The sequence below is a fragment of the Pipistrellus kuhlii genome, unplaced genomic scaffold, assembly GCF_014108245.1.
Source record: "Pipistrellus kuhlii isolate mPipKuh1 unplaced genomic scaffold, mPipKuh1.p scaffold_m20_p_5, whole genome shotgun sequence".
Lineage (NCBI taxonomy): Eukaryota > Metazoa > Chordata > Mammalia > Chiroptera > Vespertilionidae > Pipistrellus > Pipistrellus kuhlii.
Genome location: NW_023425551.1, coordinates 58,845,750 through 58,917,838, shown reverse-complemented (window position 1 = coordinate 58,917,838; position 72,089 = coordinate 58,845,750). Strand labels below are relative to the sequence as shown.

At 35.8% G+C, this 72,089-nt stretch overlaps 1 pseudogene; it reads right to left on the bottom strand.

Moving 5' to 3' along the window:
• Nucleotides 1-42,169: 42,169 nt before the first annotated feature.
• Nucleotides 42,170-43,309, bottom strand: LOC123651398 (annotated as a pseudogene).
• Between the last annotated feature and the right edge of the window lie 28,780 nt (nt 43,310-72,089).

The window sequence follows — 72,089 nt, the reverse complement described above, 5'->3', positions numbered from 1 at the left end:
CAGACCAAAAGAAAGACAATTGATTTTTTTATAGAATTTTAATTTACAACTTTGTTTGGGTGTGTCTAACACCTGAAGGTAATAATCAAGAGTGGGGGGAAATGCATGTTATTTTAAATTAGCCAAGTTGAGCACAAACTATTATCTAGCCCCTTCATAAAGTTTTAGTTTGTTGGCCACAAGAGGTTTCATTGATAGAATCCTTCAATAAATATTTTCATATTCTGAAAAGATTTATAAAGATGTGCTTATGCATCTATTTTATTTTATTTTTTAAAATATATTTTATTGAGTTTTTCACAGAGAGGAAGAGAGAGGGATAGAAAGTTAGAAACATCCATGATGAGGGAAACATCAATCAGTTGCCTCCAGCATGCCCCCCACTGGGAATTGCCTGCAACCAAGGTACATGCCCTTTGATCCTTGACCAGAATCGAACTTGGGACCCTTCAGTCCGCAAGCCGACGCTCTATCCACTGAGCCAAACCAGTTTGGTATATGCATCTTTTTAAAAATAAATCTAGATTTGGCCTAATGTTGGAAGAAAATTTGTAGCAAAGTATTAGGTTTTAATATTTACTTTTGAATGATATAATTTGGAACAAAAATACATATATCTATAGTGCCAATAACAAGGTGATTATTGTTATTATTTCATTAAAATATTCCATTCTATTGCTCAATTATCCCCTTTCAAAAACAGATGGATAATGGATAAGAACATAGATTCAACTGGCTATTGCTGGCACTTATTAGCACTTATTAGATACTCCCATTGTCTCAGTTCTTACATTTCTAAAATTGAGGAAATGGTGGCACCCACCACAAGTGTTGGATAAATGAATTAGCCTATATAATAAAAACATAATATGCAAATCGACTGAATAGCCAAATAGCAGAACCACCATCTGGATGACAATCTGGGACCATGCTTTGACACCCACTGGCACCAGGTTAGGCAAGGTGGGGGCCCAGCCATTACCCTGCTGAGGAAGGCCTTGGCCACCACCAATGGGCTGGCTGTGGTGGGTAGGAGGGGGCTCCCTCTGAGAGGAAAGCCCAGGTCTCCTGATGCCTGAGGGAAGCCAGCACCCCGGGGAGGGAAGGAAGGCCTACTCTTGCAAGAATTTCATGCATTGGGAAAGTGGTTGGGAAAGTGCCTGGTCCATAGTACAATAGATGCAATACCAGTGTTAGCAATTACTATTGTTACTCGTTTATATTCAATGTTATACTTTACAATACTTTCTGAGTATAAAAACTAAGAGTACCTTTGCAAACAATGCAGTGTAGATGATAAAAAAGAATAGTGTGTTTATACGATCATAAGAGAGTAAATGTCACAAGTGGCTTTATTTTATCCTCTTTCCATTTTTAGTAATTGTTCAAATCTTTTCATGTAATGTCTAATGAATGAGAGAAATGTGAAAACATTTCCTCCATATGGTATTGCTACGGAATAACTTCTAGGAAGAGATTTGCTCAATAATAGAACAGATGTTCCAATCTTTGTTTCCATGAGGTGCCAAGATATGTCTGCTGGGAACAGAACCAGGGGGTAATTTGTGTAAATCATAGTATGTTAAGTGCATTATATATTAAGTGTTTGTCTATTAGTGCTAAAAAAAAAAAAAAAAAAAAAAAAAAAAAAAAAAAAAAAAAAAAAAAAAGATGTCTTTTAAACTTCTGCATCCTGTTGTCTACCCCATAGCAAGATAACTGAATTACCCTAATAAAAGACAAATGAGCAACTAAAATTCGGTGCCACACATCAACAAGAGGTTTTGCAAGATAAATGTTATCTGGCTTTTAGTCTTCCCCAAGAAGCAGAGAATTTGACTGTTCCTTCCTCTGTTGGAGATTGCATGATACATCCTGCTGTTGCAGCTTTAAGCAGCCACGTTTTCTGCTCTCCTCGCCACATGGGCTACATTCACATTGTGGTATTTGGCTATTAATTTAAATGAAATATTAAAATGTAATGGTGCAATCAAACCTCAACGCTCCATGAATAACCATATCTGTGCATTCTTAGCAACATAGATTGTGTCAGAGCCCATGAATGCTAGACGTATTTGTTCTTAATACTCCCCTGCCTGGCCAAGTGCCGAACTTACAGAACTACAATAATTACAACAAATTTGCTCTTTGGTGTTTTTGAAATGATTACGTACATGTATCCAAGTCTGCTCTTCAGCTTGTCATTCCACTAACTCTATGCAAATGTATTTCTTATATAGATTGTCCCGTAGCTAATAATCCATAGCTATCCTTTGCTGCTATAAAATTATGCATTTGTTGCTTCCTTTGTTTTTGTTTTTATGGCCTGGCTTCCGTATCTACTTCCTAGACTTAGTAATAGACTTTGCCATTCATTGTAAGAGTCACTTACTTGAGGAAATTTCAACCCTTTTCCCTGGTGTTTTTAAAATAGCGCACATGTTAGATGCCTTTTTGGAAACACCTTTTCTTTCTTCTATGTCTTTCTTGCTCAGTAGACAACAGTCATTACTTAATGCATCAGATATGCTATTTTTTTCCTGATCTTTTAAAAAATTTATCTTTATTGTTGAAAGTTATACAGATGTACCACCCCCTCAACCCCTTCTAACCTGCCCCTCTGACTAACCCAGGCCTTCACTCTTCACCACACTATTGTCTGTGTCCATGGAATATGGTCTATTTCATTTAAATTAATAGCCAAATATATATATATATTTGCATATTAGGTATTTGGCTATTAATTTAAATGAAATAGACCAAATAGTGAAACAACTGAAGGACAGAACAACCAGTTGCTATGACGTGCACTTACCATCAGGGGGCATGTGTGGAAGATGGCAGGCACCGGCAGCAGGTGGCAGAGCATGGAGCATGGTGGGCATTGGCCATGATGGGATGGTGGAACACGTGAGTGGGGGCACCAGACCAAGGCAAGTTGTCATCACTGCCATTGGGTCAAGCCTCTGGTGACTACTGAAAAGTATTTGCTTCCATGTGCCACTGTCCCACCTGGTGCTTATACCTGCTGTCGGTGCTGGCCTCAATCACATCCTCTGCTTCTCCACCTCCCCCTGCTGAGGGACGATCAGGGCTGGCAACTGCCTCTTGCACCTACTGCTGACAATGGCCCTGCTCTCACCCACAACCAACACCAGAGCTGCTGGTTGCACCTGCTGCTGGCACCTAGTGCCAGGTCTAATTGCTGGGTGCTGTCAGCAGGTACGAGCGGTGGCTGACATCCCTGATCACCCCTGAGGGCTTCTCCATCTCTCCCTGCTCCTAAGGGGTGATCGGGGCAGCAGCCATTGCTCCCATCTGCTGACTCGACTTGCATCTACTGCTGATGCCAGCCCCAATCACTTTATGCTGTCAGTGGATGAGAGCAGGGCTGACACTGTCAGTGCGTGGGAGCGGTGGCAGTGGAAGCAGGGTTGCAAGCCAACACTGGCCCAGGGCCATATTGGGAGGGGCTGGGCAGGGGTGTAGAGGATGGGCCAAGACTCATCCCTGGGCCTACTGCAGCCTCATGGCCCACAGTTCCTTTCAAGGTGCACAAATTTGTGCACTGGGCCCCTAGTCTATATATATATATAAAAGGCTAGTATGCTAGGTATCCATCCAATTTGTAGCTATGACATGCCCTGATCACCAGGGGCAGATACTCAACACAGTGGCTGAGCTGCAGTAACTTCGCAGGGGCTGTTCTAGGTTGATACACCCTGAAACCAGAGAGGAGGGAGCCAGATTCCTCATGCAGCTGTGATTTCACTTTCAGCTTGGGGTACTGTTGGCCCCAAATCTGGTTTACTGCACATTCACATTTGTGTTCCACACCATGTACAACAGCAACTTTGCAGAGCGCCTCTCACACTCCGAGACCCCTCATGGGATGTATGAGAGCCAGTTTCAGCCCAATCTCCGCAGGCCAGGCCAAGGGACCCCACTTGCCAGAGGGATCCTTTGAGCCATAGTGCCAGCTCAGCTGCAGCCAGCTGGGGAGGGACTGAGGGAGTTTGGCTCCAGGGCATGTTTGGCCCATATCACTCAGTTCCATCCCTTGGCCACCTTCTAATTAATTGCCTTTCAATGTGCATGAATCCATGCACTGGGTCACTAGTATGCATGTAAATTGTTTGGTTAGCCCCTTCCAATTCATCTACCCATTCCCACTTTCCCTCTGATATTCCTCAGTCCATTCCATGCTTCTATGTTTCTGGATCTATTTTGTTTATCTGTTTATTTTGTTCTACAGATTTCACATATGAGTGTGATCATATGATACCAGTACTTGTTTTTCTATGACTCACTTATTTCACTTAACATAATACTCTCCAGATCCTTTTCTATCCACTCATCTACTGATGGGCATTTGGACTGTTTGAGATCTTAGCTATTGTATTGTAAATGACATTGCTATTAATCTAGGGGGTCATATATTAATTATTGTTGGTGTTTTGGGTCTCTTAGGATATATTCCTAGAAGTGGGAACACTGGACCATATTGCACTTCCATATTTACTTTTTGAAGAAACTCTAAACTGTTTTTCCATAATGGCTATACCAGTCTACATTCCACCAGCAGTTTACTAGGGTTCCCTTTTCTCTATCTCCTTGCCAACATTTATCATTTGTACATTTGTTCATGGTAGCCATTCTGACAAGTGTGAGGTGATGCCTCACTTTCATTTTAAGTGGCATCTCTCAGATGATTAGTGATTTTAAGCATTTTTTCATATGTGTCCTGGCCATCTATGTGTCTAGTTTGGAAAAGTGTCTCTTTAAGACCTTTGTCCATATTTTAATTGGATTGTTTGTCTTTATTTTATAAAGTTGTATGAGTTTCTAATATATTTTGCATATTACCTCCTTATCAGATATATGATTGGAAAATATTATCTCCCATACAGTGGGCTCCCAGAATATACCCTGTTCATGGATTGATAGATAGAACATCATTAAGATGTCCATACTATCAAAAACAATCTTTAGATTCAATGCAAACCCTATTAAAATACCAACAGCATATTTCACAGATCTAGAATACTTTATAATTTTATATGGAATAAAAAACAAAAACAAAAACAATAACAACAACAAAAAAAAACCACCCCTGAATTACTGCAGCAACTTTGAGAAAGAAGAACAAAGTTGGAGGGATCACAATCCAGATACCAAGTTATAATACAAAGCCACTGTAATCAAAACATCCTAGTACTGGCACAAGAACAGACATCTAGATCACTGGAACAGAATAGAAACCCCAGAAATCGACCCAAGCCATTATGCTCAATTAATATTTGACAAAGGAGGCAAGAGCACACAATGGAGTAAAGACAGTCTCTTCAATAAGTGGTGTGAAAATTGTACAGCTACATGCAAAAAATAAACCAGACCACCAACTTCCATGACACAAGAAAAAACTCAAAATGATTAAAAAAAAAAAAAAAACTTAATGTAAGTTGTGAGACCATAAAAGTCTAAGAAGAAAGCATAGGCTGAAAAAACTCAGATATCTCCTGTAGTAATATGTTTACTGATACATCTCCTAGGGCAAAGGAAACAAATGAGAAAATAAACAAATGGGACTACATCAAAATAAAAAGCTTCTTCACAGAAAAAGAAACCAACAGATAGATTTTTAATTTACTTGTCTTATTTATGAAGTTTTATTAAAATTCTACTTAACAAAATACCGTTGTACATAGAGTGATCAATGAAACTGTCATTTCCTGGCAAAAGGTGAAGATTATATTTTGTCTCTCTAAAATCCCTTTTTTTTAATGTAATGAGAATTTCTAATACTTCAAATGAATAATATATATATATTTAACAAGTCACAAGCTTGCCATTAACTGCTTATTTGTGTGTTTTCCTAGTGATTTTTCTCATAAACCTTTTTTTTCCCTGTGAATGGGACCTAGAATTGGAATCAGTGGGTTTCTGAAAACTTGAAAGGTCATTTTTTTCTGTTCCTCTTCAGGTGTATCCCCAGGCTTTCTTGTCTACATCGTCAGGTTTGTGTTATTTTAACTTGTTTAACAAACACAAGTGGGAAAGAGAATTGAACTGGATTTTAATATATATATATATATATATATATATATATATATATATATATGTGAGGGAAGCTGCTCAGTTATCACATGATAATATGGTCAAAATGCAGGCTCTGCCATTTACTCTCTGAATTCAGTATATTTATATATAATACTGTTACTATCAATTCCTAATATTTTATTACTTAGAAAACTAATATTTCTTTTGAATATATCTTTTTTTATTATTGAATTTATTGAGGTGACACTGGTTAACAAAAATATACAGGTTTCAGGTGAACAATTTTGTAACACATTATCTGTACACTGTATTGTGTATTCAACCACCCCAAGTCAAGTCTCCATCACCATTATGCCCCTTTTACCTTCCTTCACACCTTCACCTCTCCATCCTCCTGACAACTGTTATTTGCAATATACTAAATTTGGAAACACCCTCCAAAATAAAATATGTTTGAAAAGCTAGCATTTATTTTATTATTTTTTTTCTAAAATCACATTTGGAAACATATGTGGGGAGCTTGTTAATAACTTTGGATTCCGTATTTTATTTATTAGTGATAGGTGATCTGCCCCAATGTTTATTTACTTAACATTTTTATGTAATATCTTTCTCTCTAGTCTTTATTTGAATTTTCATGTTTAGATCAAATGCCAAAGTAATTCTTTTGTTCTGCATATGACTATTTTTCTACTTCTAGTCATGCAAAAATAAATTATGATGAACAAAATTGTGACTCATTTATCTATTCATTGAGTAATGCTGTTCTTCAATTAATTATTCCCCTGAGCAATAATGGATATCATGCATTGAAGGGTGAACAAAAAAATGAAATAGTTCTAATCATGACATTTTACAAGAATTTCAGTAAAATACTATGTGATGAATATAACATAACGAGTAGTGATTAAAGTTACCAGCTGTCTCAGTTTAATCAAAGAAAAAAGAATACTCAAGTCAGAAAATGAATATGAATTATATCATGATAAAATGCATCTATTTTATTATACTTGAGACTCTTTTGTAAAGTATTTCTAATTCATAGGTTAGTCTTTTGGTGAACTTAAATATCCAATATGTTGATATCCAGTATCCAGAATTTTTAAAAAATCAAACCAAAATCACAGAGATTTTTTTTTAAATTATAAATTCAATTGTTGAGCAAACAGACTAAAACAATGAAAAAGAGCCAATAAACTGAAACCTTAAATATCATATATGATATGTAAGTTTTAAAGTATGAGAATCCTTCATAAATATAAGTAAATATTATAATTCAATACATATAAGAGTTAACCCTTTTTGGTGAAAAATAATAATATATATATATGAAGCAGCTAGGGTGGATAGCCAAGTTAAAAAAAAAAGACTAGAATAAATCAGTGGAATAAAGGGCAAATATTTAGTTCCACATAATGCCAGCATAGCTAGTCACTACCAACCATGGGCAGGCATATAACAACACAGAGAAAAGAGGGTTGTTGCTGAAAAACAAGATGAAAAATTTCATATTCATGAGGTGTGAGGTTTCAGTCCATAATATTTTAAGTCATAGGGCAGTGCTAATATGTGTGAGTGTGGGAGGATAAAAGGGCAGATTAACAACATACTGATGAAGGAATATGTATGTCACCTCTGTGTACATGGAAGCAGTGAGAGGCAATGTACATTTTTACTTTAGCATTTTCTTCAAAACTCTAAGTGAACTGTGTTCAGCATGGTTAGGGGTGAACCTGAGGAGGGGCAGTGAATGATTAAATAAGACAGACAAGAGAATACAGTTAGGAACAGGTGGGACACTGTTGAGGGATGGAGACACAGTGCCACAGCCTGTAAGCCTAGTCTTCACTTTATAGTGAGATCCCAGGAGACAAAGCAAGGGCATGGTCAAGATGTTTGCAATGTTTTTGCGAGTTTTAAATCTACTTAATTACATGTACCCGAGAACTCTATCAAGGTTTGTTTTGATAGCACTTGCTGCACCTCCTGCAGCCTACATCACTCAGCCACCTGGGATCACAGGTTCAGACATAAGGTCAAACTTACAACCATAGCCTTTGGCTATAATTGTGCTGGGACCTGCACATGGCTTTGCCATGAGAGAACCTTGCCTTCTCATCAGTCCCAGTCTTGAACCTGTCCAAATGCTGTAGCTGCTCTCCACGTCTACGATAGTCAGTTCTGTGATTTATGAAAGAACAGTTTAGCCTAGGCTATGATATGAGTTGTATTGTGTAAGCCATACACAAGTAAACAGTGTAAGGAGATTGGAACATTGTAGTGACAAATGTATACTGATCTTTTGATAAAGGAAATGGGTGAAGCTGAATGTAAGTAGGATAATCAGAAAAGCACCAAATTTTTTATCTGCTTCATGTCAATAAGTGCATTTCAATCAAAACAGAATTTTCATCAATGGTACTATGAGTCACTTAGATCCTTTCTTCTAATACATATCATATTTAGAGGGTAGTATATGAAATGATACCTCCCCATCTAAAGTTAATTTTCTTACCTGCTGTCTAGTTGGATATTAGAATTTTAAGTATAATTATTCATAACAGGAAATATTAGTTTATGCTTTTAGTCTTCTAATTATAGGAGGAACAATTTTTAGATGCCAAAGGTAATAAAATGAGGGTCTGTACATTTTTATCTATTCTTAAGTAGTCTGTACAGTTTATTTCTTAAGGGAACACACAGAAATCACATAGGGAACAGATTGTTTCTTAAGTTATTTCAATACATTTGGATTCCAGAATTTAGTTTATAACAAAGGCTATTTCAGATCACTCACACACACACACACACACACACACACACACACACACACACGCACACACACACGCACACACACAGATTATAGATCCCAAAGCAGAAAAAATGCTTAGATGGCAAAAATCAATTTTGCTTTAGGAAATCAATCATATCCACAATGATGATCTTTGCTAATGATTTGTTTTCTGTTTCCCCAAGCATGAAACATTTTATTTTCTTTTTTCCTTAAAATTATTGAGATGCCACTGGGCTAATAAAATTACATAGTTCAACATGTAGGTGCAAAATATATATATTATCTCCTTATGGATATCTATAAATTTCATAACACGTTAGGCCAATCTGTTTGATCTAGAGGTATATTTTTATTTACAACTTATTTTGTGTTGCTTCTCAAATTTATCAAAAGATCACATTTTTCACTAACATAATATTGAAATGGATCTTATAATTAATGCTGTCTTAGATGATAAATTGAGTAACAATAATATAAAGTACCATTTACTTTGTGCTATCTGTATTAAAGTGTTTCATGTAAACACTCTGAACTGTAAAGAATTATTGTGTCTATGGAACTGAGGAAACAGGATTGGAGCAGTTACAGAGTGAGTTTAAGGTCAGTCACTCAGAAAGTAAGCAAGAGAGCAGGTGTTGCACTCGGACACTATGACTATGACCCCAGCAAATTAGAAGCAATGACACTGTATATTCAGAAATCTCTCATTTTTTTTTATTTCACCACTGTAATATAAAGAAAACAAAAGGCAGTATCTTCATAATCTTAACCCCTATTATAGATATTGTTGCTTTAAAGTTTTACCATAAAAAGTTCTTAAAATTCTAGGTTTTTCCTAGTTCTTACTTCACTTCCACTTACCATTTTTCTTCTGTTGCTACTTCTTTCTAGAGAATGTACATAAAATGGAGTTCATTTCTTTTCCCAAACAATTTCTGTCTTTCCAGCTTAATTCTTTGCTAGCTCGGATAAGCAAATGGAAATCATTTTATGGGACTTTGCTCAGAAGGAAGTGGTTAATATGATGGAGTTAAGCATTTATGAGCCAATCAAGACCCATAACGATGATTAACAATTTGCTCCTAGCATTCTGGCTTAATCTTTTATTTTTTCAAGGGATTTCTTCATTTTCTGAGGGCAATTGAGCAAAACTGCTATTTTCATGGTTGAGTCTATATCTATATGATCCAAAACAATCCCTCATTTTAAATTGGACACTAGACATGCACAAATGACTGTGCTTCTCCTGTTTGGTTTAGGGCTATTTGAAGTTATTTGATCTTTATTCAATAGCTTATTAGAGGTTTTAGGTTCAATTTGTATTGAACCATCTTCCAGATTGCTGGGAGGATTTTTATTTGAGTAAACAAATGCTGGTTAATGTGTTCTAGAAGTTACAGCTTTTCCTATTTACATGTATTTGTGTTTGAATCAGCATTGAGAAAAACACTGCAGTGGACTTAACATTCAGGTTTATTGATAGGGTCAGCCTCAGTTCCCAATTCAAATTGTATAACCAATTGGTAAACTGTTATTTTTATAAACATAGCTTGTATTGTCATAAATTAAGGGTTATCAGCAGGCCTGCAATTGTCATCTTTATAGGGGATGACCCAGGAAAAGACAAGTAATGCCAAATCTTTTCTTTTCTGCTTTTGTTTTATGTATTTTTTCATCATCATTTATCTCTACACACAACCCCTCGCCTCACCCTCCTCCAATCCCCAATGACAAACCTGCTGGCCAGTTCACAAAATTTAGAAACCTTATTGGTATTTATGTCTGGAGAGTTCCTGTCTGTGGTATGCTTCTGGCTGTATTTAGTTAAATCTATGGTTTTAAGGTGCATTAAGAGCAAAGGAAAGATAAGATATGTGACAAATTTGTTAGGTGATATTGATGGATCAATAAGTCTGCACATGCAGTATGAATTCTTTTTTTCTTCAACAGTACACAATCAGTTTTTAGCTATATGCCAGACACTATGCTTGCCCTTGGGATACAGTGATCAATACACTGCAAATCCTAATCACAAGGAATGTGTGGTCTCCATAAAATACACAAAGATAAAATATAGGAAATGCACTAAAAAAGAAGCTTGAATAATATTTCAGAGGGGTTTAGGCAGAAGTAGAAAAATATTGCAACTCTGGTTGTCTTTGTGGGGATGCAAATGATGAGAGGGATCCTATCTGAAGTGCCAGCTGCGCATGCTATGGTACTCACCTGTGCGCTGCTCTCTATTACAATGTTGTGGAAGACAGCTAGCTACTTACAGACCAGAGAGCTTCCAGAAGAAAGGGGCACATTTAAACTGCTCATTCCTCACACTCCTGGATGGTGTTGAGCTGAACAAATAACAAATAAAGAATTGTTATTATCTTTCCTACATGCCCAAAAGAACTCAGAATATGAATCCCAGAAAGTAATTTCAAGAAGTAACTTGTTCTCAGGTTTTGCTCTAGTATATTAGGAGGTATATATTACAGAAATGGGAATTCAAGTGCTGGAGTTATGTACACAGAGCCGAGTCCCTGAAAATATAACTGTGACAGAGAACAGAGTTATTCTCCAGATAATAAGATGATTCGCTTTCTGGTGAACAGATGGAGGAGTGATGGATAAAATAAACATCTATTCTTAAGTCCAAAAGGCCCATTATGGTATTAAAAGGAAAGATGCTCTGTTTCTCAAATTTAATTCAAGTAAAAGGAATGAAAATAAACATACATACTAATTTTAAGTAGCAAAATGTCTTCACCCATTAGCAGTTAAAGGAAAGATTGCACAATATCCATTCACTTGCATAAACTATTGCAAGCCGATCAGTACTTGATGTCATAGAATTTGGACTGATTTAGGGACAAGTCCCTGCAAATTATTGTCTTTGGCAAAGTAATTTCAACTTAGAAAACACATGCAACACAGAGAGCTTCATAATTAAATGTGGAAAATGTCTCTTGTTCTTTCTTTTGAATGTGGAAAGAAAAATAATTTAGGATAGCTGATGCAAAATTATTCTTCCAAAATTTTAGTCTGTCCAAGATCATTTAACTCACCAACCTGAAATTCTCTTTCCCATTAAAGGATGTGGTGAATGTATATGCCTTCTAATGATCAGATCCCCACTGCAGGAGAACTGAATGTAAGACATTTTCAGCAGTTAATTTCTTTGTGCTAATTTGATGTTAGAGAAATCTGTAACCAAGAAGTGAAATAGGTAACCTATAATGTTCATTCCTACCAAAGCACTTTATGCATGTATAAATTGGTTGTTGAATGATAATTCAAGGACTTCTAAAGAAGAGAAATGGAAAGAGGAAAGATTCCACCTAAATCCTTACATATGGGTTGATATGCACCAATAATTCTATTCCTTTTTGTTTCTATAGGTTCATGTATAATTTTTTTTCTATATTTCTGTATAATATAATATGCATTATATATTTTTTTTTCTCAAAAAAATGCAATTCCACAAATAGCATTCAACTCAATTAGTTTTTAGATCTAGTTCAGTTCCTTAACACACTAAAAGCCCAATCATTTTTTGTGTTTCCAAATTAATAAATGAATCTGAAAAATAAGCAACTTAATAAATATCTGAGTCTGTTATATTTAAACTGTAGTTATGCCTGCAACTAGTGGTTACTGGTCTACTTCTACATAGAAAAAAATTAATTTTTTTTCCATTTTTGACAAAGATCTCCTTTGGCTATTAACCAACAGTTTTTTGATAGATTGATATTGAGCGTTGGGCCAGTTTCCCTCAATTATTGCCAAATTACCTAAATTTCCAGGGCTCTCTAAAGAATTCCCAGGGCTAGGGCTTCATTTGTCTCATGCCAGAGGAACTGAATTTACTCATAATATTGAGATGAACAGGCAGAGGAACTCTTTGGCTCATTCACCTCATCCTCATCTAATAACAGTGCCAAAATTATTTCACCCCTGAATTTATAGGCGCATCAAACCATCTAAAAGGTTCTTATAACTACAACATTTTTTTAAGTTTAAAGTAATTTCTGAACATTAATAAAGGTCTTCTTTAAATCCAAGTCTGTGGAAGACCAAATTTTCAATGTAAAGCAGTTGTGCATTTTACTTTTAGAAGTTATAAATCCCAAAATGTATTGTTGCTACTTTTTCTTTGGACTCACAAGCAACTTTTGGAACAATTAAAATAAGAAGAAAAAGTTAATGTTTGTTTTATTTTTTTTTAATTTTTAATGTTCTTCATTTCTTTATATACATCTACATTTTGTTGGGTGCCAATCCTTTTCTGCTGGTAGAATTTACTTCAATATTTCTTATAGCCCAGGTCTTCTGGCAATGAATTTTCTCAACATTTAATTTTTAGAAAAATCATATAAACACCACTTTTGAAAGATACTTTCTGGATATAGAATTATAATTTGAGAATTTTTTTCAGTACTTTATAGATATCACTGTATTCTTTTCTGGCTTTTACCAATTCTGATGTGACTTTTTTTTTTTTTTTTATTAAGAGCTGCATGTGATGTGTCTTTTTCCCCATCTGGAGATTTGTACAATATACCTTTATAGAAACTCTTATAGAATTATTAAGTTTTCTATATTAATGATGTACATTGATAAAATATAAGACAGTAGACACTTTTCATACATACTATTTTGTTTTGATAAGTACCCCTACCTTCACTGTCTTCTCTGAATAGATCTGCTCTGTTGAAAAGATTAAATGTCACCTTAAACTCCCTGTGCTAAACAATTTTCTATATCAATAAAATTTATTCAATATATTTACCTACCCTAACTCACTCTTCTCTGTTGCTTCAGGCCCACTTGGCTTACTGCCTGGATTTTGCTTCCAATTTTTATTTAACATATGTTCTTATTTGAGAAACACACTCAGTGTTTCTCTTCCTGTTTGACTTAACACTCCTTTTCAAAAAGAACCTAATATTGCTGTTCACTCTCCTTTGACACCTCATGCTAAATAAGGGTTCTGTTGGTTCTCCTACATGGACCCACAGAAATAAACAAATAATTCCACTTAACGGATTCTTTCTTTGGGAAGACAGATAGACCAATCATTCAAACACCTATGAATATTCATGTCAAGCATCCTTCAGTTCAAAATGTGTCTGAGATTTAATATTTTAAATTGACTAAAACTAGTCAATTTAAAATATTGACTAATATAAGGAGACAAATTTCATTTACAACACTACTCGAAGATTTTTTGAAAGACACTAGCAGTAAAAATAGTATAGAGAATTTTTATCAATTTGAAGTCAGACAATCTCCAATACATTCTCCTTGTATAATTGGTACAATGCAGATTTCTGGATATATTGATAACTTCTAATTTATCAAGCTTATCTTTCTTTTAAATGTATTTTTATTGATTTTAGAGAGGAAGGGAGAAGGAGAGAGAGATAGAAACATCAATAATGAGAGAGAATCATTGATCAGTTGCCTCCTGCATTCCCCAAAGTGGGAATCAAGCCCACAACTCAGGTATGTATTCTTACCAGGAATCAAACCATGACCTATGGTTCATAGATTGACTCTCAATCACTGAGCCATGCCAGTTGAGCAAGTCCTATTATCTTCACAATGAAATGGTTTGCACATTATTATTATTATTATTATGCACACTAAAATTTGAAAATCACTGTTACGTATTTACATAAAATTTTAAAAATGTAATATAATATTTACCCTCTCTATATATTCATGGTGTTTGAAATAATCTATTGATGGTTTAGAACTTAAGTACACCATGAAGATATAAAAAAATATTTTTTTACAAAACGTATCTTCTTACCTAAATATGTACTGAAGTTAGAATGATTTGTAGAATTAAGACCAAATAATATTATTGGCAACAACAGATGATTGAATCTGTAATTATATATCAAAACAGAAGCTAAAAAAACATATTGAAAACAACAAACTGTCCCTGTAGCATTTGCTTCAGCAATACGAAGGGGGTCAGATAATATTATTGATGCTATTGCTTTAGAGATGTGATAAAACAAAAACACCCTTTTTAAATGTCTCCAGCTTAGGAGGCAGTAAGAAAACAATGAAATGCTCTTACAAATTAGGAGAACAATATCTTGGGAGTGTATTAAAGCTCCCAAACAAATGCAACTCTGATTTCTAAGGTGCGGAGTAAAGAACTATGCTACTTGTTTACAAAATCTCATACTGTTTCACATCATGCATGATTATTTACCAAAAAAATTAAAATATCTTATAAAATTAAGTTAGTTACCATTTAAAAATTAGGTACTCTAACAAACACTCTCAGTTATTCAGTCAACTATGATGCAAAGTCTATTATAGTCTAAAAAAAAAGCCTTGTTGGTAGCAAATAATGAAATGATATTATGTAAGATAAAATAAATGCCAAAAGTAAAAAGGTAATGTTATAGCCTAAGGGATGTAGTGATAAAATAATAATCATTTCTATCATAATTGTTAAGACACTACCTTTTACACATTTTGTATGTGCATTAGCAATTGCCTTCATAACCAATTATAATGAAATTAGGACAGAGATATGATTAGATAACAGAGTAAAGACCAGAAGATTGAATTTGGATAGATTAATTTTTTTTTTTACTCCAGTGGTTTTAAGAAAAATTATCTCTAATTTGGAAATCAAAAAAGATAGAAGAATAACCTTTCAATAGCATTATTCCACATTGCAGTTTACAATTTCATCTGAAGCCAGATAGTATAGAGTTAAATGTTAATTTATGGATTGGACAAGATGACTACAAAGGTTATGCTTTATAATTCTAAATTACAGAAAGCAGTTTTGTGTGTCACTTAGCATCATATTTTTTGCATTTAAAAAATGATTCTCTAAAGTATTGTGTCAAGGCCATCCAGGTTTTCATGTATAAATTCAGGTAATAAATATATTCTCTTTTGCAAAACATGTCTCTGCTTCAACTACTGCATCACTGCAGCTTAAAGTCAGCCATAAACAATGCATAATCATAGAACATGGCTGTGTTCCAATAAAACTTTATTAAAAACAAAACAAAATGGTAAATGTTGTATTTGGCATTTGGGGCATAATTTGCCAAAGTTTGTATTATACAGTATAACCTCTTTTGCTGAAATGCTCTTAGAAGTTTCTGTGCCATCTATTGGCTTGTTCATTTTGACACATGTTAATTATATATTTACTAGAGGTCCCGTGCACAAAATTCGTGCATATGGGGGCGGGGGAAGAGGAGCGTGTCCCTCAGCCCAGCCTGTACCCTCTCCAATCTGGGACCCCTCAAGGGATGTCCCACTGCCTGTTTAGATGGGATTGGGTCTAAACAGGCAGTCAGACATCCCTCTCACAATCCAGGACTTCTGGCTCCCAACTGCTATCCTGCCTGCCTTCCTGATTCCCCCTAACCGCCTCTGCCTGCCAGCCTGATCACACCCTAACCACTCCCCTGCCAGCCTGATTGATGCCTAACTGCTCCCCTGCCAAGCTGTTTGCCCCTAACTGCCCTCCCCTACAGGCTTGATCGCCCACAACTGCCTTCCCTTGCAGACCTGGTCCCTCTCAACTTTCCTCTACTGCTGGCCATCTTGTGCCCACGTTGGGGCAGCCATCTTGTGTGTTGGAGTGATGGTCAATCTGCATATTACTCTTTTATTAGATAGGATAGAGGCCTGGTGCATGGGTGGGGGCCAGCTGATTTGCCCTGAAGGGTGTCCCAGATCAGGGTGAGATTTCCTTGGGGTGTGGGGCTGAGTGAGGGGCCTGTGGTGATTTGCAGGCCAGCCACACCCCCTGATGACCCAAGTGGAGACCCTGGTATCTGGGGTTTATTTATCTTCTATAATTAAAACTTTGTAGCCTGGAGCGGAGCCAAGCCTCTAGCTCGCTCTGTGGCGGCAGCCATTTCTGTTCAAATTTATTTCTCTTCTATAATTGAAACTTTGTAGCCTTGAGTTGAGGCCTGGACCAGCCAGGGTATGCAGACAGCTTGGCTTCCTCCATTACCAGGGGCCCTTGCCTCCTGCTCTCTGCAGCTCCATGGCTGCCGCCATTTCTGTTGAAATTTATTTATCTTCTGTAATTAAAACTTTGTACCCTTGTGTGGAGGCCTGGGCCCACTAGGGCATGTGGAAAACTTGGCTTCCTGCATCACCAGGGAAACCCACGCCTCCCTCCTTTTCTCTCCATGGCAGCAGCCATCTTGGTTGGGATTAATTTGTATACTAGCTCTGATTTGCTGGTGGGCATAGCTTGTGGGTGTAGCAGGGTGATGGTTATTTGCATTTTACTCTTTTATTAGATAGGATATGTGAGTTATATTTTTAACTTCAGAAAATAATATGTTGAGAGTAGCATTAAATAGGAATTTTAGGGATAAAATAGGACAGGTTTAGGAAATTTTAGAAATTTTGGAAATTAAGGGGGCCATGGAGGAAGCACAGGGCTGCAGAGTAGCAGAAGGTATATTTCCATAGAATGGGAGAGCTGGAAAGCTGCAACAGGTACATTTCCATAGAATGAGGAGGCTGGGAACAAATAACAAAATAAAGGGAAGGAAGCCCTTCATCCACAAGGAGAAGAAGAAAACCAAAAGGAAGAGGAAAACAATAAGAAAGGAGTTGGGGGGCCTCACTGATCCCATGTGAGGTTAAACTTTTGAGTTCAGAAGGTACGAAGGGAATAGTGACCAATCAGAGGAGGTGTCAAGGCACCATAAGTCATAGGGAGGAGGGACTCAGTGGGACCGTTTCCCCCTCCCTACGAGGGAGTCCATTCTGTGGGACTCTTCCCTCTCCCCACATAGGAGTCTGTACTTGTTCTTCAATAAATCTCCACCTTTGCTATGCCACTTTCTGTCCCTGGATTCATTCTTCGATACCAGTAGACAAAGAATCCGTGTTCCAGTCTAAAATTCTACCTGAGCATGTAGTAAAATAATAAGGAAGAGTGTAACCAATAGGAAGTTGGTATTTTTTCCTAGTAACCAAGGCAAATTGACTTTCATCACAACCCTGCACAATGAATAGATTTGGAATATCGATATTTCAAGAAGGACCAATCTTGCTGAATAACCACGTGTTAGTGTGAAAATGTTAAATTACTTTGATTGCATCTTACTGATTTTTTTTTTACATTTTACTTTTGTGAAAAATCTTAGATAATATTAATGCATGAAAATTTGATCAGAATTGTTTACTTTAATGATTGTTATTAAAGCCTAATAGATTTTGAATTTTGTGAAATGTATCCATATTGTTATATATTGCAAATCAGCTGGGATGCCATAACAGTCAAGACTGGCTCAGGAAGAGGGGCTTGGGGCGGCCCGGAGCAGAGACACAACATGCAGGGGGCCTGGCCCCCAGTCTCAGAGGCCTTGTCACAACGTCTGTCCTGCCTCTGCATGGGAGCTACAGAGGAAACACCTTTTCTGACTGCTCATAGGTGAAGCTCCCTGAATACCACTCACAGTATTCTTGGTAACTTTGAGAATAAGAATCCAAGAAGGTGATCTAGGGTTTTTCCACCTCACTCCTGGAGGAAAAAACGAAAATCCCTTGCTGGAGTGGCTAAGAAATGTCATATCCTGCCCTAGTCAGTTTGGCTCAGTGGATAGAGCTTCAGCCTGCTGGTCACAGGGTCTGGGTTCAATTCTGATCAAGGGCATGTGCCTAGGTTGCAGGCTCCTCCCTGGCCAGGGCCCAGGTCAGGGCTCATGCAGGAGGAAACTAATTTAAGTGTTCCTCTCACATTGATGTTTCTCTCTGTCTTTTCCACTCTCCATGTTCTCTCAAAGTCAATGGAAACATATCCTCAGATAAGGATAAAAAAAGAAAGAAAGAAAAAAGAAAAAGAAAGAAATGTCATATCCTATGAAAGAGACATCTTGAAAATGCCTAAAGAAAGTTGTCATTTTTTCATGGTGAAGGGACTGGAGTCCATGTTCATGAAAACACCTTGGCTGCTGCGGTGGCTGGCAGTGGCAGTAGCAGCAGGGTGATGTGGGTGGTGCCTTCCTTTGATCAGCTAGTTGCCTCTTACGAGGGACCTTTTTTGCTGAAATGCTCTTAGAAGGACATCCTTTGAAGGTTCCTCGCCTGTAAGCTGTAAGAGGGGGCAGAGGGACCCTCCCAGTGCATAAATTTTGTACATCGGCCCTCTAGTATAATATAACATAAAGCCATTGTGTATTTCCTACAAAGCAAATAATAAAGTCACCATAATACATAGCAAGCTTTATATTCAAGTGCCAAAAAATATTATTAATTCACATGGCAGACATTTTTGTTAAATACAAATATATAAAATATGTAGATTAAGATTATTAAGATTAAGAGGAAAAAATAATCTACTAAAATGGGTGTTTTGATGGATGGCTATCAGATTCAGAAACAGTAAATTGGAGATGAGAAAAATTCAGATTTTAAAAAGTAACATGTTATAAATAGAAAACAAATAACTGACTTTCATCTAGTGCAGTGGTTTTTCAATTGGTGTGCCACAAGGATTTTTAAGATATGCAATACCTGACTATTTAGGCAGGTGCACTGACCTCTTTTCTCTTAAGATTGTCAAATAAAAAAATGACAACAGCTAACACAATAATAGCCTTTCGATGTGAATGAATCAAAATTATATCTATTTTTGTGAGATCGGCAAAAAAAAGTATTTTATGGTGTGCTGCAGAAATTTTGTAATTAGTTTATGTGTTCCCTGAGATGAAAAAGGTTGAAACCCATTTATGTAGTGGATAAGAAAAGGGTGCCACAGGGGGAACAGTGCAGGTGCAGAAGCTTGGGTCCAGCAGCTCACAGCAGCTGATGACTAGAAAAATGTAGAAAGTTGTTGGTGTGGTATGAAGGGCATACAGTATAAATTAAGGGTCACTAGAATCCAGGTTTATTCAATGCCAGAACCTCAGAGTAATCATCTGTACACTGTTGCTTTTAATACTTAAGTCAAGAAAGTAAATGAAAAAAGTATATATATAGAAAACATCACAGTTTTCAAATACACTGTTTTAGATTTGTGTAAACTGTTACTTTAAATCACAGACCTTATTGTAAAATTCTGAGTGAAGAATTTATTGACCCAATGTTTTTTAAGATTGCAAAACTCTGGAGTACTGTTAAAGAAAAGGAGAAGGTATTTGTATGTTGTTTACTTTTAAATTTAAATTAAAATCAGTATTTCTTCACTGTGAAATTAAATTGTGGTCTTTATGTCTTTACTAAAGAGAGAACTAGATAAAGTTTTAAGAGTTATTGTCTAAGGTCTGTTGATTTTAAAATTATATGTGTCAAATTCCCCATAGTAGAAGAACATGAATATCCCTTTAAAGTTTAAACTATGTCAAAAGATTGTGAAAAATAACTGCGGATTATGAATGTGATAGTCTTGTTATGGATAACCCTCCACACATGAACAAACCAAACCTATAGGTTTTATTTTATTTAGAATAGCAAATGAAAAGCCTTTTATTGACTCGGTTTATAAAAGTAACTATAACTGAGACATATAAAAATATTAAAGGGATACTAACTTCATTTCTGTAGCATACATACACAGGGTTTGACATATAGAATATTTCTTCCTGTCTTCCTCAAGCCCTCCACTTTCCTATTGTATGATCTTATTCAAGAACTGAAGCATTCTTTTGAACTATGTACTTAAAGAAACAATGGAAACAATATAAGACAATAAATTATCCTCTGTTTTTAAAAAAAGTCACGAATGAAACAAATAACTTCCTGATTTTCATCTTTCAGTGTCATGTCTAAGATTATATTTTGTTAGAATTCAAAATATATGCAAACCATAAATCCTCCCTGACAGATAGAAAGTCCAGCTTTTTTCTAAGATTCTTCTATCATAACCAATTTCTGTGAAATTTTGACCACTGTGGTAGGTAAAAAATGGCACCCCCAAAGATGTCCATATTCCAATCCTTGGAACCTGAGACTCTATTAACTTATACGCCAGAAGAACTCTCCAGATGTGATTAAGGTTAAAGACTTTGAGATGGGAAGATCACCCTAGATTACCAGGTTGGGCCAGTCTAATTGCATGAGTCCTTTAGAGGGAAGATTTTTTTCAGGCTGAAGTCAGAGAAAGGTGCAGCATTTTTGGTTTTGAAAATGAAGGAAGGAGTTTATTGGTTGGCCTAGATGATTAAAAGGACAGGGACACTGACTTCCTCCTGGAGTCTTCAGAAAGAACTCTACCCTAAATTTGTGGTGCCTTTTTGTGACATCAGTGAAAAACTAACATAAGCACTTACAGGCACTACTAATCCACCTTCATACTTGCTTATTGCCTCTCCTTTTCCTACGCTCCCCATGTTTCTAGCTGGAGCCACCACATCATTTCACAGAGCTCTTTACCTTTCGCTCCAGGCCATTAGCTCTCTTTGTACCTCTTTCCTTCACATCTGTATTCAGTTGTTTCCCTAACTTCCTAAATGTCCTATTAATGTCATAATATGTGTTTTAAAAAATCGTGGGCATTTATGAGGGCATAAATGAGAAGTGCTGAGATGGCTGCCTCTTCCATCAGCCCACAGGCATAGATTGGTAGGAAACTCATGGGAATGTAGAAGCCATGTAGATGGTAAGGAGTAGGGGATGCAGGGGACAAAGAATCCAGGTTCCAGTCCAAAAATTCTGTCTCACAGGTCTGGTCAAGAACATAGATTATGCCGAAACCAGTTTGGCTCAGTGGTAGAGCATCGGTCTGCAGACTGAAAGGTCCCAGGTTCGATTTCGGTCAAGGGCATGTACATTGGTTGTGGGCACATCCCCAGTGGGGGGGGTGCAGGAGGCAGCTGGTCGATGTTTCTCTCTTATCAACGTTTCTAGCTCTCTATACCTCTCTCCTTCTCTCTGAAAAAATCCATAAAATATATATTTTTTAAAAAGAACACAGATTATATTTTTAACACTTTTGAGAATCATTGAACATTAATAATACAATTTAAGAAGAGTATGCTCCAAAGCAGACTAAAAGATTAAAACATAGAACTTAAGCTTTTTTGTTTGCTTTTTTTTACATTCTTTACATAGAATCCATATATTATTATAGGAGTTTTTGCCCACTATAAATTTTAAGTCAATTTAAACCAGAGTAGAGATTTTAGAGACCATTTGTAGTGTATGCTTCTATAATTCAAAAGTTGATATTGGGCATCTCAGCTTTCTGAATTTTTTATAAACTGTGATTGAAATGACTATAGGGTGGTATATTATGTGTTTTTCCTTCTTATGGCTTCTCAATAGTGATGTGCACTTTTTTATTTTCATTTTTTTTACTGAGATGTAGATAAAAACATACAAAATATTAATGGCTGAAATTTTTATATTAAACCTAAATTTCACAGATAACCTACATTTTGTTTTACTCAATAATGCTTCCTTCACAGTTATTGTTAGCAACAGATATATAATAAATTTCTAAAATTTTGTTCAGATTAGAGGGAAAAAATTACCCATTAGGAATCAATGAATACTTTTAAAATATGGATAAAATGAAAAGTACAAGTCAAGCCGAAACCGGTTTGGCTAAGTGGATAGAGTGTCGGTCTGCAGACTGAAGGGTCCCAGGTTCGATTCCCGTCAAGGGCCTGTACATTGGTTGAGGGCATAAACCCAATTGGGGGGGGGGGGTGCAGGAGGCAGCTGGTCGATGTTTCTCTCTCATCTACGTTTCTAACTCTTTATTCCTCTCCTTTCCTCTCTGTGAAAAATCAATAAAATATATTATTAAAAAACAAAAGTACAAGTCAATATCTCAGAAATTTAGGCAAGTTACTTTTTCTAAACATTCCAAGGGACTGAGACAATATACTGATCTGTTTCCTTTTAACATGTGGAATCTCCCTTTATTCCTCATCTGGACTTCAAAAATATAAACTCAATAGGGTGCTACATTAGATTTTTATAAATGTGTTCAAGCAAAATTTCAAATGTGAGATAGAATGCAGAAGGCATTTACTAATAAATACCTATCTGAGCAAATCTTGTCAATGTGAACAACAATTAATAGTGAAGGAGGCTTCTATTACCATAAGTAATTGGATCACTGATATCACCTCCCAAGAATAAGATGATTACATTCAAGGTTCTTAATTTTAAATACTCTTAAAAATAAGTACTCTTTCTTGTACTTAGTCAAGTATTTTATTTAAAAAGCCATTAATGTGTTTTATTCTTTGCTCTTTGTATTCATTAGTTTTGATTTGATTTTTAGTAATGCTCCTTAGCAGGGATAATCACTGTTTTAAATAATGCAAATTTGCAATCTCTGTTTTGCCAGCAAATTAAACCAAGTAGAAAATAAATAGACTAAGGAGAAAAGGCAGTTTTGCGTCCTTTCACCTGAATTATTCTGAGTCATTAATGTGTGTTTCCTGAAAACTTTGTCTATGCTGTCAGGACAAAAGATGACTCCAGATACACAATTTCTGATGTAAACGTGTGTCCTGCTTTCGATCTCATGTATTCATTTGTTTGGGTTTTTCTTTTCCAAAATGATAAAGCTCAGATTAACTCACATAAATATTCTTTCTTAAGTAGAAATAAGCTCTCTGGGGGAGAAAAAAAAGTGTTTTGCAACATATGTTGGATACATTGGGAAATATGTTTGAAAAGTTTTATTTTGGTGGAGAATCACAAAATCCAATCTTCCTGCTCCTCTAATGTGAACTCCATCTTCTGATTGCAGAGTATCAGCACAGAGAAGGAACACATTCATGAATTACTTCTGATACTGCCACCTTTCTTCTCATGAATCTTATTCATGCCTAAGATCTCAGTGCTAATGTGTGTTTATTAGGACACAGTGTTTTCCTTTATAGCTTTTAAAATATGTTTTTATTAAATTTTGGAGAGAGTGTGAGACGGAGACAGAGACGGAGACAGAGACAGAGAGGGAGGGAGGGAGGGAGGGAGAGAGAGAGAGAGAGAGAGAGAGAGAGAGAGAGAGAGAGAGAGACTGATATGAAAGAGAAACATCCATCAGTTGCCTCCAGTACACACTCAGACCCACGACCAAACCCACAACTTGGGGGCAAGTGCCGTGACCTGGAATCGAACCAGTGATATTGTGGTGTAAGAACAGTGTTCAAACCAACTCAGACACACTGGCCAGGGTTGCTTTATAGGTTTGTTTTTTAATCCATTTGTAATTACTAGTATTTATGTATTTATTTACTGTCTCTAGCTCCCCCTTACTAATATCTATCTAAGGACCATAACCATATCTCCTTTGTTAGCCTGGGATTCTGTGTACCTCACAATGAGTTTTCTGTTTGTTGGAAGAATGGATGAAAGTAGATCTGAGAACATCCCTACTCTGGTAACTTGTAGCAAACAAAGATACAACTGTTATAGCACAACATTTATGTTGAACAAGAATTAGGAAGCTGTTGCAGATTGAAGTTACTGTCCTCTAAAACTATTCCCGAAGTGTATGAATTACGTCAGAGCTCTATGCGTAAGCACAAGGGCATGCAGACAGACAACATTGACAGTGTATTTGTTCCTACTCTGATAAGTAGCAAAAGCTTGAAAGTTGGTTAATTAAATAAATTGTAAACATTTAAAAATGGACTAAAACCTGGAAGACCAGGAATGATGTAAAATGCAAAGCCTGTCTCAAAACATCTAGAGTATCTTTGAGATCAAAAGGCTCAAAAATAACATTTAAAAGAAAAAAAAATGAGTACAGATTCAAAGTATAAGTTCTCAGACTTTCAAAGTTATGATGTAGAAGGTGCTTCATCTTCAAAAGAAAAATAAAACCCTAAGGAAGCTCACTTGATATGAAGCAGGCATGACATCCTCTCTTATCCACTGTTTATATCAGTTTCCTACTTTGCCAACACCAATTAAGGATGACAAGGACACTGTGTCCCATCAAAGAATTCTAGATCTCATTCGAGTATTAGGAAACCTGATCCAATCAATTCACACATTTTATCCCACATCTAAGTTAAAATTTCACATTCATCTCTGTTCAAAACTGACCTAGACTCTTTAAGTTGTCTGATAACAAATATCACAAGACCTGCCCTTTTGTCTTGTTCATCCAGTCCTATGCCCCAGGACACACTGGGGAGAGGGATTAAAGCAGACAAGATCTCTTTGGACAGATGATGGTGTCCTCTGGAGCAGTACTCTCCAATAACACCCCCCTCCCACCCAAACACTGCCCCTTTCTCTAACAGGCTGCTTGTGGCTCCTCAGAGACTTGCCAGGGTTGGGTAAAAGAATAATTAAACCCCATGAAATAGGAAACTACTTCTCCTCCATTCCTCCTCCAGTGGCATGGATCGCAAAATGTACTCTTCTAGGGTCTTCTCGCAAAATCAGGCAGCCCTGTTAGCTGGGTCCTTCCAAGGCAGCACTTCTTGGCTCTCTTCTCTGGTGCCCACTGAGACCATTGATGAAATTCTGGACGAGAGACACATCCTTCCTGACTTCTCTTTGAACATGGTATCTCTGTCAGTTCCAGCCAGCTTCTCATCTTGGGGCTTTTATTGTTGAGAGTTATTGATAAGATGCTTTTTCTGTAACTTCCCGAATCCAAGGGCAAATATTATATTCTCAAACCTCTCTCAGCTTCTCAGGTAGAGTGGTGGCTAATGCTAGTCTGCACGGTTCTGGACATCAGCCAGCTCTACACAAGAGGCAATAAGTCAGTCCCTGTGGACAGATAAACCCAATCTTCTTATGTTAGACTCCTGAATCCTCCCCTCACTTGTCTTAAGATGGGATGGGAAATATCACTGCCTTTTTGCCATGGAGAAATGATGGTTTATCCTAGCTTCTTTATCAAGGGATTGGCAGTGATTCTTGGAAACCCTCCTCACTTTTGAACTTTTCACTATATTTTTCTTATAACCTAAAAGTGGCTAATGGATTAAGAATCAGAGAACTAGTGTGTGCACCTTCTAGATCACTAACAATTCTCATGAAAATAAATGGGCCCTTAGTACTCACAGTCTTCAGCTTTGAGACTTCAGAAATTCACCTGCAATAAGGAAAGTCCCATAAGGCATCCTGGTTCAATTAAATGATAAAAAAGCATAATACACAGATACAGTCTTCCAACCCACACTTCTATCTTCCAATTTTATTTGCTATAGAAATGATTTTAAATGTTTCCATTGTTAATTATTTTTATTTCCCCTCTATAATAATACTCTTGTAATTCATAAATATAAAAATAGGGCAGAAAAACAAGGTTTAAAATTATTAGATTTTAAAATTTATTCTTAAAAATATAAAAGTTTATTAATTAAAAAAAACAACAACAACAAAAATAGGAAATTAAAAAACCTGATGAACAATATTAACTGTTGATTATAATAGAATCAGAGATATGGGAGGGGAGTGGACTGACAATTCTCCAGGAAAAAGGGAGTGGTGGATGCGGGAAGAGACTGAACATAAACTGTGCACCTATGGATGAGGACAATGGGAGGTGGGGAAAGGGCAGAGGGTGGGGTGGGAACCAGGAGGAGGGGGGAGGAAATGAGGAACCTTTGTAATAATATGAACAATAAAGATTGATTTTAAAAAAATAAAAAAATAAAAATATGTATTGTCCTTTGCTATGAAAAGTGCTGATTTTTAAACATATACTATGCCATGTTTATTCCTACTTTAGTCTTCAAATTTTTCATATTTTCTATGTTACTTTTTAGTTGGTTATCTTTGCAGCTGATTTACCCCTTTGTTTTTTGTTCCACTAAATGTTAACAGTATTTTTTATTCCCTAACATATAACATGTAGATATTAATGATGTTTCTTATCATTAAGTAACTCTCCCTTGCTAACTTCCATCTTGTTGAGTATGATTTTACCTTTTATTTTTATTTTTTAATGTTATCTTTATTAGTTTCAAGTATAAAGCATAGTGGTTAGACAATCATATACTTAACAAAGTATTTCCCTAATATTTTTAATACTCTACTGGTACCATACATAGTTATTGTAATATTATTGACTCTGTTCCCTATGCTGTACTTCACATCCTCATGATTATTTTGTAATGTCCACTTTGTACTTCATAATCCCTTTACATCATAAAAGTATCTTTACATCATAATTTACTTTAAATTTCTAAATAAACTATTTTTCTATTAGCTGCAGTGTAAATAATAAAGAATAATTACCTTTTTATGGTTATAATAATACTGATTATGGAAGGTCCAATAAATATGCTGAGATTAATTTTCTTCTCTGCAGGTTCAAAACCAGATTCTCTGTAGCTCTCTGACAAAAAATGTTCAGGTGTCAAATTGATTTTCATGTTCTATATTCTACGGTGGGAGAATTTACTACTCACTGAAAGTCCTTATATTCTTTTTAATTCCCAAATCTTTAGACTCAGGAATATGGAACCAGAGTCTACCAATGAATGGCAGTGGTATCTTACTGAACAACATTAATGCATTATCCTTTAGCACATCTTCTCCTGTTGCAGAAGTCTGCATCCCATATTACAGATGACATGATGATGAGATATAAGAAGCCGAATCCTTGAGTCACCATTTGCAAGGCAGCTACACTCTAAAACTGCTGAGGCCCAGGACAAACCTGACTGATGGGATATATACCTCTATTTGTTAAGCCAATGAGGTGTCAGTTATGTGTCAATTATAGCGTACTTTAGCCTAATCTTAGTCATTAGGCACTATAACATTTTTTTTCTAAATTATGATTTTAATTTGCTTTTAACTTTGACTTGGTATTATTTTACAACTGCTATTTCTCTTTTTAAAAATATACATTTTATTGATTTCAGAGAGAAAGGGAGAGGGAGAGAGACAGAAACATCAATGATGAGAGAGAATCATTGATAGAGTGCCTCTTGCATGCCCACTACTGGGGATCAAGCCCACAACCCAGGCATATGCCCTTGATTGGAATTGAGCCTAGGACCCTTTAGTCCATAAGCCAATGCTCTATCCACTGAGCCAAACCAGCTAGGACTACAACTGCTGTTTCTTTTGAGGTTTTTCATGTTGTTTTCTCTTGATGAGCAAGCTATAAGCTTTCAAAATTAACCAGTGTCATTCCTTTTAGAATTTATAATTGCTTTTTCTAGTGGTATTCTCCCAAGGGACTTCTAGGGGACTTCACATCAATCTGTACAGGTTTCCCTCTCCTTGTACTACAGACCTATCCTACCAAGATCTCTTTTTGTATGCTCCGAAATTAGAGCATCCTGACAGTTGTAACTTCTCTTTTATTCTCCTCTTCCTTTACTCAACCTTACCTCAATTAATTTACTTTATAAGGGTACAAACAAGATAACATTTCTGATCGTCTGTATAAATGAAAAATGTATTTATTTTATTGATAATTAGCAAATGTCTTCTTTTCGTATTGTTAATTTGCAGAGTACAGACTTGTGCAATCAAAATAATTTTCTCGTACTCTAACTCATTTTCTCTTTCTCTCTCACATACATTGATTTTACTAAGATAAATGAATGATGATGTGATTTGTTTCAAGTGCCCTGCTTCGTTTCTTTTTCTTTCTGTAAGATAAAGGGTCGTCTTACCTCCTTGAAGTCTCATTGAAGCAATTGAGTGAAGCTGCTAGATTTGTACTGTTTTGTTTTTCTTATTTTATAGGACTGGGTAAGTGCTTTTATGTAGAAGATTCTCATCTTCATTACATACAATTTTTTTTTTGCAAAATTACTCTCATTTGAAACTCATCTGTTTATGCTTTACATTAATATTTTTAATTTCTAAGACCTTTTTCTCATCCTCTGATTAAACCATTTTTTTTCTTGTTAATATTTTACTGGTTTGGGGGAGGTAATACATTTTTAAATATAATTAGTTCTTAAACTTGTCAAAAATAATCTTTGTTTTTCTCTTAAGTATTACTTTTTTATTATTGAATGAGAGACTATGCTGATTGCTATAGTTAGTTCTTATAGATTTCCTTTGTTGCTGTGTGTTTATGTGTTTTCTCACAGTGGATCTCTGACTGAGGAGAAAGCTGACCAAAGATGCTGTGCATGTGGGTGACATCATTGAATCTCTGACTCTTCACTGGGATATGTTGGTGGGGAGATGGCCTTTGGGTCCCTGAGGACATTTTTTCTGAGTGATTACTTTTGCCATAAAACCCAGTTCTCTCTTCACAGTTGTTTTAAGTTATTTTCCCACTTTGGACGGGGTTAAAGCCAATGCCCAGTGGCCACACTCGTGTTGAATAGGGGAGGGGTGTGGTGACAGATTGGTGTGTCTGTTCTCAAAACTTCTCAAAAGGTAGTTTTTGGTTCTAACATGCGGCTCTTTCATAACTGGTAAGTGTGTCCAGTTTAAAATCTGGCTTTATAGCTGCTTTTCATTTTCCCATTTTATGTGTCTATGAACTCAGAGAGCAGAGTCCACTTGAGTTCTCAGTAACTTTGGTCAACCTGCACTGCAGCCCCTGCTTGTGCATAAAATTATCTCTCATGCTCTTGTCTGTCAACCAACAAGCCCTCATATGTCTCTGGATTTCCTGAATTTATGGAAATCACTCATCTGGTGTAATGCTTCTTATCCATTTCTCTGCTAGAATACATTTGTTCTCTTTTTTAGTTCTATGCGCGCAAGTCAGTGGATTTCTGGGATGGAGAATAACAAAATTCTTGTGCTCAGTCTCTCTCCTGGTGCTCATTCTTCTCTGCCCCACAATCCCTGGAGAGGGGAGAAAGTGCTGGCTTCCTCCTCGCTCAAAACCACATTCATATCCAAAAACTAACAGACTTGAGTAACATTCCAGAAATGTTGTTTATGCACAGTCAGACAAACTAATTTTCTGATCACAACCTTTCATTCTTCCACTTCTCTGTTACGTTTAATACTTTGCTCATCTTTTATGGAATTGACTGTTCTTTATTATGCTTACTTGTAAATCCTTGCATATACTTATTTCCATCTTTTTCTAACTTCAACTTTAAGGTTATTAACCTTGAACCATAAACTTGTCAGTGTTTGAAACTTTCCTGCTCTTCTGTCCCTGACCTCATATTGTTTCCTCATACAGACCTGGGATTAACCTTCCATCAAATCAATGTGTGTCTTCCTGTGCTCACACAGGGGCTGCCTAGTGATACTCTGCACACATCTATACAGTAAGACACAGGCATCTCCACGAACTTGGGGCCTCATATTGTGGTTGGCCACTCAGTGTGAAAGGGCCACAAGTCTCATTATTTTGATTTAACTGTCTCCTTTTCTACACAGTAACAATGTCCATGTTTTCTACTCTCTTAAAATATTCTAAGCAAAAACTTGGATCAGCAGATAACTTCATCCCCTAACTAATGAGAAATAGGATTTTCTCATTTTCTTACCACCAAACAACATAAACTATCTCCATATAACCTTTTTTTGTTTCTTTTCAGTTATTAGAAAAATGATAGATGGTTTAAATTGTGGTAAGAAACATTTTTTAAAGCTTAGTTGCTTGAAACAATAAAGGGAACTAACACTACTTTCTCCATGTTCTTTTTTTTTTTTTTTAGACACAGTCCTTAAGTGTGATTGTTTATTTGCTACCTCAGGCACATAGCTGTTTTTTGTTTTTTTTTCTCCTTTCTTTCTTATAGTTTAAAAGCAGCTACCTTATGGCATGTGAAATAATAGATTTTGTGAAGAAATTTGAACTTCATATTTTAACCAACTCAAAAATCTCGATGGGATTTGTGTTTAGTTCAAGACCTTTGCCATTTCATTTCTTCCTAGTTGAATTCCAGAAAAGGCCTACTTTAAAAAAAAAAAAAGAAAAGAAAAGAAAGAAAGAAAATTAGCCTCTCTCTATTTTATTCAGTTCTGCTAACAAATGTTTTACCTTAGCTCATCTCTTTCTATAATTAATGGGAAGCAATTAATATATATTGTACAATCATTTTCCCTATAAGCACACATGTAGGAAGTATTTGGTCTCTGACGTTATCATAGATGTTATAAAATATTTTACATGGCATAGCAGTGCTCTTTAAATGTTCCATCCTGTTATACATTGTCCTTTGGTAGCTACACCCTGAATGCCAACCAAGGGCATATACCTTCATGTTTTTTTATGAATGAAACTCATTTCCAAGTAACAAATCATCTATTGGTTATCCTATCTACTAAAGGGGTAATATGCAAATTGACCATCACTCCAACACACAAGATGGCTGCCCCAAAGTGGTCAAAGATAGCCACCGCTATGTGGACACAAGATGGTCAGCGGTAGGGGGGGGCAATTGTGGGTGACCAAGCTTGCAGAGGAGGGCAGTTAGGGGTGACCAAGCTGGCAAAGAACAGTTAGGAGCAATCGGGCTGGTTGGGGAGCAGTTAGGCATCAATTGTGCTGCAGGGGAGTCATTAGGGGCAATCATGCAGGCAAGCAGTTGGGAGCCAGCAGTTCTGGATTGTGAGAGGGTTGTCCAGCTGCCCGAGTAGGCCTGATCCTTGTGGACATCTTTCAAGGGATCAGATTGGAGTGCGTGCAGGCTGGGCTGATGGACAACCCTCCCCCCTCCGTGTACTACCGTATTTTTCGGACCATAAGACGCTCCGGACCATAAGACGCACCAGTTTTTAGAGAAGGGAAATGAAGAAAAAAAGATTCTGAAACAAATAGTGTCCTAAAATATTTTATGTGCATTAAAACCCAACATCACAGTCATAAACACATGTAATCAACCCTGTAAAGTAAACAGCAGCATTTAGAAGCATTTTAGAGCCGGGCAAGCACACAGAGACCACACAGAGCCGGGCAAGTAAAAAAAACTTTTTTTTAAAAGTATATGTGTAGGCTATATTTGGACCATAAGACGCAGGGACTTTCCCCCCCACTTCTGGGGGGAAAAAAGTGCGTCTTATGGTCCGAAAAATACGGTAATTTTGTGTACTGGGCCTCTAGTTTTAATATATAAAACAGTAACAAATTCTAAATTGCAAGTTTCTCAAAAACATAAAAGTATATTGCTGACTCACCTAAGAGTCCAATATGCATGTTCCTGTTTGGTTGAAGGAAGACTCTGCTCACATTTGGGCTCTGGGACTGTTTCAGTCCAGAGTATTTTCCTATGTTGCCCAGCGCTCTTTATCTCAGGTATCTAATGAGGAAGTGTATAGGAAAAGCTTTATGTATTGGCTTAAAATTTCTCCACACAGATGAGACTAACATTGTCCTGTCTTAGGAATTAGTCACAAGGCCCCAATAACCTGAAAGCAAACCAGGAAATATTGTCTATGGCTGAGCATCTGTTTTCTTGGAATCTTTTTCCCCCTGAACATATTTTACAGGACAGCTAACCTTTTGTTGAAAAACAGTGGTACAGCTTTGGCATATAATATTTCTTAGTAATAGTGATATTTGGTAATAAATATATTTGGTAACTTATTCCGTATATGGAGGAGGGCCCCAAATTAATAAACACTTCAAGTTTTTAGCACTGTGACTGCATTTCAGTCAAGCCTACCAGAGAAGCTGATAAATCTGTGGATCAGGGCGCATTGTGTCCAAAATCCAATGCTGCAGGCTGGTTCCTGGATTGCCTGGGAGCCCAGTGCCAATCTGCAGGAATCCAAGAAGTAGAACAAAATTGTTCTTGTGAGAATGGCTTCTCTTAACTATAGTCAGGCAGCCTGACCCAAAGTTACATTCACACAAAGGCACTGGTTTTTCTTCACTCACTTGTAAACACCCTCACCCTAAATAGGGGGATAAAATAAATATTAATACTAATTATGTCCAAGGCAAACACAAAAATGGAAGTTTTTAACTTTCTCTGTCAATTACTATGGAAGAAAATGACAAACGAGATTAATTAATTTATTTATTCATTTATTTTTAGCTGACATGGAAACTCCTATACTTCCTTTGTTCAATTATGCTGCAGTTAAAAGTTAAAGTTGTTTTAAAATGTTATAATATACATTCACATAATGAAATATAGAGAAAATACAGAAAAATAGTGACAGGAAAATTAGAGTCATCTCTAGATCTCCTATCAAAAGGGAATCAATATTACAATAGTATTCTTGTCTATATGACTGGCAATTTTTATATAAAACTTTTTATTTGGTTAGGATCACGTCATACATAGTAAGCCCATATATTTAATAATTGTTCCTTTGGTAAATTGTCAATATTGTCCTAAGTATACCTAAAAAAGATAGCTTGGGGGCAAAACGTGGTACTAATTAAACAATCAGTAGTTTTGAGAATAAATGATACTATTTTATAGTGATATTAAAATGTATTATAGAATCAGATCTGTCAGAATTTTTGAGAGTTTGCTAGGACTCAGCTTTTGCTACCACTGAGGTCAGTGAACTATAGCTTGTAGCGAGATCTAGCCCACTGCCTTGTCTTTATAGCACAAGCTTTATTTAAACCCAGCCACACCCATTCAATTATGTAATGTCTATGACTGCTTTCATACTACGGTGACAGAGCTGAGCAGTTGTGGCTTGGGTGGTATGTGCCCAAAGCTGGAAATATTTACTGCGTGTTCCCTTTCAAAAAGTTTGCATAAATCAGTCTCAGGAGGGTGAGGATAAACCCTGGTAAGTAAATAAAACTAGTAAGTCATAATTGTTGAATACATAGTCCTGAGTATTAGATGAAGAAAGTGAAGTTTTCCATGACTAAATAGAATTCAGATGCAGCCCAAGCAACTGACATTAGAGCCTGCTTAATTAACTGAATTCTAACTTGTAGTCAATGTTTGATTCCAGAATGCTTTAACTTCATTAATTGCCTTTACACAATGGTCTATTTGAAGGGATCAAAAGCTTTTGTTCTTTTTTTTTTTTGGTAGCTTCATTTTAATTTATAAGATATCCTAGGATATTACTATTGATGTAGCATTATTATTATTATTATTATTAATATTAATATTACTTAGAATAGCTTATTTTAAGTTTTCACTTTAAAAATCAATGAGTTTTTCATAGTCCACAAAAAAAATGCTCTGGTACAATTCTTAAGATAGTGTATATGAAGTCAATATGAAGTCAATGAGCCTTCATATTAGCTGTTTTTCTTCAGTGTATAAATCTGGATGTGTGAATTTATTGTCTATGAAGTATTTATTTCTATCTTATTGATGAAGAGCCTACACTATGCAGTAACTTTACCTACCATATCACTTCATAGCAATTTATGCATATTGGCATGATTATTTCAGACAAAGAACATGCTATTTAGAAGTTTTCTGCTAATTCTTTTAAATGATAAAAATGCTAATGAAATTAAGCTCTCATTTTCAGTTTATAAAATTTAACTCCAGAATTATTTTAGGGTAGCTTAAATCAGAGAGATTTTGCAAATGTTTCAGATTTCACATGCAAGCTCAAAATATCCAAAATGCTATCTACTGTCAACTGACAAGCATCTTGTACAGTTGGGCTGTCAGAATACAAGTTCAAGAGGAAAACAAGATAACAGAAGAAAATTCTTCGTTTTGCAAATTTCAGCCCTACTATTTTGACCTACTTCTACCTCAAATGTTTATGCTGAAGACTGACACCTTTGTAGTTTGTTTATTCTCATTCTGGAACTCCAGAATTCATATGTGGTAGATAGGATCATTCTATCTGACTCTCTGTTCATAGTTATGATGTAACTAGAGGCCTGGTGAACAGATTTGTTCATGGGCTCGCCCTCTGGCAATTCAGGAACCCTCAGGGAAAGTTGGACTGCCATTTTCAGCCTGATCCCTTCACCAGAGCATAAATTCATGTACCAGGCCTCTAGCATGCATTTTAAGATCTTTGGTTAATCTCTTCCTGCCCTCCTCCCTCTCACTTCCTTCTGAGATTCATTAGTCTGTTCCATGTTTCCATGCCTGTGCCTTGAGTATGTCATAGCTACCAATCAAATGGTGGAATGGTCAAACTATTGCTTAGGCTTTTATATATATATATAGATTATATACCATGCTCTTTGCTTTTTGAATTTGCAGTGCTTCCCTATGTGATATCCAGAGCAAACTGTTTTTGCCTCATTAAATGTGGGGCTTATGATTTGAATTTTCTAAGAGAGTGTAAAAAGTAGATGAGGTAAATGGTGATAGAAAACATAAATAAAATAAAATAGAAAAAAAAGAAAATGCATATAGAGGCTTTATTTTTTAAAATTTTATCTTTATTGTTGAAATTATTATAAATGTCCCCATTTCCCTTCCATTCAAATACAGAGGCTTTCAGTGTCCATGAGTGTTTTGGTTTGAAATTTTCAGAACTTCTAATTTCTGCCTTGAAGAAAATTATGCCAAAGGTAGCCACTCAGTCTGTATCACAGATTGATAACACATGGAATGATCAAACTAGTGTTTCTCCATCTTTATTATACTGACAATAGATGCCAAGGTTCAGTCACACTAGAGCTGTCACATAGCCCAAAGATTGTGAATAATCCTTTATTAACTGCAAACATTTGGATTTGTTTGTTATGCTGCAATTTGGCAGGTGTCACTAAAAATATATTACTCCTGCTATATAACATTCCTTTATTTAACAAATATCTATTGGAAACCTGTGAGGTACCACACAATATCCATGACAGTGGGTGCAAAAATAGTTTATGGCTTAGAAGACAAATAATAGTGAATTCATACAAAGATAGCTAATATGTTGCTCAGAGTTGAAAATTATAACAGATTAGAAACAAGTTGAGGAAGAACTTTGAAACAGAGGCCTACAAAGTAAAGTGCAGAAGGGTTCTGATATTGAGAGAGAATTGTGGAGTGTGGGGAACTTATGTGTAACGTTTCTGCAAGTAAAATACTGCTCATTCAAATGAAGAAGAGATCAGTGATAAATGAGCTAGGGGAGAATTAGGGACTTCTTTTATCCTGTAGCCATGACAAGCCATTGAAAAATTACTTTGAATATGGAGTTTATCCATCATAATACATCAATGTATGAGCCTATGTCCCATGAATTTTCTCAATTTTTATAAGAAAAACTATGGCTTATAAGTATTTTCTTCTTATTCGTTGAGAGCAGGTCCAAACCTTTAAAACATTATCTCAAAAAGTTCTGCTATTCAGCTGAGATTGAAAGTTAATCAAGAGTTCTGCAGGAGAGTATCATATTCAGTTTTGTGTTTTAGAGAGATAGCTCTGGCTACCTTGTGTAAAATAAATGTAAAGGAGTAAAATTTAAAACAGAGAGCTGAGTCAGCAGAGAGTGATCACCAAGGGAATGGAGACAGTGACAAAAAATATGGAAGACAAGGCCAGGGAGTAAGTGGACCATTTAGAAAAATATTTCAGAAGCAAGATTGATGGGACTTGGTATTTATATCTGGGGATGTTGGGGCAATTTGGGGAGGATGAGTAGATAATTCCATGTTTCAGGTTTGGGAAATTGGAGAGATGGTAAAGTGGCATTGCTGAGGATAGGCAGAACTTGAGGCCAGGATGTTAATGGCATGTCTGGAGCACAAGCCCATATTTATTTATTTTAAAAATATATATTTTATTGATTTTTTTATAGAGAGGAATGGAGAGGGATAGAGAGTTAGAAACATCATTGAGAAAGAAACATTGATCAGCTGCCTCCTGCACCCCCCCCACTGGGGATGTGCCTGCAACCAAGGTACGTACCCTTGACCACAGATACCCTTCAGTTTGCAGGCTGATGCTCTATCCACTAAGCCAAACCGGTTAGAGCTTCTTCTTCTTCTTTTTTTTTATTTCAGAAGCCTACATCTAAATTGACTCAGGATGAATCCCACCCAGCCCTATGCCTGTCCATATGAGCAACAGAAGCTCATACATCTCAAGAAAGGCATCTTGATGGGCAAGGAAAACACTGGGAGAATTAGATGTGGTTTCTCACCAAGTGGAGCATTTCCCTGAATTAGCTCGTTTGTATTCCATCTCAAGCACTTGAATCTCTGTGCATCTGACATCTGCTGACCTGGAAGTTCCCACATCTCCCTCTCCTGCTTTGTCTCTCAAAACCACATGACTTATGATAGCTGCTCCATGAATGCCTTAGACTTCCTACTATACTTTCTATATACCATGCAGTTTCCAAAGTGTGCATTGATTTTTCAGTTCCCTCTGCTTGGTATGTGACTAAACACTAAACATACTTAACTTTTATACTAATCCTCTGAAAACCTAATTTGACATTCTCAGGTTTGTCTATGAACCTCACTCTATCCATTAATCATAAATTGTTGATACTTTTATGACTGAAATGAAAATGCTATATGGTTAATTTTCTATGTGTCTGCTATTCTCTCTAAACTGAGATAATCTTAAATAGATTGTCTAATCTACTTGTTTTTGCATCTCTTAAACACACTATACTGCCTGGGAAATGGCTATTTCCTATTTGTCTTGTAAAGTGAATGAACAGATGAATTGCTATCAATAAAATGGCCTAATATATCTTTTCATCACATTCACCTGAAATCCTTTGCAAACCCCACCTTCTTGAAATGGCTTTCCTGTTTCAGTCTATTCAAGATGTTATAACAAAATACAGCAAACTGGATAACTCCCAAACAAAAGGAATTTATAATCAAAACTCAATATACAGAAATACATAATTTTCACGTGAAAATCAATAATACTGAGCATTTATATTGTAAATTATTCATAACATTACTTTGGCTAACTCTATTAGATTTGAGAAGCCTCTATTATGACTTTGAATAAATTCTGATTTATTTACTATTAATAATCTGATTCCTGCCCTGTCATTGGTAATGCTGTCTCCATTTTTATATTAAATTGAAGTTCTGTCACAGTGTATTGTTATGATAGAAACTGGGAATCGTGCTGATGCTTTTGTTATTTCGAATGTGCTGGTTATCACAACTGCTTCCAATATTTTCATCTGCAACGCATTTGTCACAGGAGAATTAGTTCAGATACCTATAATAAGAACATCTTAATAGAAGGCAAGGAACAAGTGAAACATCCTCTTAGCAGTGGACTCTAATCATCCTAAACTTTGCTGAGATAATTTAACTAATTGGCACATTTCTTTAAAGACTATCTTTTTTAGTTCTTTGTGTAGAATTTTTTCCTCTCTCTTAGGTACCTAAGTCCACATTTTCATGCATTACTTAAATTTGGCACTTTGAAAACAAGTGAATTTCTCACAGTAGGAAGCTGAGATTTCACTGAGTAAAGGATCTATTCTGTAACATAAGCTTTGTGAAAACACATAACTTCTACAAATCATTTAATGAATAAAACATGAAGCTCTTAGAGAACTGTGCATTGTCCTTTAGCTAGGGATTTCAATACTTTGGTTTAGAAGATGCTGCTTTTTTTTTTTTTTTTTTTTTTTTTTAACCTTTTAGAAAGACTCAGTTCTGCAAATTTGTCTCCTCTCTATCCTTTTTCATGTCATTTAAACCACTGGTTTAGTTGATGGCATTTTATTGTCATTCAGTAGATCAGAAATATAGTTTTTGCTGTATTTTCAAACTATAGGGGGAAGAAAGGTCTTACTGACATCCACTGCAACTCCTAGCAGTTACAGAAAAGCGTACTTTCTTGGGGACTTTCTGTGCATGATTTTGTGACCTACACAATATACTTAGTGACAAATCTCCGCCTTCTTGTTAGTTGCTGTTCCCAGTTTAAAAGGTTAAAAACCCAAAACCATATTTCTGGCATTCCATTCCAAGAGCCCATCATTCCAGATGCTGATTAAAGTCTTAAGAGGAGATAAAGGACCCTAACGTTAATGTGTGTTCCTGCACAAATTCTCCCTGGGCTCATCAACTCTGACAGCTTTAGTAGGCTCCATTAACCATTAGTTAAATTAGCCATAACTTTTTAACATTATCGGCTAATTGCTTTGTGATTCTGAGGCAACTCCGGAGTACACTAAAACTTCCTACCCATACAATAGGATTTTACTTCACAGTGTGATACCACCCTATTCGTAACCTGACCAGAGACTGGCTTTCAGAAAGGCAACAGAATTTCTTTGCAGAGTGAGATCAAGAACTGGAGAATTTAGGAAAAACAATTCATTGTTTGCTTGATTCGTACATGCAAACAATAATCGGAAAGGTTACTGACATCCTGAAAAGCATTCGTTTGAAAGCATTTTATGATTACCTGAAGAAAAACAGCTATTAGTGAGGGATAATTTTTCTTTGTATTGCTATTGAATTTAATTACCCCCTTTTGAAATTCGCCTGTCATTTGGAACTCTACATGGAATGAATAATTGAGCAAGAAATTAAATTCTTGTGAGTACAAGAAGATAAATTGTACCCACCTTTTCTCATTCATGTGTTTCTTTACTCATTTGTTCTAGAAATAATCATTCAAGGTACATAATACTACAAATATTATTTTGGACCCTTTAGTTGTTTTTATTTTGAAGAACATGGTACTATAAATATAACTATATTTTAACTATTTGAGAAAATGTGTACTTCCTACCGTATATCTGCTAGATAACTTAAAATATAAATATTCAAATGGAAAACATATAATTATAACTTATAGGTTTTAATTGTATTGTTTCTTAATGATTTTCCAGCCAAATAAATTTATTTATTAACAAATACTTATTTATTTTTCAACTTCATTGAGATCTAAGAGAAAGGAGTTTTAGGGATGAGATAGGCAGGTTTGGGAGTTTTAGGAGTAAAGAGGGTCCATGGGGGAGGAATGCATAGGTGAGGGCTTGGAGCAGCCAGAAGGCGTACATTCACAGAGAATAAAAGAAGTGCCACAGGATAAAGGGAGAGAAAGACATATGTTCACAGAAGGTAAGGAAAAGCCAGAGTATGGGGAGTTGGAGAGGGGGAGAAGAAGGAGGGGAAGGGCACACACTTTTCACAGAGGAGAGAGAAATGCTGACAAATGGCAGAAAGAGGAAAACAAATTTTCACAGAAGAGCAATGTTACAAGGTAAGGGGAAGAGAAAGAGAGGAGGAGCACCTTGTGGACTTGGGCCTTTGAAACTGATACTATGTAACAAAATAACCAATGAGGAGAGCACGGGAGCCCTAAAGTAATGAAAGGTCCAATTGTAAAGGGTCAAGTTCAAACAAAGAGATGCAGCATATTTAAACTGGAGACAAAGGGACACCAAGCAGGATTTTTTTTCCCCATTAGAGAGAAAGAAAAAGAGTAGGCTTTTACCACCTGGGGACCCCTTCCCCAGGGGCATCCCTTTTGGGATACCCCTGCCCAGATGGAGTTTGTATATGCTTCCAATAAACTTCTACATTTTTATTAAAGAAATCTGTTAGTCCACAAGTTTATTCAAACCTTGTCAGACAAGAACCCAGGAGAAGACATCTGAACCCTGAACCCCACATTTCATAAATGATATATAATATTGTTTAACATATGCAAGATCATGATTTGACACATGTATACATTATGCAATTATCACCATAATAAGGATAGTTATCACATCCATCACCTTATATACCGTGTTTCACCGAAAAATAAGACATCCTTCGAAAATAAGACCTACTTACAGGTTTCCTTCTGAGTGAAATATAAGGCATCCCCCCAAAAATAAGGCCCCTCCTATGCTAAACATGAGAGATTTGGTCCACTGATTCTGAAAGAAATGGAGTCATAAGAAATTCACCAGTAAATTCAGAAATTGGATTGTTATGATGATATTCCAGAAGATGATGACATGATTGTCATTAAATAAATGAGTAAATTCTTGATACTGTAGGATTCACAATTTGTCTGGTTTGTGTTGACAACTACCGTACTACCGTACCGTATACAGGTAATAAATATCCTTTATTTTCATTTAACAATAAATGTGTACCGTATTTTTCTTCATGGAAAAATAAGACATCCCCTGAAAAAAAAGACGTAGCGCATCTTTGGGAGCAAAAATTAATATAAGACACTGTCTTATTTTTGGGGAAACAGGGTAGTTACACTTTTTTGTGTGTGTGTGGAGAGAACTTTTAAGATATATCCTCTTAGCAACTTTCAAGTGTATAGTACAGCATTAACTATACTCACCATGCTGTAAACTACATCCCCAGAACTTATGCATCTTATTACTGGAACTTTTTGTATTATTTGACCAACAAATCCCAAACCACCCAGTCCCTGGGGACCACCAGTATACTCTCTTTTTTTTTATTTTTATAAGTTTGATCTTTTTTTAAATTCTATGTGTTAAGTGAGAGATCATGAATAACTACAAATATTTATTAATTATCTGTTACATGACAGAGACAATTTCAAGAACTGGAAATAAATGACAGTGATTAAAACAAGTTTTTGGCCTCACTGAAAAATGGGCAAAAAATGAATATACACATAAATAAATTTCTACTCAGACACTGACTGAGTATGAAGACAAATAAAGGGAGGTCAGTAGAATAGCTACTGCTATTGAGGTTTTTGAGGAGAGGTATATTTCAAAGAATGATAGGTAAGGCCTTTTTCATAGGTTATATTTGAGTAGAAACCTGCTTCAGAGATATAAGGAAGGGTGTCTTATGGATAATTAAGGAAATAAATTCCCAAGGTGAAAGTAGCCGGAAGCTTGAGCTTCTGAGTGGCTTAAAAAAAAAATCAAGGGTATTGATTGAGCAGAGTAATCAAATAAGTGAGAAGAAATCAGTAAACTATGTGATAAGAAGGGCTGGAGAAAGGCAAGTGGAGAGAGGCAGAATGTGTCGGTAGACAAAAATACCTTTTGCATTTTTAAAGGTGAGATGTGAAGATCCCAAGAGATTTTTTTAAATTAAATGTTAAAATTTTATTTATACAAGAGTTGTTAAGACATAATTGAGTATCTCCATATAACATGTTCCAGTTTTCTATTATTATTATTATTATTATTATTATTATTATTACTACTACTACTACTACTACTACTACTAGAGATCTGGTGCAGGAAATTCATGCATGGGGGGCAGGTGTGTGCCCTCAGTCCAGCCTGCACCCACTCCAATCTGTGACCCCTCGAGGGATGTCTGATTTCCTCATTTAGACACAATCCCTGCATAATCAGGGATTATGCAGGGATTGTGTACAGTCAGACATCACTCTCACAATTCAGGACTGCTGGCTCTCAACTGCTCACCTGCCTGCCTTCCTGATTGCCCCTAACTGCTTCTGCCTGCCAGACTTATCACCCTCTCACCACTCCTCTGCCAACCTGATTGATGCCTAGCTGCTCCCCTGTCAGCCTGTTTGTCCCTAACTGCCCTCTCCTGTAGTCCTGCTCTCCCCCAACTGCCCTTCCTTGCAGGCCTGTTCCCTCCCAACTGTGTCATTATCAAAAAGAGATGTCTTCAGATAAAAATAAAGCCCCATCTGCATAGATAATGCAGATAGTTCTAGTTATCTGGTCAATGGCAAAAAGCAAGCACTGAAGGTCTTCAGCTCCAGTCTTTTGTTTATATCTTATTGCTGGAATTTCATATTTCTTCTTGTTGGATGACTGAACTGGATGGTGGTAAAGATGATAAGCTGGCATTTTTACTCAGCCCCGCCCTGCTCAGCCTCAAGAGCAGACGAGCTCTCAGCTGGTGGATGGGCTCCTTTTGTCTCTTTGCCATCTTGTGGTGCAGGGTTTTTTGGGTGTCTGGTTGGTAGTTGAAATTGTGGTGGTACCAATAGTGAGGTGGCTGCTGGCCTTGGGTATCATCACCTTGATTTTCCTGACCTTCTTCATCGCAGTCCTCTCTAGGCTGTCTTTGGCCAGGAAGGCCCCTGCGGATCGTGGTCTATCACCCTGATGCATATTCTCCCTCCCTGTTCTGCTTGTTCTCCCGCACCTTGGTTGTCAGCGCCTCCATCCCTTCTCCCTGCACAGGAGGGTGAGGGTGCTGTGGTCCACACCCACAGGTCTCTCTGCATGTAGTAAGGTAGGCACCATGGCCTGTGCTGAGTGCCTGGCCTTTGGGAGCACCCCGATGCCTCATTCTTTCCCCACCTCACTATTCTGGGAATTCTGCTGGTAATGGCCTGGAGGACCCCTGCGGAGTGGAAAGCATCTGTAATGGTTACTATGCTGCACAGACACCGCCTTGTACTGGGACTCCCCCACGGCCTGCACCATTTGCGACCTCTGAACCCTCCTCTCCTTCAACATCACACTCCAGTCTCCAGACCTCCTCAGCATTAAAGGCACTTCCTGGGGTTGTCCTTCTTTATGGCAGTCTGATGTACAAATGAATCTTCCTGGGTGTCATTCCTGCGGATGAAACCAGATCCATTTCTGACGCTGAACCATTTTACTGTTCCCCACACCTTTGTTGTGATGACCTTTTTGACCCAGCAGGCATGCAGATGCCACCAACATGAGGCCACCTGGGCCACAGCTCCCTGCCTTGCTGTCCATGGTGCTGGGCTTGGTGTTGGCAGCTTTGGGGTGTGTGTGTGTGTGTGTGTGTGTGTGTGTGTTCAGGTGGTGCAGTGCTGGCAGCTGCTGGGTTTGATCCTCCCTGCTCATGGTTGTGATGGTGACTGGGGCCAGCCGTGGCAGTTGAAGTTCCTCCAGGGTGTGATGATAACTGGCTGTGTGTGTTGGGGAGGGGGGAGGACCTGCTCAGGGCTCCCTCTTCCGATAGAACTCTTGTTTTCTTAATGTTGACAACGTAACCATGGTATTTTAATCAATATTTAAAAATATATGATTGACCGAAACCAGTTTGGCTCACTGGATAGAGCGTCGGCCAGTGGACTGAAAGGTCCCAGGCTCCATTCCGATCAAAGGCATGTACCTTGGTTGGGGGCACATCCCCAGTGGGGGGCGTGCAAGAGGCAGCTGATAGATAATTTTCTCTCATTGATGTTTCTAGCTCTCTATCCCTCTCTTCCCTTCTGTAAAAAATCAATAATATAAAAAATATATGATTGATAATAGCACTAGCAACTGAACTACAGACTTTATTCAGATTTCCCCATTTTTCCTACTAATGTACTTTTTCTGTTTCAAGATTAAATCCAATATGCTATGTTGCATTTATTTATGTCTCCTCCAATCTGTGATAATTTGTCTATTCTTTTTTTGCCCTCCATGATCTTGACAAGTTTTAAAAATATTGGTCAGGTAATTTGCAGAATTTCACTCAGTTTACATTTGATGTTGTTTCATGATTAGACTGAGCTTATAAATTTTGGGAGGAAATATTGGAGAGGTAATATGACATTCTCATAGCACCATATTCAGGAAACAGATAACATGAATTATTACTGGTGTGATATTCATCTTAGTTTTTTAAAGGAGTGATATGACCTGACCCATGTTCAAAATGATCTGTTGTCTGCTGTTTAAGAATTGATTCTAAGGGAACAGTATGTAACAGAAAAACCAGTTGGGAGATTTTTGTGATAACCCAAATGAAAGATGGTTGTAGTTTGTACAGTGATGTTAGTAATAGAGATAGTAAGAAATGATGGCATACATTCCAGAATAAATTCTTCATGGATCTTTGGAGAAATACCAGCAGGATTTGCTGATGGTTTATGTATGAAGGGATGAGATTAACATCAAAGATTTTATCTTGAAGGACAGGAAAAAAGAAGTTGTCATTTGCTGGTTTGGGAACACTGTGGAAGAGACAGGTGTGGGTATAATAGAAGTATGCTTTTAGGCAAGTTAATTTTGAAGTTCCTATTCTGTGTCCAGATGGAGAGTGTTTTGTAGACTTTGGTGTTTGATTTGGACTTAAAATATGCATTTAGGAGCATTTCATGTATAAATAATATTAAAAGCTATGAAACCATATAAGGTCACCTAGATAGTGAATGAAAGGAAGAGGTCCAAAAGCCAAGGATTGAGACACTTCACATGCTTATTCCTGTGCATTATCTTCTTATTAGCAAATGCAATGCTGTAACATGTGACCATGATGTTAGCAGTAACCGGGTTATTTAAGGAGTCTTTGTTGGCTGCCTATTGTGTGCCCAACATACTATGGTGAACAAATCAGATAAAGTTTCTATTCTCACAGCATGTTTATTCTAGAGGCAGAGAACAGAGAAGATGGTCAACTAACAATGACTAATGTTTTAAAAGGATATATCACTTAGTAGTAAGCGCAAGGATGAAAATAAAACATATAAGAAAAAATTGCTATGTTCTCCATGAAGGTCTACAAGGAAGATATTGAGTAGAGACCTCAATGTCAAGGAACCAACTGTGAGAAGATTTAAATGGAGTATACCAGTGTTAACCCTTGATAAGGCACATAATTTTGTCCTCAATTAATCAACTTCTTGGAATGTTTCTATGGATGTGCTCATATACAAAGATCTTCAATGACTAATTTATATTATTGAGGGGGCAAATTAGAAACACTTGAATTTATCAGTCTGGAACTAGATAAATAATTATAAATCACACTGTGGTAGAATACCTGGTAGCCATTAAATAGGGTAAGATATTCTGAATGACGATATTTTTTAGGTTGCAAAAACAATGGCCCTTTACCTGATGTATGTTATAATCTCATTAACATTTTTATTTTGAGAATAAACACTATATACTCATAATATTTTTCAAGGAAACAAAAGAAGCTGTTAACAGTGATTATTTATGGAGAAAAAAAGCCATATTTTACTTTTCCCTGTAAGCCTTTGAAGTAATTTTGAAGTTTCCCAGGTATATCTATTATGTTTTAATGTAATTTCAAAAGAATTAACTTAAATAAGAACTGTTAAAACCACTGTATTTTGTTTATATACTCTTTATTTTTATTTATTTATTTATTTATTTATTTATTTATTTTTGTGCTTTTTTTTCTAAAATATTATTTTTTATTTTTTATTGATTTCAGAGAGGAAGGGAGAGGGAGCAATAGAAACATAAATGATGAGAGAAAATTTATCAGTTACCTCTTGCATCCTTCCCCCTTACTGTGGATCGAGTCTGCAACCCAGGCCTGTGCCCCAAAATGGAAATTGAACCATGACCTTCTGGTTCATAGGTAAATGCTCAACCACTGAGTAACATCAGCTGGACCATTTGTTTTTGTTTTTAACCCACATTCACAGAGCCCAGACTATGACGTGGCTTGTGGGAAATCGCCTATATTTATATTTTTCTCTCCCACCCAATGCAACTTAATATTTTTTATGTTCCTATTTAGATCCAGTTTGCATCATGTCTATAATGCTAGTGGGCAGCAGTTTATACTTTTTTTAACAAGTAACAGAATTGGCTGGGAATAGCAATCCATGTTGTTAGGGAGAGACAGATCAACTGAGGCATATAAACAACAGAGGCCAGAAGAGTAAGGAAGAGAGGATTAATTTGAAGGAAAAAAAATGGGAGGGTTTAATTTGACAGTAAGTGTAAAGAAAATATTCAGCATGAATGAGAACATGTGATATAGAAAAGATATCCCCATTGGTAATTGCTAGAAAATTCTAAAGTTCAAGGTGTTGAAGATGAAAAAGTGACAGAGAATGTTGCAATTCAAGGTATCCGAATGTGTGATTGCCAAAGTGGATGGAGGTAATTTCTCTTTAAATCCCCTTGCAAGAAGTCACAATATCTAGCTTTGTATTGTATGTAATTCTGATCTTTCAGGGAAACAGTATTTTGTAACTGGAAACTTCCCAATGGGAGAATGGGTCCTGACCAAACCCTCTGCTAATGACAAGTTAGTCAGGTATTCAATACATTCTGCCAACAGTGGGCACCTGCTGTTTGTACTTCCCTTTTGATGCTCTGCTGATCTCTGCATATTGTATCTATGTGCCTGGGCCAGGATGAGGAGTCTACCTAAGGACAGTGAGTTGATGCTCCTAACAAGAGATGTGCTTATGGTGGTTGAGGTTCATTGTATTATTCTATTGCAATGACCTGGGTCTTCAGAGATCTATGTTTTTAATTTGTTCTAGCTTCATTTATTTTAATGATAAGGAATATGTGAGGCCTGGCATATAAATAATGTAGACTTTCAATCAGGGATGGGGGACATTTTTTTCTCACAAGGGCCAGTTGAATATTTATAACATCATTAAGGGGCCATACAGAATTATCAATTTAAAAAATCAGCCTGCCATATTTGGTTAAACATTTAATTAACTCACCCCTAATGCCTTGGCAGGGCCAGACCAAATGATTTTGCAGGCTTTATACAGTTCTTGGGCTAGACGTCCCCAAACCCTGTTAGTGGACTTTTGTAGCGTGATTCTGTTCCTTATCTTATTTATATTTTTATGAGATTCTTGGTAGCTCATGGTACTTTACTCAAATTACATTTCTGCCTATGAAGAATAGTGAATGACTGTCAGTGCCTGCTAAGAATAAATGACTATCTGCCTGATAATATTCCATATTAAGAGGGTCCCTTTAAAGTTGCCATTTTGAACTGGGGATTGTTGTTTAAAATGCAAACATATGCCAATTCTAATATATTACACAATGCATATATATAAGAATTAATAATATAGTATTAATGCTAAGCATTAATAAAAATCTTCACTGATTGAACAAATGTCTATATTCGATTGCTCTGAAAAATAAAAAGAAAAGTTTGCCACCAAACTAAGTTACAGTACATAGTAAGAACTATGGCTGAAGAGTCAAATGTCACAAAGAGTCAGATGAATAAAAGAACAAGAAATCTAAGCCACATTCTTAAATGACCCCAATACTTAACCAAGTCCCAATCAAAAACCTATATTTATGAGAGGCACTGTATAAGATAAGCTCTATGGCAGTTTTGTTATATGAATATGTATGAACTATAACTAGTTTTCATTTGAAAGAAACTAGAATTTTTCACAGTAATTTTTTTTGTAAGGAACTCTGAATCTCATCTTTGAAGCTTAGGATTTCTGAAAGTAGACAATTATTTTTAGGCATTTTGACTTATGTACATATTTTTGTAATATATGAAAATGTAGTGTACTGAGTTAATTTATTTATCTGAAGTACAACCTCACTCCCTATTCAAGTGAAAATAAAATGCTGCATTAATCCCTTAAACCTCCTAATTTAAGTATTTATAGAAAATATATTAGCAATTAGATCAACCAAAAATTCATATTACATTAAGATGCTGAAATTTCACTAAGGATTAAAAATTCAATGATTTAGTCTTTCATTTTCTTATAGTGTATTTTCTTTGTATTTTATTGTATATGTACCATTTAATGAATTATAACCCAAGTGTCAGTAGGATTTTTGTTGTCTTTTTAAAAAATAGGACATATGATTTATTTCAATAAGCATATAATTACTGCATTTCCAATCTATTAATGCTTATTAAATACTTAAATAATGCAAATAATTTAAATTAAAGGGTGTGTTTTTGTTTGTTGTTGTTTTGTTTTTTGTTTTTTTGTATAATGGTACATTATAGGACTCCACAATTATTAGACCCAATCTTTTTCTTTACACAAAACATGAACAGTCACAGCTTAAAGAAAATATTTATTATAATGCCGTGGGAATCCATAACAGAGGAATGGTGATTCTTCAGATCAGCAGTATCAGCATCACATGAAAACTTGTTACAAATACAAATTCCAAGTTCCACTCCGAGCCTTTTCCTCAGAAACTCTGGATGTGGGCACCACAATGTGATCTACTCTGAAGTGTTACTACGTTAAACACCTCAGATCATTCAGATGACACACCACCTGGGGCTGAAATGGCTTGCTATCCCTAGTGAATCTTTCGTCTGAAACTGCCCAGGTTGTGCAGAACTGCTGGCATGGAAGGAGGTAATTCAGTGGTTTGACTCTGCAGCAATCAAATCAGTGCCAGCAGCATCTCACCTGTGTCTCCTTAGACCGCTCCTTCATCTCTAGCTTACACTCCCTATAGGCAGCACCTGTGTCTCTGTGGGAAGATAGCCAGGCTGTGCCTGCCTCACTCTAGTTGGGCATTTGTGGGAATTTAGAGCACCTGTTCTTACCTTGAGCCAGATTAACCAGTAACTTTTTCTTGCTTTTCCTGAAGATGTTCTGAAAAATTACTGACACTGGCTCTGGACCTCTCCTGTGGGATCCAGCCAGTTATCTTTTATGAGACTTTGCTTGAGAGCACACTGTTGTTGTCCCTCCTTCCCATTCCCACTGCTCTACTCCCTGCCTGTTCTCCTAGAAATTACTCCTCCTACCTCTCTATCACATGAACTCTTATCTCAGCATGCACTTTTGTGAACCCAACTTAAAATAGGCAATACTATCATTTCCCTGAATAAAAGCTTAAGAGTTATATTGAAGTGTTTGGAAACATTCTTCACATCATTTGATCTTTTGCCAGGACACTGTTTTTCCACCACTGTTTTTGTATTTTTATATGACATTTTGTTTTAAACAGACCTTTTTAAACCAGATTTAGGGTTTCAGAAAAATTGAGAACATAGTACAGAGAGTTCCAATATGTCTCACATCAAGTTTCATACTATCATTTTGTTAATACCATGCATTGGTAAAAGTTTATACTAGTAAACGGATATTGATACATCATTATTATTAACTAAGAAGGACTGTGTTTTTGGTTAAATTCTATTTATCCTTCAAGACCTACCTCAGGCCCATTATGAGTTATTTATTTTTCTTCACTTATTCACTTAACATTCAACACTTTTGAGCATTTAAGGTATATACACCAAAAATTGTTCTGTTAGTGGGGGGGATAAGGCAGTGAATCAGATATACCAGGTTTAAGTTGTCATATAAATTTTATTCTAATGGAGAGGGTAAAGTAAAAAGGAAATTAGTAAATGCATACAAGTATAAATTCATATAGAAATAAATTCTATAAATAAAGTAAAGGAATAAAATATAGTAATTATTGGAAAACTTGACAACTTGGAGAGGATGGTCTGTGCAAATTGTTCTGTGCAGTGTCATTGAAATGGACACAAAATAAACAAAAACAGACCTGGAGACAGGGAAGCATTGATCAGACAGCTAAACCTCAGGGAAGGTTGAGGAGGGTGTGGGTAAGAGGGAGAGATCAACCAAAAGACTTGTATGCATGCATATAAGATTAACCAGTGGTCAGGAACAACAGGGGGGTGGGGCATGCAAGGGGAGGGGTTTTGGATGGGAATGGAGGGATGAGGACAAATATGTGATACCTTAATCAATAAAGAAATTTAAAAAAAAGAAATTGACACAAAATGTGTGAGATGTCCTTGGATACTCAGGAATGAAAGGTATACGCAGGAGAAACAGCAATTATAAAGGAAATATTGTATATCTGATATATCTGAAAACAACAACAACAAACCCAGTGTGTCTGGAGGGTAAGGGGGAATGTAGTGTCAGATGAGGAAAACACTTATGCAGAAATAAATCCCATAAGGCCAGCTGATAGGAAAGAGAAAGCAGTATTGAATTCATCCTCAGCTGAATAAGAAATCATTAGCACTAATAATAAAAGGTATAACACATGAGATGCTCCATATGAGATGACAGACTTCAAATGTCGTTCTGAAGAACGTATTGGGTGTCTGTGGATAGAATGAGAGTTAAGAGATTGGATGAATGCCCCAGGTTTATCTTGTCAACAACCTTTATCCCTTCATTCTAATATGTGTGGTTTCTTCTGTATTTCCACTTAGAATGAGAGCCATTTATGTACAGAGAACAGTCTAATTATTTTGTTCTCTATGTGATAAGCACAGTGTCAGTTATATGGCAGAGATCCATTGTTGAAAGAAGAAATCAATCATTTCTAAAACCTAAGAGTTATTTAGGATCAACTCCAATCGTTTTACTTTTAAAGGCAGAAGCTCCCTTTTCTACTCATGTTCACAAAATCTAGTGTATCACTAAATAATATATTCATTTCCTCTCAGTCATTTTGTTCCTCGATGAATTAGAACAAAATCTTATTCTGGAAGCATTTTGTATTTCTCAGATGTTTGGCATCTTAGTATATTTTTAAATGATATTTCTGCTAATTCATCACATATTTTTTCATATGTACATCTCAGAAGAAAATTAACAGTCTAAGAATGTTTGACAGGGGATAAATATAATTAGATTGCATATAGGCTCTATATTTATATTCTACATTTGCATTTGAAAATTTTGATTGTATTATTTTCAAAATAGTGCTGCATTATTGATGTTAAATTAAATTATTAATAATTTATCATCTTAAGTTCATATCTTAATATGTATTTATATTTATATCCACTTATATTTCATTTATATTTATAATCTTACCAATTCACTGAATATAAGCCTTAAAAAGTAGAGTAGTATTTGTAAATGGCAAGCTAGATAATGATATAAATTGTATTCTATGTTACAGTACATGTTTTTTAGATACATTTTATTGTTTTTTTTTAAAGAGAGTAAAGGAAAGGGATGGAGAGAAACATCAATGAGAGAGAAACATTGACCAGCTGCCTCCTGCACACCCCTACTGGGGACGTGCCTGCAACCAAGGTACATGCCCTTGACCAGAATCGAACCTGAGACCCTTTAGCCCACAGGCAGATGCCCTGTTCACTGAGCCAAACCAGCCAGGGTGGTACATTTTTTTTTAGTGCTAGTTGATTTTAAATGTCCAAAATAATTTTACAAACAAAAATCCTGACTCCTTTTCATTTATTTCATATGGATCCCCACATAGATTTATGTAGCTGACCTCATATATATTTAATACAATGGAATACCAATGCTCAATAATCTACTAATTATCTTTATCTCTTCTGAGGTAGTTTACTTCCATTATTCATTAGCCCTGGGACTGATCTTTGCATAAAGTATGCACTTCTGTAGACGGAAGAATATGTTAGTAAGAAGGTAGTCATGTCTTAGTCCCTTTCCTCAAATAATCTTCACAAAAGAGCATTTTATATTACTTACTGAAATATAAAGTTGAGGATTAATGAATTAATGACTGAATTTTAAAAGTGTTTGGTTGAAATGTTTTAACTATACTTCAATGTTCATCATCTACAGCCATCTATATTTAGGGTTGGGCAAAAATGAGGTTTAAAGTTGTGAATATGTGAAACAGTTTATTCTTGTATTATTATTTATTAATTATTGTATTACACCCTATTTAAACAACTATAAAGGTTTTTGTCCCAACCTGCATATGTAGTCTCAGATAATACCACAGTAGCAGAGGTTTTCTATTCTTTCCTAATGATTTCTATATAGAAACAAAGTCATAAATAAAAATTTTCTCTGAATTTACAGAGGAAGGGGACAGCGATCAGGGGACAACAGTGGCAGCAGAAGGGTGATTGTGGGGCAGCAGAGGGGTAATTGCCCCTCTCGTTGCCTCCCGCAGAGGCACACAGCAGGGCAATTACTGGAGGCCCAGTGCACACATTCATGCACCAGTGGGTCCCTCAGCCTGGACTGCACCCTCTCTCAGTCCAGGAGCCGTCAGGGGATGTTAGACCTCTAATTTCGGCCTGCCAGTGGGGATCAGGCCTAAACTGGCAGTCCAACATCCCTTGAGGGATGTAATAGTGTGCAAAGTGGCAGGCAGCCAGCGAGGAGCCCAGGCCAGGGCCTGGCACCATGCCCTCATCCCAGCCTCACTTTGCCTGCAGCCGCCGCTGCCACTGAATTGTGAGCTGCCATGGAGGCAGAAGAGGCTCTTGCCGCCACAGCTGCACTCACTAGCCTTCAGCCCAGCATCTGGTGCCCCTCTGTCAGCTGAGTGGCACTGACCACCAGGGGGCAGCTCCTATATTGAGTGTCTGCCCCCTGGTAATCAGTGTCTATCATAGATAGACACTGGTCATCTGGTCATCCAGTCATCTGGTTGCTTAGGCTTTTTATATATACATAGATATATACATATTAAATTGTGTCCAAGACACAAAATGTAAAACATTGTGAGTACTTCTTTAGGAAAAGATATTGTCTTTTATATAACCTATTCACATTTTACTTAGCCTTAGCTACCCCTAACTTACAATTCTTTATGGGTGTGAACAGCAGAGCAATTGGCTAAATGCTATGCTCCATTTATTCACTGGTGCTCCCTGCCCTTTATTCTATTCATTTTCCCAAGTCTGATCTCTTTCTTGTCATTTAAGCAGTCTGTTCTAGTTTCTGTTTCTGTATCTCTAAGATGGTAGGCTGAAGAATTTGATCTAGCCTTTCTTCCATAGCATGTTAAAAATTCTTTATAATCAAGAGCCATGTATTTTTCTTCACAGTATTGTCCATGAAATCTATCAACTATTATGAATGGCAGGTACTTACCAAATATATATTGACTTAATATTAGTCACCCTCTTTTATTCTGGCTTTATGAACCCCAGAGCCTGTTTTCACAGCTTTCTTTTGTTCTTTTTTTAATTTGCTTGTTTCAAGAATACCAACTTGACCTTGCCATGATCTCTAATCCTGTTTTTAAGGAATTCTTTTCCTAAAATAAGACAGGACCTAATTTTGGTATATTTGAAGGGTCTTTCTTTAGCTAATTAAAGTTCTGATCTTGACCCTACCCAGCATTCTCTATCTTGCCTTCTGAATTCTAAATTGATGCTGTCTAATTTCCTTTATACTGTATATGTAACAAGCTCTGATAATTATATAGCTATCAATGATTTTACATCTTTGAATTTGTGTTTCTAGATATGAAAAATACTGTAGCATTTAAAGGTGATGTGACAAACATCAACATCATTACTACAACTGCATATCTTCTTTGCCATAACCTCTACCAGCTACAACAATTTATCTCTGACCATTTTGCAGGTGTTATATTAGACAGTTTAAACACAATGACTTCATTTCTCATAAATCTTTAAAACAGGTATATTGTGTGAGAGAGAAAAAAAAAAACACAAAAAAACAAAAACTTAAGCCTTCAAAGTATGTAAATGGCCCATGGTAACAAATCCAGAATATCTAACTTTCTTCATTTGTATATTGGGTTAAACGTATCTCAGAAACATATCCAGAATTCAAAGCCAAATGAGTCTCTCAAAACCCATGCTTGTTGGTTCTAATTTATTATGAGGCTTACAAATTTCAGAATTTAAGGTAGATAGTAAAATGGAACAGTTTAAAATAGTTTAACATCTTTACTTAAAAGAGGGGACCAACTTTGATGCCATAAATAAAAAAGTGTAGATACCCAATCACTAATTTCATTTAAAACATAACAAAGCATTCAGTACTTTCTAAAATGAAACTTTAAGTAATAGATTAGAAAAGTATAACAATGAAGAACATTAAATTGTTAAAGTGGTACAACATTTTTTTAAATAGCAACTCTTTGATTTTTCCTTTGTTCTAAAAAAATCTTACTTTTTGCTACAGTACGGATGGACTTACAGAATATTAAGCTAAGTGAAATAGGCCAGACAGAGAAAAGCAAACACTATATGATTTCACTTATATGTGGAATCTAATGAGCAAAATAGAAACAGACTCATAGATACATAAACAGACTGGCAGCTGAAGGAGTGTAGGGGGTTAGGGAGCTCCATGAAAAAGGTGAAAGGATTAAGCAAAAACAAAACAAACAAACAAAAAAACATAAAAACAAAAGCAAACAAACAAGAAAAAAAAAATAGACACCCACAATGGGAAGGTGGAAGAGGACCAAAGGGATAAATGGTGATGGAAAGAAACTTAACTTTGTGTTGCAGTCACATGATGCAGTATGCAGAAGATGTGTTATAGAGTTGTACACTTGAAACCTTATGGTTTTATTAACCAATGTCACCCCCAAAACTTCATTAAAGAAATAATTTTTTTTAAAGTGAAAAAAAGAATGGTATTAGGAACTATATTCTTCCTTGGCAATCATTAAAAGTATATTTTTGCTCAATGTAAGAGGATGAATACAGAATATAATCAATTTATCATAAAATTTGTCTACCCTCATATACTACCCTAAGAAAATATAATTTACTTTCTGAGATAGTTTGAGTACTTTAAAATAGAATTTTCAAGTTTCAACAGAAAAAAAAAAAATACTATATGGTACTTCACTAATTTAAGTCTAGAGGCCCAGTGCAAGAATTCAGGCATGGGTTGGATCCAGCCAGCCTGGCCCCAATTGGTGGATCCAGGCCAGCCAACTTCCTGCAGCCCTCCCTCTGGCCAGCCAGCCCGTCCCCTATTGGGGTAGGGGAGGTAATCAGGGGCAGTGCTGCGGGCTGACAAGTGTGGTCGGGGCCCATTAGGGGTGGGGCCGGCTGGGAGGAAGGGCCATGGGGGAGTTGGCTGGCTGGCCTGCTCTCCTTTGGGGAGGAGAGGCCAAGGAAGGGCAGGGTCAGCTAAGGGGAGGGGCCACAGTAGGTTAGTTGGCTGGTTCTACCCCCCAATCAGGCTGGTTCACTGGCCACAGTGGGCATCGTAGCAATCAGTTATTCTGGTCATTATAGTATTCTAGTTGCTTGCTTTTAATATATATAGATAGTAAGGATAACATAATACAATTATAATAATAATCATAAGAAAGGATAGGAGAAGAAAATACAATTATTTTTCAAAGATTATGTATTTTACATGTTCTTTTTCCTATAGTTATATACACATATTGTAATGATGATAGAATTTAGGTCTTGTAAATTAATAACTATTTTTAATAGAGTCCATGTCCAAACAAATAAAATAGCCACAATTTTTGTTGGAATTAAATAGTGCACCATTTAATTTATCTATTTAATTTGATATTTAGAGCTTCAAATATTCATAAGTACTGACATGACCATTTAAAGATTATTTTGTTTCTGGGTATTTTTGTACAAGAAAGTATTGGGATCATTTTGTAAATATTTCCAAAATTATATATGTTGAAACAATATTTCATACACTATTTATAACGGATGTCAGCTTTAGCTTGAAAATCCTATGAACAGAAATGGATTTTCTTATTTCCTTTCAGTGAGTGTGAGTGAAAAACTCTCAAAAGACCATGTTCTTCATTTTGATGTAATGAAAACTATTTTGAAAGTATTTTCCTTTGTATTTGTTTGTTGGTTTTATTTTGGACTATTGTTTACTTCCCTTTTACAAAATTAATGAAAAAAAGAAAAAAATTAATTTTATTGTTACGATGGCACTGAAGATTCCCTAGGAACTAGATAAGAGCACAGGTATGGTATGAAAAGTCATACAGATAACTATTTTTATTGAATCTGTTAATGGAAATTTCCTAGTGGAGTCATTTTTATCAAGGCAACTAAAATAGAGTTAGCCCCAGATGATGTTGCTCAGTGGTTGAGCATCAACCTATGAACCAGGAGTTCATGCTCTGATTCCAGGTCAGGGCACATACCCAGGTTGCGCTTTGATTCCCAGTGTGGTGTGTGTTGGAGGCAGCTATCAATGACGCTCTCTCATTATTGGTATTTCTATCTCTCTCTCCCTCTCTGAAGTCAATAAAAATACATTTAAAAATCTTTTTAAAAAAATAGAGTTGGAAAGAGATGAAGATGTTTGTCTCAGGCATGTCCCATTCAGCAGTTAATCCATGAATTTTTGAACTTCTTAGCTGGACCTGAATTTATTCTCTTCCTCACTATGACACCAGACCTTCTCCTTTCCTTACTTAGAAAGGAGCCAACCTATTTTCCAACTAACTTTCTTCATTTGTTTATTGGGTTAAACCAAACCCTATCAACTTAGCAAGAATTCTACATTTATATAAAACAGGCTGAAGTGAGGACTGTACATGCAGCTCCAGCTTTATAATCTTGCCTTTCTTTGTTCTCTCTAGAGCACACTTGAGAGTCTGTGTCTCCCTTTTACAAACTCTGACCTCCAATAAATGCTTTTCACTTCTCTTTTAGTTTAAGCCTCCTTCTTGGTTAATGACTTTTAGGGAAAGATATAAGTAGAATATTACCATATGAAGTAATTTTTATATTATTTAATTCTAAGATTTCACATAACTCTTTGGTATATTTCATTTAGCATAAAACTAAAATAATATTACATTTAAATATTTTATTTCAATAGTACCAAAAAAAAAAAGTATTATTTGAGGAAGAGAAATTCGTGCAGGAGCTTTGGGATTAGAATACCTGAGGTCTAGAGGTCTAATCAGTCTATATATTTCACCTCCTATTACAAATTCCAAGGTGAATTTTCTGTATTTGTTAAAAGAAATTGAATTATAGTAAGTACACAACTTTGTGGAATGGGCTTATTAAATGACCCAGTTTTGCTTCCACTCTAGTGGTATGTATGCCCAACAACTCATCCCTCTTACTCTGATAAGTAGAAACTCTGATAAATTAGAAAACAGCTATTTGACAATTTTAAAAAGTAAATAAAAGCAGGAATATTGTGGAAGGGCATCAACCCTAGAGAAACCATCTGTGCATAGGAGAGATTCTATTGTATTTCTGCCCCTCACATATGTGTTCCTCTCCCATGGACACCCCACCCCTAAAACTGTCTGTCCCATCTCTAAAATTCCTTTCATTGTCATCTTCACAATGTATTTATAAAATTATTTATAAAATGTATTTATAAAATGTATTTATAAAATTTTCTTCTACCTTTTGGGACTCTATTTTTGTGTGTTTGGCTAGGAAAATATTGTTACATTAAAAAAATAATAGAAAATAAAGAAAAATAAATGGAAGGAAGGAAGGAAGGGGGGAAGGAAAGAAGGAAAGGAGGAAGGAAGGAAGGAAGGAAGGAAGGAAGGAAGGAAGGAAGGAAGGAAGGAAGGAAGGAAGGAAGGAAGGAAAAGAAAGAAGGAAGGAAAAGAAGGAGGGAAAAAGGGAAGAAGGGAGGGAGAAGAAAAGAGAAGAGGAGACTTGAAATATTAAAAAAAGGAAATAAAATGTGTCAGCATTAATAATCTAGAAATGTTACATACTTTAAAAAAAAATTCTGGGCTCTTAAAAACATTGAAATAACTGGCCATCCCAATTCAAGGAGTGGAAGAAACAAAGAAGCTGCGTGTTCCTTCACCTTTGGGAAGCACTTTTCATAACTCCATAGAGCTCTCCAGAACTCCTCTGCCCCTGTGTATGCTCCAGTTTGGGCAATAAGAGGCACACCTGACCTCTGTAGGTATCTGTGTTTGTGAAACAGGAGCTCAGTAAAATCTTGCTATGCGCATCACTTTCTAAACCACAAAGGCGTATAAATGTTCTTTCTCCCACCCTGACTCCCATGATCTTTTACTCTTGTGTTTATTCTCTGACTTTAGCAAAGAAGGCAAATTATGCTCACTTGATTTTTCTTTCTGCTCTCTCTTTTTTTTAATCTTGATAAAACAAAGCCAACCAGTGTTATGCTTAAAACAAATTCTATCTTATAAAAAAACAGTGACAAGACTGTAAAAGGAAAACAGAAACTCAATATTACCAGTTCAAAACGAATTCTAGATGAAGCAATGCAGTGTGAATATTATATTAACTCTTCTAAGCTAGAAGCAATTTGGTAAATTGCTTTTGCTGTGCTCTTGTATTATGGACGGTTTAATTTGACTTTACAGAGTATAAATATGACTGCCTGAAGGAAGCCAATTAAATCAAATCTATGATTTTAAAAAAAATTAGTCCAAAATTTGACATAATCTAAACAAAACAACTCACTCAACAGTTAAACATTTCAAAAATTTGATGTGCATAGTAAAACTAAAACTTTCATCAGCTTCTTATTTTAACCAGAACATATGAAAGCAGATTTTTGGCAGGTGATTATAAAACTGGATTATCATCATGGACAAAGCAGTTATTTTTATGAAAACTGAAAAAAATTTGGCATCAGCACTATTTGTGAATTATTGACTTATGTGAAGTCATAAAAATGATGCAAATAAATATGATGAGAGAAAAAGAGTGCCAAATGTCCAGCTTTAAAATTTTCCTTTTTTTTTGCACTAATTCACTTCTCTTAAAAATTAGTGACATTCAATCTTTCTCTCTCTCTTATAATATCTAAAAAGTATAACATTAACATTAAAATACACTATTATGTATATTATGGTATTAATGGTAACATACACAAATATATTGCATTTTTACTTGCAAGGTTTTCAAAAATAAGTAAAACATTATATAGTTGTCTAAGTGTTCTAAACATTTTTCTTTTTTTAAATATATATTTTATTGATTTTTTACAAAGAGGAAGGGAGAGAGATAGAGAGCTAGAAATGTCGATGAGAGAGAAACATCGACCAGCTGCCTCTTGCACACCCCCTACCGGGGATGTGCCCGCAATCCAGGTACATGCTCTTGACCGGAATCGAACCTGGGACCTTTCAGTCCGCAAACCTATGCTCTACCGCTGAGCCAAACCAGTTTCGGCAACATTTTTCTTTTTAATTCATAAAATAAGTAGGAGGTTTTACCTGTCATAGTTAATATTTACCTATTTGGGAACAAAACATGTTTTAATATTTGATAAAATAAGCACAATATTTTTCATGCTTATTAGCATACAATTTATAACATTTCTGAGATCTTGGGGTATTAAGGACTTATGCTTTGGTGCTTTCCCAGATAGTGATGCCTCCTTTTCTATGACATGTATTGTTCCTATCCCTTTACCCAATGCTTCCAAAATGTGGATGCCTTAGACGTCCTGTTACCCTACAGAACCCAGTGAGTAGTTGACTGTATCAGGTGAGGACAACTACCCTGAGCAGGGAGAACTACCCTGAAACATTTCTACAAGCCTCCCAGAATTCTTCCAGAAATGTCCCCATCCGCTGTTCCCCTGCTCAAATCAGAAGACCAAAGTCATTACTAATCCCTCAACACTCATCTAATCAATCTCAGCCCTTTCATTAATATCTCTCCAATCTGCTCACTTCTACTTCACCTTGTACTAATTTCTATCAATTTATCATTCATTTTCACTTGTATTACTGGAATACTCTATAATAACTTATGCATCTCCATCTTATCCTGCTATAATGCATTCATCATATTAGTCAAAATAAACTTTTAGAAATATAATTATCCACATGTCATTCCTGTACAGAAAAATTTTCAATAATTTCCCATTGCCTCAATTATAAATTCTAAATTAATATGGTTAACTACCTAACTCTCCATCCACATTTCATATTTATATCCCTTTAGCTATGAACATTCCAGATAATGGTTGTATAACCTTAAAGTACTGAGGGTGTTTTTTAAATATATTTTTTATTGGTTTCAGAGAGGGAGGGAGAGGAACAGATAGAAACATCAATGATGAGAAGGCATCACTGATTAGCTGCCTCCTGCACACCCCCTCCTGGGGACCAAGCCCACAACCCGGGAGTGTGCCCTTGACCAGAATCTAACCTGGGACCCTTGAGTCCACAGGCTGATGCTCTATACACTGAGCCAAACCAGCTAGAGCAGTATTGAGGTTTTGTGCCAGTTAATTCTTTGTTCTGAGGGGCATTACAGAATATTTAGCACTATCTCTGTCTGCTACCCCCTAGATGCCAGTAGCATTACCCTAGTTGTGACAAAATGTCCCCAGACATTACCAAGTATCCCCTGCGGACCAAGATCATCCTGGTAAAGAATCACTGTTCTAGGTAAAATGCTGTTCTTTTATATTTTATTAGTGCATTGGTGCATGGATTTGTACACATTGAAAGGAAATTAATTAGAAGGTGGCCAGTGGGGCAGGACTGAGCAAGACAGACCAAACATGCCCTGGAACCAGCCTCCTCTGGTCCCTCAGCCTGGCCTGTGAGGATCAGGCTGAAACCAGCTCTCTGACATCCCCCGAGGGGTCCCAGATTGCAAGAGAGCGGTTCTTGGGTGGTGCACCCTGGAATTGGTCTCCCTCCTTTCTGGTTCCAGGTATGTAACCTAAGAACTGTCACTGTCAAGTCACCACAGCTCGGCAGCTCCTGAGTGTCTTCCCCCTGGTGGTCATTGCATATCATAGCTACCAGTAGAATGGTCAGATGGTCACTTAGCCTTTTATATGTATAAATAACAATATTCTTTTATTTTCAACCTCAAATCCTTTAAAATTATTGTCTTCTAGAATATTCTCTGTATTCCTACTTATTTTCCCATGGCTAAAGTCACTTCCTCCTAATGCTGGTAGATTAGTTTAATTATCTGAATTTTTTTCTATTCTTTTTTTTTTAAATTATTATCTGACTTTAATCTTCACATCTTCTTATCAGTTGTGCCAATGTGTTAAGCCCCTGTTCGTCACTAGTCCTTCGCTAATGCTCTTTGTAATTTTCTGATCATTACCCTAACTTTATGTATGAGTCTACTCATAACCTGTGTCATTTCTTTCAAGAAAACTTTCTTACCACCAGAGACTTCATTGGTCTGATTTTTGTTGTTAATATATTTGCATAAATGTACTCTTTTTACTCAGAACACTTGTTTCAGTTTGCCTTTTGTGTTTATTTGTGTAACAATCTGGATAATATATTTATCACCCACAAATCCTTGTATTCCATGAAAACAACCAAGAATCATTCTGATTTTTGCTTTATTTTGTTTATGTTTACCATTTTACTTTCAGAGCTTACCACAGAATAAGTCATGTAACAGACACTCAACGTATATTTAGTGAATGAGAATGAATGAGCACTGCCCAAAATTGTAATTGGAAGATTAATGAGTAATGATGCTCCCAATATGGATTAGAAGCTGCCTGATTGCTGATATCTTGTCCTTGTTTGTAGCCAGTATATCTACAATACCACAGTACTTGTTCCCAAAGGGAACAACTGTTTTCCAAAAAGAACTCACTTTTTTAAATTTAAAGATGCAGATTTTTAAAATATATATTTCTTTATTGATTTCAGAGACGAAGGGAGAAGGAGAGAGAGAAACATCAATGATAAGACAGAATCATTGATCAGCTGCCTCTGCATTCCCCCTACTGGGGATTGAGCCCCACAACTCAGGCATGTGTCCTGGGACCTTTCAGTCCACAAACTGACACTATCCACTGAGCCAAGCCAGCTTGGGCAAAGATGCAGATTTAAAAAAAAAAAATTTTAATTTACAAAATATTTTTATTAAAAATGGACCTTAGAGCCCAGCTGGTGTGGCTCAGTGGTTGAGCATCTACCTATGAACCAGGAGGTGATGGTTCAATTCCTGGGCAGGGCACATGCTGGGTTGTGGGCTCATTCCTCAATAGGGGGCATGTAGAAGGCAGGTGATCAATGATTCTCACTATTGATATTTCTATCTCTTTTTCCTTCTCCCTTCCTCTCTAAAATCCAATGGATCTTAGATATTTGCTGGACCATCTTATCATATTTGAATACTTTTTCAATGTATTTGTAGATGAACATGCACGTATTTTCAGTGCAGTGTAAGTTAATGATAGGGTAATGCCAGAATCTTGTATTCTGACACTTAAACATTATTTTCTTAGTTGCTTAATATCACCTGCCAGATATCTTTGAAAACCTAAAAAATATTTCTGTGATATATATGTTCAAAACTCTACACCTGCAAAAACCTTGAATTATTAATATGCATTAATTTTCTATTGACTGTATCTTCTATTTTTTATTTTTTATTTAGTCTCTGAGAAGCTTCAAATGTTTTATTTTAAATAACTCCTAATATCATAGAATTAGCATGCAGTCTTAATAAAAAAAATATAACTTCTGTTATTATTATTGCCATGTTCAAGAAACTTATTTAGCCAATATAAATATAGATTAGTGCTAAAAATCCACCGAAAGATAAGGGGCTTCCTATTTTGAAGTAATATTACTAATGACCAGGGCCCTTCTTACCTAGAAACCATTTGGACTAAAGACATTATAAAACAGAGTATTATCAATTTGAGTGTTTTGGGTCACTATAGTAATAACTGATTCCCTTAAAAAATGTGGGAGTTTGTCTGGCTGGTATGGCTGAGTGATTGTCGACCCATGAGTCAGGAAATCACTGTTGGATTCTGGTCAAAGCACATTTCTGGGTTATCTCCAGTAGGGGGCTTGCAGAAGGCAGCCAAGGGATGATTCTCTCTCATCATTGATATTTCTCTCTCTTCCTCTCCCATCCTCTCTCTGAAATCAATAAAAACAGTTTTGTTTTGTTTGTTTTTTTAAAGGGGGCGTTCTATTTTACAATATATAAGCTTTAATTTAGCAATCTCAAATATTCTGAGCAACCAAAGTGACATTTACCAAGAAAGAAGGCTATAAAAGCATTAACAGAATAGTGACTCAGATCCTAAGGAAAACATATGGAAAAAGAAAAGTCAATTACTCTGTCTCTGCTGTATTAAATAATGGAAAGCAGAATTGATAAGGCATGCTCACAGAAGACTGCATGATTCAACAGTCCCCACTCCTCAGTATGCTCTGCTTGACAAACTGGTGTAGATTTGCTATTTCCAGAAAATAACTTGTTAGGTTTGGGAGGGTAAATTGCTTGTTATGTTATTGATCATAAAATCATGTTGTGCAAGCTCCATGGGGAAATACATCTCTGAGGAAAGTCTGTGTTCTAAGCTTCACAGAACTAGGGTTAAAAACATACCTCACACCAGCATTTTACTTTTAGGAAATTGGTGTTTGCTTCAGCAAAACTTTGTGTTAATCCCATTTTTGGTGCCTAAGATATATGCATCCTTTTACAAACTATTATTTAATATTAAATCTAGAAGAAACTATTTCAATAAATTATTTTTCCCAAAATAGAGATCAATGGTGCCTTCCTTTAATTGATTCATATCAAGATCCACCCCCCAAATAAAAATGACTTGGAAAATACATGCTTCATTCTAAAGTACCAGTATATACATTACAAGGAAGTTTGAAAAATAAAGTCTTAATAAGTGGATTGCAGTAACTTATAACAACACTATTAACCTACTCATTTTTTCAAGTCTCACTTTTTAAAGTTAACATTTACATTCAATCAAAGAAAATATTTTTTAAGTTTTATATAGTTTCATTTTATATATATTTTACAAATTTTAATAAAAATCAATATAAACTAAAATTAGTGAGTCATATAAATATTTTGGTTAGAAAGGACAGAAGCAAGTTCTTATCTTTCTAATTTTCCTGTATTTAAAAGGTCACCCCCCTCCCTAAAAAATATCCCAATACATAGTGAATTAGAAGTCCTAAATTCTGAATCAAAATTTTCCAGCAAGTAGCTGAGTGGCTTTAATACAGCTATTTATTTACACCTCAACTAGTTAAAAACATAAAAGGAGAGGATCTTTCAGTGAATTATCTCAAAAGTATATTTCAATTCCCTTTATTACCCAATAAACATAATAAAAAGGAAACAAAATTATACTCATCTGAATGAATGACAATGAGCAATATATAATATTATTATGTCTTGGTGTTTTTTTTTCCTTTGGATTGAAGAGCATCGATTTAAGTTTAACCAAAGTAATACAAAATACTTGGTGCAAATGTCCTCATAAAGGCAGAATGATTCTCCATAAATGGTTCATGTTTCTTTCTAAGATCCAGGGCTGTTGCTGCTTCTGCTTTTTTAGTCATTTTAAGAGGCAGAAAGTCATCTTTAGTGGAAAGCTGTCCCATCCTGCAAACAATGACTCGATGCCTGCTTTTGTCAGTCTTTCTCATTTGGTCTTTTGTTTTCTGGAGTTGGTTATATACCAGTCTCCTTAAACATGAACCTATTTGTCCCAGCTGAGAGATACGCCTCTTTTACTTCTTACATTTAGTGTTTATGTTTAGTTTGGGTCCTTTAATTCTGCTTTTTATATTACTTTCACATACTGGTATATATCTAAGCTGTGTTCATTCATAATTGACCATATTTTTCAATTCCCTACAATAGAAATCTTGCAACATGTTTTTTTTTCGTTTTTTTTCTTACTTTTTCCATGTTTACTTTATTATTATTTTTTTTACAATAGGCATCCTCATATTTTGATCAAAATATTCTTTCCTTTGTAGCTCATGTATGCTTTCTGAGGTGTGCTCACTGAGTATCTGCTGCTATCTTTGCAATTTCACCTCAGCTCTCACTATTGTTATGTCTGAAGAAATTATAGCTGAGGAGCTCAAACAGAAAAGGTTTCCTCCTGAACTTACTCCATTTACTCTTTTTAACTCAATCACTGGAATAACAATTTACTTAAACATTCAGGACAAAAACTTACATCATGTATCACTTCTTATTTCCTTATTACTTACCGGTACATGCAAAATCACCATGCCCTCTAATTTAAAATAGATATTAGCACATTTTAGCTTTTGTTGTCTCTGTGTCCACTCTCCAGCTAACTGTACCATCTTCTATGCACGTATTGCAATAGTTCAGCTGCCTTTTCTGTTACAATAGATTCACTTTTTTCATAAATTTAAATTCAAATGCATATTCTGTAGATTATATATAAACTAGCTGCTTACTTCTATTGAAATACTTCTTGCCAGTATTAGCAACATTATTTTATTGTTGGTTTGGTTGTTTAGTGTTTTCTTACTATTTTACTATATATATAGAACATCCCTGACAGAAGAACAAAAGTAAAAACTCCACAGTGATTTTATATATATATATATATATATATATATATATATATATATATATATATAATATATATATATATAGAATATTTTATATATATATATATATAAAATCACCGTGGAGTTTTTTACTTTTGTTCTTCTGTCAGGGATGTTCTATTCCAAACCTTGCTTGGCTGGTCCTGTATTGCCATATTGCCATGCCTTACATGGGAATAGCTTATGTGACAGCCCAAACTACCAAGTACCATCCATATTCTCACTCCAATTAATTCCAATCACTTCATAATTTTTTTATTATTTTAATATTAATATAAATGACATTATCATGTTTTTAAAATGCTTGCTTTTTTATATACTGTCTTTTCATAATATAATATATATTCCAAGTAAACAGGAACCTCAGCTCAGAGTTTGAAATCAATATATATTTGTTAAATGAATGACTGAATAAAGAAACAAATGTACTTTAGAAGTAAAAACAATTTCATATATTAAATAGCTTAGAGATAATAGTAGAAGACATTTTAAAGTTATGTATTTATCTGCCTGGCAAACTGAGGCCAGGATAGATTATATAACTTTCTGAGATTCACACAGATAGAAGAATTAAGACTGGATCTGTAGCCTGGCTGGAATGGCTCAGTGGTCGATTGTTGACCTATGAACCAGTACATCATAGTTTAATTCCAGGTCAGGATACATACCTGGATTGCTGGCTCCATCTCATCATTGATGTTTCTATTCCTCTCTAAAGTCAATTATAAATGAAATCATATAATATTTGTATTTTTGGTGATTGGCCTATTTTACTTAACATAATCTCCTTAAAGTATATCTATGTTGTAGCATGTGTCAGAATTTTCTTCCTTTTTAAGGCTAATAATATTCCATTGTATGTATATACCACTTTATCTATTCAGTCAATAAGTACCTTGTTTGCTTTCACCTTTAAGCTATTGCTGCTATGAACATGGTTGTACAAATATTTGTTCATTTTTCCTGCTTTTAATTCTTCTGGGTATATAGCATAAGTGAAAATGATGAAAGGTATGACACTTCTATTTTTAATTATTTTGAGTAATTGCCATAATGTTTTCCAATAGTAGCAACACCATCTTACATTTTTACCAAAAATTCACAAAAATTCTAACTTATTCACAACTTGTCAGCACTCATTATTTTCTGTTTCTGTCTTTGGTTTGTTTTTGTAGTTATTTTACTAATAGGTTTTTATTAATCAACCTGAAAGATAATAGTGTGTTTAAAGTAACAATAGTAGCAATGTATTGGATGATTATAATATAAGATAGATAAATGAATTTTAAAACATCATAAGACTTGGGATATACGAGTTGGGAATATCCTGTCTTAAGGTATCTTTGTTATGTGGTGCATTATACATTGAAGAAGGCTTAGATTAGCTATAAATATATAATGAAAACTTTAGGACACTTGAAAATAAAAAGAATTATAAGGAAAGGAGATAAAATATAATCATATAAATAATAAAAATAAGAATGTAGTATCTATATTAACTTAAAAAAAACAGATTTCAAAACAAGAAAAACTGTCAGTAGCAAAGAAAGGGGTTGTATACTATCAGATGGAGTAACGCACATAAAAGACAACCATCCTTGATGTATATGCACCGAACAACAGTGCATCAAAATATGTGAGGCATGCTGAAACTGGTTTGGCTCAGCGGTAGAGCGTCTGTCTGTGGACTGAAAGGTCCCAGGTTCGATTCCGGTCAAGGGCATATACATTGGTTGCGGGCACATCCCTGGTAGGGGGTGTGCAAGAGGCAGCTGGTTGATGTTTCTCTCTCATTGACGTTTCTAGCTCTCTATCTCTCTCTCTTCCTCTCTGTAAGAAAAAATCAATAAAATATATTAAAAAAAATATGTGAGGCAAATACTGATAAAACTGCAAGAGAAAAAGAAAAATGCACTATTATACTGGAGACTTGACCACCCTTTCAGTAAGTGATAGATCAAGTAGGCAGAAAATAAAGAGGATATAGTTGACCTGAATAGCACTATCAATCATACTGACCTAAATGACATTTATGAAATAGTCCATCCAATAACAGCAGAACATATGTTCTCTCAAGTTCATATGAAACATTCACTAAGATAGATTATATTCTAGGGCATATAACACATCTTAACAAATTTAAAAATATATAAATCATTAAAATATATTGTCAGACCACAATTGAATAAAATAGATATCAGAAAGAGAGAGTTGGAAAATGCTCAATATAAGGAAATTAAACCCAGTAGCTCTAAATAACACATGAGTCAAAGAAATCTCAAGAGAAATATTTTTAAGTATTTTGTAGCAAATAAATATGATAACCCAAATTATCAAAATATTTGAGGTCCAGTGAAAGTGCTATAGGGAGAATATAAATGCATCCTATTTAATAAAACCCTAATATGCTCAGCGTCTGCTCGTCCTGTTGGACATTCAACCAATCAGAGTGCAATATGCTAATGATATGCTTGCTAAGGACACTTAACCGCTTGCTATGACATGCACTGACCACCAGGGGGAAGACTCTCTAACCGTTAGGTTAGCCTGCTGCTGGGGTCAGGCTAATCTGGACTGAGCGAGATAAGCTGGACTCACCCTGGAGCCCTCCCAAAGTCTCCCCCTGGCTGGCCAACCTCCTGCATCGCTCCCCAGCCCCAGTTGTGCACCCGTGGGGTCCCTTGGCCTGGCCTGTGCTCTCCTGCAATCCGGGGTGAGGGGTACCTCCCAAGTTCATGAATTTCGTGCACTAGGCCTTTAGTATGTTATAAAAGAAAAAAATATATCTAAAATCAGTCACCTAAGCTTTTATCTTAGAGCAGTGATGGGCAAACTGCGGCTCTCGAGCCACATGCAGTTTGCCGCTCTGTTGGCTAATGAGTTTGCCGACCACTGAGACAGGGGCTTAATCACAAGGAACAACAACAGCCTGTAATTATTGGAATCGAGAGTCTGTCAGTGGTCAGCAAACTCATTAGTCAACAGAGCGGCAAACCGTGGCTTGTGAGCTGCATGGGGGTCGAAAGCCAGTTTGCTGGCCACGGCCTTAGAGAATTAAATAAGACAAAGTGAGATGAGAAACATAAATAGTAAATATTAGAGCAGAATGAATAAAATAGAAAGAAGAAAATTATTAGAGAAAAATTAACAAGACCAAAAGCTGGTTTATGAAAATACAAACAAAATGGGTACATTTAGGCAAGCTTAAAAAATGTTTTTAAAAGATAGAAAACATAAGCTATCACTATAAAAAAATAAGTGTTGTTGCTAATGACTTCATAGATATTGAAATTATAATAAAGGAATACAATAGCCAATAATATGCCCAAAATTTTCATAACTTAGATGAAATAGACAAATTCCTTAAGCGACACAAACTGCCAAAATGTGGAAAAATGGGAAAAATAGATAATACAAGTAGGTCAATAATGATTAAGAAAATTGAACTAGTAATCAGTAGCTTTCTGAAAAGAAATAATTAGGTTCCATTGAGGGTACATGCCTGGGTTGCAGGCTTGATCCCCAGTAGGGGTCATGCAGGAGGTAACCAATGGATAATTCTTTCTAATCATTGATATTTCTATCTCTCTCTCTCTTCCTGTCCCTTTCTCTCTGAAATTAAATAAGTAAATAAAATTGAAAAAAAATAAACTGTCTTAGCTTGCAGATGACATGGTTGCCTAATAGAAAATCACAATGTCATTCTTCATAGCATGCAATAAAAAATAAAAAATAAAGAAATATTGGGTATAAATCTACCAGAAATATATAGTATGCGTGTGTGTTAAATTAATATATATTTAAAAAAACTGCAAAATTTTATTTAAAAGGTCAAAGAATATCTAAATAAGTAGTGAAGTAGAGATAGTATGTGTTCACAGATTGGGATATTCAATATTTGTCAAGATGTCCGTTTGCTTCTAACTTGATCTAGAGACTCAATGCAATGCCAGTGAAAATTTCACCAAGTAATATTTTGTAAATATCAACAATATAATTCTAATATTTATATTGAAAGATAAACATTGAATAACCAATTAAGTACTAAAGTAAAAAAAATGACTTACACTACTTGGTTTTTAAGACTTTTTATAAAGCTACAGTGACAAAGGGTGTGGTATTTGTGAAAGAATAAACAAGGGAAAAGTTGTGGTTTATAAATCTGTTCTTTATGCATTATTTCTATCCAAGTCTTTGAAATATTTTTGGTTTTATCTCTTTGGGCCTATCTATCAAATTCATGCTTCTCCTTCTTGAATTTTCAACCTTGGATATCTGTTAGTTATTTAGCTTTCCACACAAAGAACTGAAAGTTGTAAAATAATGATAAAATAATATTATTATGAAAATATAAAAACCTTTTCTGTACTTTCTTCCCTTTAAAGAAACAATTGGCAGTTCTGCTTCTAGTTATTGATAGAACCCCATTATATTTTTATTTCCTCCAATACTTTACAACTAATTGTTTCTTTCTTTTACCCCTCTCTCTATGCATTAATGGGTGGGCCTCACAGTTGTCTTTTGCATATAATCAATAATATCAAGTCATCAGATCAAAGAGGCTTAGCTCAAACCACTAACTGAAGAGCCATATAATCAAGCAAAGGCAGATAGATGCCAGGCAAGTGCAGGTCACTTTGTGTGGAGAGCTAAACAACTAGAAGTGAGATCCACCCCCTCCCCTTTTTTGTTTTCTGAGTGTAATCTTTATAAGAGCCTGGAAAGAGGAGGGTTTTCTGGAAGCCCAAGAGAATGACATTACACCAAACCCAGCTTTTTCTTGCGTGTTTTGTTTCTTGACCCCTAATACAATCTTTCAGTCACAGGGAATCTCTGTCTGCCTAGCAGGCCTTGGTAATTAGTGAACTAAAAGAGAGAGCATTTTTTAGTAAATATGTCAGAAGTGAAGATGAGCCAAGAAGGGTGACCTGAATCCTAATTTCTACTGTCCATGATCTTCACTTTCTCAAGATAAGATGTGATGTCTTGATATTGCTTCAGATTAAAAAGGACCATAAAAAAAAAAAAGAAAAGAAAAAGAAAAAGGTTCTGGGTTTCCACCAATGAACAAAAGGTTAACTTGGTAAAAATTCAGAACATTTCCCTTTTTGGATTTAGGAGTCACCTAAATAAATCACAAGTATAAAATCAGAAAAAGAATTATTTATTCAAAATTTCTAACATAAAAGGAGTTTTGACAAGTATTACCCAAAGGGCTGAGAAAAGCAGAGCTGTTTTAACAAAGAGAATCCTTGAGTTAGTGCAGCTGTTTGCTTAGTCTATCGCACCTGGCCTTGCCACTTAGTATGGCCTTTTCAAACATTGAAAAGCATTTCTCTTATCTTGATTATTGCTTCAGATCTTAATTAACAACAGGCTTTTCTACACGTTCAGTTATTACTCGATAAATGCAGTAGGTCTCACTTTCTATCATATCATTGGCCTTTTAACTCACCTGAGAGGGTTTTTTTTTGGTTTTTTTTTGTGGTTTTTTTCCAGATTCTAATGAGTCCAATATGATCAGAGACAACACTTATATCTAACATTCAGAGTTTTCACCCCACTCTAGTCTAAGTTCTCAGTGTGTAGCTACAGCAGCCAAAATGTATGGCTATGCTCTATTTCCATAGATGCACTTAAATGAAATCAGTAAGCTGCTGCATCCATGCTGTGATTTTGATTTTCATTAATCTGTGTGGCACATAATTGGCCATTCCTAATGCTTTGCCACAGAGAAGAAATGCATTTAATATTTTTAAAATGATTGCTGATGATTCAGCATTGCTATGTCTAAAGAGTTCAAAGTAAAGCAGACATGACAAGCTATCTGGTTATGATCATCGAGAAAATGTGTTATTTAGTACATAAATTTCTCAATTTCCAATCCAGTTTGTTCAGGCACATTCATAGATAATTTATTTTTGCTTTACAGACCTAAAAGTTATATGTTATAAAATATTTAAGGAAATGTTACTTTGGGAAATCAAAAGTCACCACATTTCAAAGAATCGGGGTTTGAAAAATCAGATGTTCCTTTACATATATTTTTATGAACATATAGCTACATGATGAATCTGAGTGGCGTATCTCATTTTATATAGTCATGAAGCTTAAATTCAATTACACCACTTTGAAAACATAAATTAAAGCAAGGAAATTAATTAAGAGTGAAAAGCACAGGTGCAGAATTAATACAAAATGAAGTGAACATCATAGAAAGAATAACTTGGAAAATCTTGAAAGGAGAATAATATGTGAGTACCTATAAAACATTCTATTTCTTACTTTCAGTATAATATTCAGTAAGTTATAAGGGATATTCAACACTTTATTGTAAAATAGGCTTTGTGTTGCATAATTTGCCCAACTGTAGGCTGACGTAAGTGTTCTGAGCACGTTCTAAGTGAGGGTAAGCCATAATCTCTCATGGGTTAGGTGTATTAAATGCATTTTCAACTTATGATAGGTTTATTTGGGTGTAACCTAATCGGAAGCTCAGGAGCATTTGTGTATAATTTATATAAATTTATTCATAGATAACTTTTACAGGACTGGAAATTACATAGTATATAAATACATCTTGTTTTAGCCTTTTGAGAAATATCCTCATTTCACATGTAAACACAAGTGTCACAATTTTAGAGTGATATCCATTATTGAAAGCAACTTATAGATGCATAAGCCAGAAAATCAAGCAAAATTTACTAAAAGGAAAAGCCAAAATACACATTTCTCCCATTAGTCTGCAAGCCTGAAAAATGAATTAAAAGGTCAATCAGCTTTCTATTATATAATTATTTTAAAGAATTCATATCAATTTTTTTGAAATGAGAATATTTGACAGTTGCCAGATGGG